A 71,092-nucleotide genomic window follows, 5' to 3' on the forward strand; every position below is an offset into this window, starting at 1 on the left:
CTCCGACAATCGGAGTGACAAATCCTAATCTCGATCCATGCCAACTCAACAAACACCATCGGAGACACCTGTAGAGCATCTTTATAATCACCCAGATACGTTGTGATGTTTGATAGCACACTAAGTGTTCCTCCGGTATTCGGGAGTTGCATAATCTCATAGTAATAGGAACATGTATAAGTTATGAAGAAAGCAATAGCAAAAAATTAAATGATCATAGTGCTAAGCTAACAGATGGGTCAATTCAATCACATCATTCTCTAATGATGTGATCCCGTTCATCAAATGACAACTCATGTCTATGGCTAGCAAACTTAACCATCTTTGATTAACGAGCTAGTCAAGTAGAGGCATACTAGTGACACTCTGTTTGTCTATGTATTCACACATGTACTAAGTTTCCGGTTAATACAATTCTAGCATGAATAATAAACATTTATCATGATATAAGGAAATATAAATAACAACTTTATTATTGCCTCTAGGGCATATTTCCTTCATAATATGGACATGGACCCAATCAACCTAAATGGCTAAACAAACATGAAGTCGAAATTAACATATTGTATTATACGAAGTGCCTAAAGTATACACTGTAGAAATCAATAGGAAATCTAGTGCAGAATGTGGATCCTTCTTACAATATCACTCCAACACATCACCTCAAAACTAATTATGCATGCCCTTTAATTGGTTTGTAGTTGAAACTTGATGAAGAGGCCGTGAACTGTCCATGTAAGTGTAATTAAAATCTCACAAAGATCCAAAAAATACAAAAAGTATCGTGCACTCGTTGAAAAGCTGGTCTCACCAGTATATTTATTTTCAACCCATCTGTGCGGTACGGTCGGGCAACTGTGATATATGTACATGTCATCGAATCACATGACATTGCATATGTGGTGGTGTATAATTGGTTGCACGCAGACATGGAACAACACACTCATTATACCCATTCATGGACTAGCATGTTCATTATAAAGTCCTTATACGATCCACGAACACTATAAACTAAATGGATCGTGGTATCATTCAAAACCACTTTAGAAGATGTCGCGCCCCCACACCCTAGCGCTGAAGTACCAATTATTTATCACTTTCTGTTCTTCGAAAGTATTTATTGTCTCATCCTAGCATTAAACTGTTTCATTTTAAATCGCAGGCACAAAGAGTATATAATCACGCATGCATCATCATCCAACCATCACCTTGTGTACATGTTGATGAAGTTTCTGTCTAAGCATCTTATAAAATTTCATATTAATTGCATAGTTAATTTCATAATAAAATCATATATATCAAGTAATGTCATAAGATATTTTTAATATAATTTCTCATTTATTTATTCAATAAAATCATATCATTTTTATATAGCATGAATTTTTTTGGAACCATCTCATCCTAGATGTCCATAATAATTGTAAGTAACAACTAGTTTTTATACCCATCTATTATGATTAGTTATAAAATTCAATCAAACACTAAAATATGTTATAGTCCATTTAAAAAAATATGATCATCAACGGTTGAACGCTAAGAGCTAAAAGTTAGAATTTACACTAACTCAGAGATGTTAAGAAATTTTGAAGATGTCATATTGTTTTTATATTACATTGTTATAATAATGAGCTAGGTTCACAATACTCAACAACAAGAATTTTTTTACCAATACAATGATTATTATAGAAAATGTAGTTTAAATAGTTGACACAACAGACACTGCATGTATACATTCGTTAGCTAGGTAATAAAATGCAAGGAAATAGATAGATATTTGTCGTGTGAGTTCGGGAATAAACTACATTGACACTTTGTCCAGTCTTAAAAACTCCACGTTTTAGATGTTTACACGGCCTCTAGAATGCAATTAAGGCAATGGATATCTACTAGTACAATATATTACAAACATAATGAAATTATTATGTTACAAAATATTTGTTGACAGATCTATCAAATTTTCACATGTGCATTCAAAAGTTTTCAAAATACTCACCACAAAAAGGTTTTCAAAATACTACCATCTTTTCTTTTCATTTCAGTTTGATATAGTGCAGGCTATGTGAGGTCGCTTTCAATTACAAGGGGCGTGTTTGGTAGCCTGCACCCTTTTCTGCCCCCCTTGCATGTGTGACTCAACTGTGATACGATGAGCTAATACAGGCTCAAAACATTGTTGTGCACATGGTTTGGTAGCCTACATTGCATCAATACCCAGATTACACCTGTCGTTTGGTGGCCTGCATTTGTGCTTTAGGGCTGAGCAGATGCAAACCAGAGTTGTTTGGTTGTGTGCACTTGTTCTGCTCGCCCCTTTCAAATGTGGTGGACTTACCATCCAAATGCAGCACATTTCACAGTAGACATCACATATACGAACAACAACACAATTAACACTACTTCTACACCATTAAAACACAATTTAATAATGCATACCACAGATTAAATACTACCACATTTATTAAAGATGGCAGAGGCATCCCATGCCCATGCACAACCCCAGGGTGCTGATCCCTGAGCAAAATATACAGTTTAACGGCAAACAGACAAAAAGTTTAGAACATTCCAACACTAAACAGTTAATTTAGAAGCAAGCAAACAAGAAAGGAGGAAAAGCATGACCAATGTTACCATGGCAGCAGTGCTTGGTGCACCTGACCCTATAGATGGTGGAGGTGTTGGCACTGTAGATCTACACCTTGAAGCCCAGTCCCGAAAGCCTCTGGACAAGCAGGTCGTCGGTGATGATCTTGTGCTTGTGGCAGAAGTAGTGACAACCCCTCCACAACACCATCTGCTCATGGAAGATCTGGACATGGACCCAGAACTCACACCACTTGTTTGCAGACAGTTTGAGGACGCGAGGAGACTTCACGACGAGCCACTACTTCATCACCGGATGTAAGGCCTCGGGGATGACAAACATGGCAATGTCCTCGACGTCCTTGATGGGCACGCAGAACCTGAGTGGCTCCCGTGCCCCCTCCTCATGGCCAAGCCAGGCCAGCGGCCAATCCTCTTGGCCAGACTGCCTAGCATGCCCACCCTCTTGAGTCATCAATTCACTGGGATGATGTCCTCAACCACCTCGACGACAGCTACAACCTACGCCACTCAATCGGCGGTGTCCCACTACGTCTTCGTGACCTTGTGAATTCAGTTGACGAGAGTAAGTAACCAGTGTCCCACTACGTCTTCATGACCTTGTCAGTTCATAGCAATGCCCAACTGCATTCTGCCATGATAGTGCACCATTGCTATGATCAGTGCTCAATGCCTAACTGCATTCCGCCATGATCAGTGCAGCATTGCTATGATCAGTGCACCATTGCTATGATCAGTCCTATGGTCTTGTGATCATAGCAATGGTGGACTGATCATGATAGAATGTAATTGGACATTTCTATGATCTGTTCCCAATTGCACTGATCATAGCATCTGCCACTGATCACGGCAGTCGCAATTGGGCAGTGTTGTGATCAATATATCATAGAACTGCGTAAAATGCATGCACATGCATTCTCCTACTATGAGAGAAGATAGCCCCTACTATATGAACGTGCACACACAGTACAATGATCATAGCAACAACCTAGCAACCATTCTGATTACAGCTACATCCTAACCAACATTGTGATCATAGCACGAACACCCTAACTAGCATTGTGATCATAGCACAAACACCCTAACTAGTATTGTGATCATACCAAGAACACCCTAACTACCAATGTATCATTGTCATGATAGCAAGAATAACCTAGCCAGTGTACAGCATTAGCATTAACACCCTAAGCAGGCACATAGCATGACTCCGAATCGATTGGATACGAATCAATCCAATCAAAGCCAATCCATTGCAATCAAATCCAATCTATTTAGAATGAGGCAAAAAAACTAACTGCTAACTTGAGCATGGGGAACAAATAGCTTACCGGAGCGGTTCTCGGTAAAAGGAGTGCTAGCCGTGGAACAGATAATCTGACCATTCTAGGGCCCAATCCGAGGATCCTCTCCATTACATCAGTGTTCCTAGTGACACACGAGATGGAGGAAAAGGGCCCAGTCATCGATCCTCCGGCCGCGCTCTCCTTGGCTTGGACTAGAGCAAAGGAAGAAAACCCTCACTCGGGGTTTCAAAAACTACTTGTCACGGCCGCCGTTGTGCTCTCCTCCGCAGCTGCACCGATCGGCATGAACGACATTGGTGAGTCAATGGCCGCTAACCACGGCCTGGTGCAGATGGGGGATGACACCCGGATAGCCGGCATCAAGTCAATGCCGGTTCGAGTCAGGTCAGACACCCACCGGGCGTGGATGGGGGTGGTGCCGGCAACGATGGGACTGGGGGTGGCGCGGGTCGGCCATTGGAGAGCACCAAGGGGCGGTGAGAGAGAGAGGGTAGTAACGGGGAGAGAAGGGAGGAGTTATGAGATGCCGCGTCATCTCCCTCTTCCCAACGCGTGCAGGGAAGTGCCACGTGTGGCTTGAGTGAGCTAGCTCATGAGAAACGACCAAATCAGTCGTTCCCCTCAGCCTGGCCCGGGACTGTTTTAAGTTTTGTGCGGACCGAGAAATGCATGCAACCCAGCTTACCAAACACCCAAACTTGCACCGTGTGGGCCTGGTTGGGTTGCATGCACAAAATCTATATCTCGCTTGTAGCAAGTGTAGCTTCGGTCTCGCTGAAGCAATTATGCGCGCTATACACTGTAATATGTTTTTCTATTGGTTACACTTTCCGGTTTTTATCGGGTTTTTTCTGTTTCTCTTTGGTTTTCTTCAGGTCTTTCTTATTTTTCTTTCGATTGTTTTCCCTTTTCATTTTATTTGTATTTCTTTTGTTTCTTTCTTGTTGTTAATCTATTTTCTTCATTTTTTCTATGTTCCATTTGTTTTTTCTTACCACTATCTTTTTTCTTACATTTTCTCTTGTTTTCTTTGATTCTTTCTCGGTATTTTAACACATGTCTACTTTATTTGCACACAATGTGCATTTTTCGTATGCATCACGAACATTTTTTTCATACACGTTGTACATTTTTTTTATACATCTAGAACATTATTTTTATGCATGTTTAACATTTTTTAATACATTATTAACAATTTTCTTAAATTCGTGTCATTGAAGTCTACTTTTTTTCATATGCATTGTACATTTTTCTTAAACATTAGCAACATATTTTTATAAATGTTTTTCATTTTTAAATAAATTATTATTTTTATGCACATTTAACATTTTTTAAATACGTTATTAACATTGTTTCCAATTTATGTTATTGATGCCTACTTTTCTTTCATATACATTGTACATTTTTCGTATACATTAATATTTTCATTTGGAATAAATTATTATTTTTATGCACGTTTAACATTTTTAAATACGTTATTAACATTGTTTCAAATTTATGTTATTGATCTACTTTTATTTCATATACATTGTACGGTATACATTAGCAACATATTTTCATAAATGTTTTCCATTTAAAAAAATATTATTTTTATGCACGCTAAACATTATTTAAATATGTTATTAAAATAACTTTTTAATTTATGTTCTTGATGTCTACTTTTCTTTCTACATTGTATATTTTTCGTATACATTAGCAACATATTTTTATAAAATGTTTCTGATTTTTAGTTACATTAGTAATATTATTTAAATATTTTTTTGATGACTACTTTTTCCAATACACATTGTATGTTTTCCTTATGAATCAGGAACATTTTCTATACATATTTAATATTTATTAAATACATGATTAACATTGTTTGTAAAACTATGCTCGATGACTATTTGTTCTCATTTTTTATACATGTATAACATTTTTGTAATAGATTAATATTTTTTAATGCATGGTCAACATTTTTCTAAATTTATGTTTTGATGTTCAATTTGTTTAATACATGTTCTACATTTTCCATATACACCTGCAATATATTTTTTCACACATTTAATATATATTTAAATACATTATTAACATTTTTTGCAAATACATGCTTGGATGACTACTTTTTTCATAGACATTGTGCATTATTCCTATGCACCAGGAATATTTTTTATGCATGTTTAACATTTTTCAAATACATGATTCACATTTGCAAAAACCGGTTGGCGTTCAATTCGCTGCAGCAGTTTGCTAGCGCGAGCCAGGTCGATCGGGCATGTTGTACGGTTGTGCCATAACTGCGACCAAACAGTAGCACCCCACCAGCAGGCACTGTAGCACGAAATTTGAATAGAAATAGCTGCAAATGCAAATGGTTGTACTCCACTCCAGCAGGACATAACTCGCGCGTCCAAATTCAGACTTGATTGAGAAGCTTGAAACTGCATTTCTGCAGTCAACTGCACTAGGGAATACCACACCTTCATCAATACATGGATTTTCCCAGTCATACATCTTTACAGGTCTGTCCTCTTCTGCATCTTCAAAAACTCCCATCTCAACATCCTCTTGCTTCTCATCATCATCTGCATCTGAAAATTCTGCAGGAATGTACTCTTTATCTGCTGCATCTCCTTCATCATTATTGTGCTGGACATATCCAGGATATAGAACCTCATCCTCCAAACCAGGTGCATCAGGCAATGCCTCCTCCACAACAGGATCAAGTGGCTTCTTTTGGTTTTCTTGGCTTTCATTGACACTTGCAGTTGCATAAGCACTTGGTGTTCTAGGAGCACTTGGTGTTCTACTGCTAGCCCTAGTTCTGGATGCAGATGGCCTGGAACTAGATGTGTTCACACATCTCTGGCCTCTAGTTCTTTGTATAACTGTGATTTCCAAATTGCATGACATAGTTGTTGCATTACTTGCAAACATCAGACCTAACTCTGCATCACACTGCACAGGGACCCAACAAAGTTTGGAACTATCCCAATATCTGATCTCCACAGCATCAAACAATCCCCATGGATACTTGGCACAAATGGCAGCCCTAAAATTAGTATATGAACTAGTGTTGTCCACAACTAAAGGAAATGTGAATCCACAATCTTTTCCTTTTGTACCAGCAGAAACTAGAACAGTGGTCTCCATTCGAACTGAAAGAAAGAACGTTGTAGCTGGATCCATCCTATGGGGGAACAATATCCAGTGATAAAACGCACAAACTTTAGACTAAACCCTAAATCCAAGTAAATCTCCTATGAAAAAACTGAGCAAATCAGGTCCAATAATAACCCTGGGGGAATTTGCCGTGCAGATCCGCCCCCGCTTGTCGCCATTGGTGCAGATCCCCAATATTAAGGATAATGTGTGGGCCTTTACTGAAAGAAGATGGTTGATCCCCTTGCCGACTCATTCCATCCTCCCCCCGGTGGGTCGTCCTCTTATTCACTCTCGCGAGCAAAGAAGAAGAGAGACAGCATTCAAGCCAGTCCAGGTTGGTTGGTGAGCCTAGTGATAGGAGACTATCTAGCTTGGTTCGGAGAGCACTTGTTGGGTTTCAGATTCGTTTTTTGCTAAATGTTACGGCCTAAATGCTGAACTATTGACCCTACTTGTTCGGATGGGTGTTCACCCTCTCGCCGTTGGTGTAGATCCGCCACAGGAGCTTCCCTTGTCGCCGTTGGTGCCGCCGCCGCCTTCTCCGCGCTGCAATGGAGGTGTGTTGTTCCTACCACCGCAGCGGCCACCGCCGTCGCTTTCTCCACTCTCCCCCATCACCTTGCAATGGATCTGGCCGCCCGCCGCTCAGCGCCGCAATTTAGGGTTCGTCAGACGGAAAAACAGGGAGCAAGAGTGGGGAATGAGAGTGTGTGAGTGAGCACGGGGGCAAGCGGTGTCCAAAGTAACGCGTCGTTTGCGGTCAAACGGCGCTGACTGGACGGAGACGTGCCGGAAGGGCAAAAACGCAAGGGGAGCGGTCAAAGCTGGGCAAGACCGCGTGTTTTCCAAATTTAGGGGCAAATCAGTCGACGGTGACCCAACTAAGGGCACAGAAACAATTATCCCTTTTTTCTGTTTCTCTTTGGTTTTCTTCAGTTCTTTTTTGTTTTTCTTTCGATTGTTTTCCCTTTTCATTTTATTTTCTTTCTTTCTTGTTGTTAATCTGTTTTCTATGCTCCTTTTGTTTTTTTCTTGCATTTTCTTTTGTTTTCTTTGCTTCTTTCTCGGTATTTTAACACATGTCTACTATTTTTGCACACAATGGGCATTTTTCGTATGCATCAGGAACATTTTTCCATACATGTTGTACATTTTTTTATACATGTAGAACATTATTTTTATGCATGTTGCACATTTTTTTAATATGTTATTAACATTTTAAAATTCATATTATTTAAGTCTACTTTTCTTTCATAAACATTTTAAATTTTTCGTACACATTAGCAACATATTTTTATAAAACTTTTTCATTTTGAAACAGATTTTTTATGCATGTTTAACATTTTTAAATACGTTATTAACATTGTTTCAAATTTATGTTATTGATGTCTACTTTTCTTTCATATACATTGTACATTTTTCGTATACATTAGCAACATATTTATATAAATGTTTCTCATTTTTAGCTAGATTATTAATATTATTTAAATATATTTATTCGGTGACTAATTTTTTCACTACACATTATATGTTTTCCGTATGCATCAGGAACATTTTTCTATACATGCTTAATATTTATTAAATACATGATTAACATTCTTTGTAAAACTATATGCTTGATGACTACTTTTTCTCATTTTTTATACAAGTATAACATTTTTGAAATAGATTAACATTTTTTATGTGCGGTCAACATTTTTCTAAATTTATGTTTTATGTTCAATTTATTGAATACATGTTCTACATTTTCCATATACACCTGAAATATATTTTTATACGCATTTAACATATTTTTAAATACATTATTAACATTTTTCGCAAATACATGTTTTGATGACTACTTTTTTCATAGACATTGTGCATTATTCCTGTGCACCAGGAATATTTTTTATGCACGTTTAACATTTTTCAAATACATGATTCACATTTGCAAAAACCGGTTGGCGTTCAATTCGCTGCAGCAGTTTGCTAGCGCGAGTCAGGTCGATCGGGCATGTTGTACGGTTGTGCCATAACTGCGACCAAACAGTAGCACCCCACCAGCAGGCACTGTAGCACGAAATTTGAATAGAAATAGCTGCAAATGCAAATGGTTGTACTCCACTCCAGCAGGACATAACTCGCGCGTCCAAATTTAGGATGCCGCGTGATGTTTCTTCCTGTTTGGAGCTCGTACAATGCCGCAGACACGCAAGAGGATCACTGACTGACATGCTTGTATATGAAGGAAGGAAGGTAGGAAGGAAGGAAATATTGCGACCACTGAAGCTCCGTTTGGGAACAAAGCTCGCAGGAAGAGAAGCTCCGTTCGACTACTAAATTCCCCTGGAAATAAAGCCTGCGCACGGTGCGTGACCGTGCCTCCATGGATAAGTCCGGGCGCTGCATTTACGGCTGCATGCATGCACGGGGTCCTTGCAGGTGGGATTGATGGCCATGGCCCCGGGCAGGAAGCCGGTGGGGATGGGTGCGGCGGTGAGGATCCACACCGCAAGTGCCCGCCCACAGATCGTCGTCTGGCATCAATCCAACGCCGTGGCTCCGTCGTGGTTGGTTGGCGGCCTGGTGTCCGGCGTTCCCGTAACTGAAAAACCGAAAAAAGTTGGCGCGTCGGCGTGCTTTGCCTCACGTGGAAAGCCGGTGTGATCACATCCCTTCCGGCCCTGCGCATCCCCGAGCCGTCCTGGGCGTTGCTTGGTGAGGAGCGCGGCGGTGGTGATCAATGCCGGACCGTTGGCTTGGCGGCGGAACCGCAACATGCATGGGCGGCCGGAAAAGGTCGGCCTCGCGGCGCTGTCCGCCCGGCCAACCGGCGGTTGCGATGCCTTTTCCTCATCTCCGGCCGGTGCAAGCACGCGCTTGGCTTGTACTTGCGGGATTGTGCCTTGTGCTCCCAACGATCTTCTTTCCTTGCTTGCAACTTGGTCCGGGCCTCCGGGGCAGGTAGCCGCTGCTCTAGCTAAGCTAGGTCTTGTTCCAGCGCGCGCATTGATGGCATTGCTCGGCGCAACGCATCGACCGATCTGCCACTATCCACGAGAGGCGAGGCAGGGCCGGGCCAGCTTTTGGAGTCGTAATGCATGGTCATATACACTCCATATATTGGCATGCATGCAATCATTCAAGTTTGAAGGGCATTGGTTGCGTCTGTCTGTCCGTGTGCTTGTCTGTCGACCCGTACGTTCATGCCGATCTGTAGGTAGCTGGTGACCGATCTGGGGTGTACGTACCTTGTCGATCGACCATCCAGTTGCTAGCAAATTATTGGGCGCTCGAGCTAATCGCAGAGACCATATTAACGCCGGTTGACTAGCTCATCTCATCTGTATGTAGGCCGGTAGTTTGTAGCCAGCTAGCCAAGGACGGACGGAGGATCGACCAAGAGGGAGAGGGCCAATAATAGCCAGCAACCTCATCACGAACACGACATGCGTAACTTCCATGTGAAGTCAAGCCCGCGTGCTTGGCTCGTTTCGTTTCGTTTGGTGTGGTGTGGTGTACGTGTCCCGTACGTTGCGCTCGTTTGACTTGGGCGTCAGATCATGATAAATGCACGCGACGCGACAAATGCCACCATGCATGAAAAAGACACGCTCGTTCATGCATTGATGCATGGGACCAAGCCAAGGAGAGGACATCCCGTGCACCCATTGGCATATGCACCCATTTTTCAAAAAAACCATTTTAAGCACGTTCTAAAATACCGCATGGGACATGTGGTTAGCAAAAAAAAAGCACGTTCTAAAATGTCAAAAAAAATCACACATACATGTTCGCGAATGTGAGTACGTGGCATAGAGTTTTGTGAAAAAAAGAAATTTGTTCTGTCACCGTAAAAAGAACAAATTTCTGTGCTTCTAAATAGTGTTCCACGACACAATTTTTTTGTTTTTTTACACAAGCCATAAAAAAAGTTATTTTTCCGTGAAACTTTATAGACGCACATGGAACATGAAGGCATACTTGTGCAATTTTTTTCAGGTATTCTTGGCATTTAGAAATGTATTTTCCAAAATGGGTTAATCCTTGCACTCCCCCAAGCCAAGCCAACAAACTAGGGGAGAGTACTGGTGCAAGTACTCCCTCCGTTCGAATTACTTGTCGCAGGTATGGATGTATCTAGATGTATTTTAGTTCTAGATGCATCCATTTCTGCGACGAGTAATTTGGAACGGAGGAAGTACTACACAGGAGTACTCCCATAATAGTACTAGTCCCAGGGATCGGAGGAGGCGAGCAGAGGTGGTTGCAAGCAACGAAGCCGCGTGAGACTGTACTCGCACTCTGCATTGCATTGACGTATGGAACCTAGCCAGGCCAAGCCAACAAACCAATGGAGAGTAGCAGGGAAGAGATGGGCAGAGGTTGCAAGCACCGAAACCGCGTCAAGTTTTACTCCTCCTCCGGTCCTCCCCTGCCTGCGTACTTAACCGTGTGGTGTGTGCAGCGCAGCGAAGGCAGATGGATGGATGCCGGCACGGGATTGGGTCGTGCGGCGTCCAGACGCGGGCATTGATGCCGATATTCTTTTCCACGGTACACTCATGGCAGGTTGATGGGAGGATATCTGGTACTACGGGAGCACCTAAGATCAGGTGCTCCAGGAGCTTTTCAACCGTTAGATCTGAGATCCGAAGGCCGAGGAGAGAGCTCACGCTTTTATTCAAAGAACACCTCCAGAAATTTGGTATTGCAAATCGGGTCCAGCGCATTTGTAGATGACCGTTGGATTTCAGATCCAATGGCCGAGAAGCTCTTGGAGCACCTAAACTAGCACCTGATATTTTCCCCGGTTGATGGGCTCGGGCGGTGAGGCGGAGGAGCGGGATTGGGCGGTGTGGCTCCGGCATGCACTGGGGCAGAGGCAGAGGCAGGCAGGCGCGCATTGATGCGCAGCCTCGGTCGCAGCCGGGAGAGCCGAGCCGACCCGAGGTCAGCATGACTCTGCAATGCTGCTGCCGCTGCCGCTCAAGGTAATCTTCTGCTCCGTTGCAGGTGGAATTGAAGGCGGCACCAATGATCGGTCGGTTGTAGAGTAATCGGTTGTAGAGTAAGGCTGGCCATAATGGGGGTAACATAAGTAGTATCATGTAGTTGAAACTCGCAAACATTCTTATGTGGCAGGCAATTAAAGAAGAGAGAGATGGTTATAGTAACATAGGTAGATACCGTAACATAATAAATGTGGTGCTACTATGTGTCATGCATGGCAATAAATGAGACCACCTATCATACTAATCTATGATACTCCCTCCGTTCGAAAATACTTGTCATCAAAATAGACGAAAAGGGGTGTATCTAGAACTAAAATACATCTAGATACATCCCCTTTTATTCACTTTGATGACAAGTATTTTCGGACGAAGGGAGTACTATGCACTATAGAGGTAGTAACATAGACATGTTACTAGTCTAAGTTACTTCCCACTATGACCAGCCTAAGAATTTGTGCCCAGCAAGAAGGTTTTGGTCTACTTTTATGCATATACGTACAGGGAGAGGGACAGCGAGAAAACACGAGGGACTATTGCGGTGCTACTACTACTCCTACTGAGGACCATTTCCATGAACTAATAGTAAGCCTTGTGTGGAACAAGGGGGTGCGAAAATCTGTACATTTTCTACCCGAATAGCAAAACTTGCACTAGTAGCAGCAGTGCTGATGGCACAGGATTGGATGGATGGCTGGTGTGGATATGTGACCCTGGCAGGCACTGGAGCGGCCTCGCAGAGAAATTGGACTGTCACTTTTCATTCTCTTTTTTTTTAGAATTAACTCTTTCGTTCATGTCAACTTCCTTTTAGTACCCGCCATTCTTTCTAAACAGGACCTCATCATGCTGCCTGCGGGTTTTTTTATTGAGCAACTTTTTTTGAGCAACTGCTGGCCTGTGGGTTGTATCTATCTACCTCAGCAGCTTTGTACGGCCCAGGCCTGCAGGCCAAGGCCCAGACAGAGCCAACTTGAACAAACAGCAAAACTTGGAGACAGTTTCTCAAAAAAAAAACTTGGAGACAGGAACCTGAAGGCACATGAGCAGCCTATAATATTCAGGGACTGCCATGACATACCCCTCAAAAAAAGGTACTGGCATGACATGCAGGCTAAATGGGGAAGTATTTCAACTTCAAGGGCTTATTTGGGTTGGAAATCATGACAATACCCACGATTTCTGTACAAACTGTTCCACACAAACTTATTTCTACCATCAAATACACCGTATCACCCTTTCAGGTCAAATGCCAAGCGCAGAGCTAACGAACTGAAACAAGCATCTACGTGTACACAGTTCCCTTCGCCACACCGGTATAATTTTGGTCCAAAACATTGCAGGGATCTTGCTTACAAGTTCGTCTTCGGCTTGGATGGCGGGCTCACGCGCCTGGTCAAGGTCCGCATCGTCACAAACTCCTCCGCGGCAGAAGGGTGGATCCCGACCTGCAAAGCCAGCCAACGTGGTACCATTGTTATAACCTGAAAAAACAATGAGACCCGAAACTCTGTCGTAATGTGGTGGCAATCTCTTTCAACTTACGGTGCTGTCGAAGGTCGCCTTGGTAGCTCCAGCCTTGAGCGCAACAGCAATGCCCTGCATTTTGTGTCGTTTACAAGCTCAGGTATAGAATACATCGAATGGATAACAGCAAAAAAAAATCATCTTAATAAAAAGAGCACGGGAATTCCACAAATGCTTATACCTGCATAATTTCAGCTGCATCTGGTCCACACATGGCTGCACCAAGTACCTTATCGGTCTCAGCATCAACCACCAGTTTCATGGTAGACTTCTCCACGCGTCTTTAAGATAAGAACAAATGCAAAATCAGAAACCTTCCCCACGAGAACAAGGAACTTAGTATCAAACAGAATGTTGATAGAGTGCAGTGGTGCACAAACCAGTGAAAACACTGAGATGCTTACTTGGATATGCTGTTCTTCATTGGGTTGAAACTTGATGTGTAAATAAGAAGATCATTCTTGGTTTCCGCCAAAGCCTCTTGTTCGCTCAGACCGACGACAGATAGTGGTGGGATGCTAATTTGACAAAAACATATTCTCACACTATAACACTGAGGGGATGATAGTGCAATAAAGTAGCACATTTCAGAAAACACAGAAGCTAGTGGTAGTCTAGCAGAGGTTTTCAGGGGTAAATGACAGCACGTTTCATTGACACAAAAGGAGCTATCCTGTCATTCTACTCTCTCACTGTAGTGACACGAACAAAGTTCGGAACCACATGTTTCTCAGAGAAAAGCTTGAAACTAATTGCTAAACCTAAGTATAAACTAAGTAATTTCAACTAAATTAAGGTAACTACTTACCAGAAAACAGCACAAGGTACATCTTTATAATCAGGCTTAACTATCTGGCCACCAAACACAGTTTTCTGCAACGAAAAAGATAGGGAAGAATAAATAGTGCTGATTTAAAAAACAAAGACTACAAGCAGAACGACCAGAACAAGTTACTGCGAAGGGATTACAAACAACAGTTATCACTTACAGCGAAGCAAGTAGCCTCCATCAGAGCAACAGGTGTTAGGTTAATCCGATTTGTTACATCACCCACGGCCCATATACTTGGAACTGATGTACGGGAGTATTCATCAACCTAAACAGACATGATGCCAAAATTAACAACTATATTATTCAGGATGCCAAAAGTATATACTATCCAGAAATTAATAGCAAATCCAGTGCATAATATGGACACAGACCCAATCAACCTAAACAGACGTGAAGTCAAAATTAACAAATCGTATTATTCAGAATGCCTGAAGCACACAATGCATAAATTAATAGCATAACTGAAGTGCAGAATACGGACACAGACCCAAGTTCACAGGTGGGTTTGTCAGGGTAGAGAGAGAAATATGAGAAGTAAATATCGTTTCAGATTGCCAAGAGTATACAATGCAGAAATTAATGGCAAGCCCAGTGCATAATATGGACACAGACCCGAGTTCACAAGTGGGTTTGTCAGGGCAGAAACAGAAATATGAGAAGTAAATTTCGAATAAAGAAAGAAGATAGACCTTGATGGCTCCTATTTGATCAACCTCAACACCAACAGCTTCCAAGTTCAGCCTATTGGAGTTCGGCGCACGACCTGCACAAGTTAAAAACCAGGCATAAGAATAATTCTGAACTTGCATATTCAATGCAAAATAAAATTTACGATAAATATTACTCCCTCCGTCCCATAATATAAGAACGTTTTTCAAACTGTTTTAGCTTGGAAAACGTTCTTCTATTATGGGACAGAGGGAGTACATTCTAAACAGAGCAAGGAAACCAGTAGTGTCTGATTCTTCCACATCCAACCACAACAGATTAATACGTGACAAACAAATAAGTGGATAGGTATCTTTTTAAAATATAAATCAGTACAAGTTTCAGAATACAGTATAATTTTTTGCTCTACAGACACAAGTAACCAGGAGGTGTCGGGTTGTCCCTTTATTGATTGCATGATGTGAACAATGCTTAAATGGAACAGATAAACTTAGTCTCAAAACAAACAAACAAAACATGGTAATTACCTGTAGCAAAAAGAACAACATCTGCAATGAGCTCATCCCCTTTATCTGTCACAACTTTAATGCCATCGGCCGTTTTACTCAACTGGTTAACATGAATGAAATTGGTCAAAACAAACTCCAGCCTGAACACGAGGAATGCAAACTGAACTTCATAAATTTAGCATAAATCACCTCAGTCAAATTGGTCCCCGGATGCAATCTGATTCCCCTTCCCTCAAGGTTACTTGCAACAACTGTTCTCATCTCATCATCAAAACCTCTGCAAGTGGCAGTGTAATGTTACATTCACCTTTCAGTCGGATACTAATTTTTAGAGAATTCCACAATGTGAAATACATAGAAATTTAAAATGCTAAATGCCAATGACAGAATTTCCTTTTTACGCGGACTTGTTGTCAAATTCTGATTAGGGTAAAGGGTCAGGCTCTACTAGAGTCTGCAACAACCTGGGCAACCACTGGCATGAAGAAGTCCAAACGTCACGCTGGAGGGGATTGGCGGGTAGAACATAGGCTTCGGATGATGAATAAGGGAGATAATAGATTGATAAGCTGTTCTCTTATTGCCACTGATTATGGGTACATATGTTGTCCCTTATATAGGATAGGAGGACTACTTGACCCTTAAGTAACAACTTAAATGATACCAATCCGATCTCTAACTCGAATCTTATCTCTTTCCTATTTAAACAATTATCTTTTATATTTAGGTATTGTCTAATGCAGTCGTGCACATAACAGGCTTCAAACTTTTTGAACAATGTCAGTCACTACTTTGGAAAAGCTAAAAATCACACCATCCGCTTTTCAGTATAATGCAAAACCACACAAATATATTGCTTGGGTGGAGTTTTACTTTCATTTGCAGAGTGGAACATCATGATGGTCAAGGAAACTAGGCAGAGCACCAGAAGAAAATAAGTGACGCTTCGGTAAGAAAAAATGGATACTAGCAACTTCAAGCACATGATAGTGTGACACGACATCTCCAACCGCACAAACTACATGAAAATGCTTCTGAATTGTGCAGTATATAATTTGGGTAAATGACCAGAAATTTTGTGCAGTCTCCGTGTTGACAGCACCTACATACCTTAGAGGAAGCTCTTTCCTATAAAATAGATCTACTTCAGCACCCAACCCTTTCCAGATTGAAGCAAATTCAACAGCAATATATCTGCAATGACGCGCCAGAGGAAAAAAGTTGGTTAGGAAGAATTGGTAATAAAAATAATAACAGTATGTCAGAATGTATCACATAAATCTAGAAACATACCCGCCACCAAGAATCACGGCGCGTTTCGGTAGCTCCTCCAAACTTAAAGCCTCATCTGAAGTAATAGCCAGCTCCTGTAATTGAATATCCCCATTGGTGTAGGTCAGAATGATCAAGAGGAATACAGAAAACAGTGAAATGTAATACTTTGCTTCCTTAATAACCCAAAGGCAGGTGAAAGATGACTAACTAAGTGTGTTCCAAACTGAAAGAGTTATTCATGTGAAGCACTAAGGCAATAGAATCACAATGAGTAAATCACATTCACATGGGAGAAAACTAAAACATTCTGAAAGCAGACACGGGCAGAGGAACACCCAAGGAGCTAAGGAAACATGTTAGCACTAACATCACCCAGTAATACAAGTAACATAAAAATTTCTCAAGGGGAACTTCCCAAACCTTTCCAGGAATGTTGACCAGAGTTGCCCGGCTACCAGTTGCAATCAATATGTGCTTGGTCGTGTGCCTTTGCTTTGAACCGTCTGGTTGGGTGACTTCGACAGTATGAGCATCAACTATACTTCCTGCCCCTTCAATCATGGTCACACCAGAACCACCAAGGATTCTCTTGTACACTCCATTTAATCTCACAATCTCTTGAGTCTGCAGGACAAAGAATCATGATCATGGGTCACAGGCACCTATACTAGTGCCTAGTATGAACAATGAATGTGCTAAGCCAAGGTGTATGTGCCTGACCTTGTTTTCCAGCAACTTTTTCCAGTTGTAGTTGATGTCCCCGTTGATCTCCCACCCGAATTGCTTGGCGTCCTGCACTCGTAACACACGGGTTATGAAAATGAGCACACCAGAACACTGCTCCCAATGCAGATTACAAGCTGTAGAATAAAAGAAGTATAGGATTTACAATAGTTGGGTACAGCTTAAGGGTGGAGGTTGTGCAGCAAGCAACAGTCTGACAGTTTGGTCAACCGGGAAGGAATAATGTTTATTTTTTAACATAATACTCCTACTTGACAGGACAACAACAGCTAGCTTGCATAAGGCCACTTACATCGAATTCCCCCCGGAAAGATGCCCCGTAGACGAGTATCTTCTTCGGGACGCAGCCACGTATCACGCACCTAAAATGCAGCGAGCACGCGTAGATAGATTCAGAAGGTAATTCCAGCAACATAAGTGCAGAGAAGGGAAGTAATCGGGATTGTGCTTACGTTCCGCCGTGGCCTCCCAGCCACTCGGAGCTGATGGGGTGGAACGGGAGCTCGCAGATCGCAACCTGCACGAAAATCACCTCAGAATTTCAACCAACCGAATCTCCGCTCAATAGTTCCAATTTCCTGACAAACCGCAGGACGTTGGGGGGTGGGGAGGGGAAACAAGCAGGCGGAGGGGGGCGCAGACCTTGGCCCCGAAGCCGGCGGCGGTGCGGGAGCCGCGGACGCCGCCGCTGCCGGCGCCGATGACGAAGAGGTCGTAGTCGTAGCTCCCGCCGTCGTCGGCGACGACGGGCGCCTCCCCGTCCTTGAGCATCTTCCGCGCCATGGCCTGCACAAAACCCTAGGTCGACGGCCGGGGTAGATTGATCCCGGAGCAGAGGAGAGCAGGTGGGGGCGGCTACGCTGGCTGCTACGGGATTAGAGGATGGACGGATTGGAAACTTGTCCCCTCCGGCTTAAATTCGTTTCCTGATGGGAGACGTGGAGCCGACCCACTTCGCGTCGCTCGCCACCGGTCCTCCACGGCTCCACGAGACTTTACAATTTTCAGAGCATCAGACACCACTTATATTAGCCAAACTAGCATCTCAACTTCTGAACCGAGTGCCTAATCGCGCGTGTTTACATCAGCAGTGACAAGTCTCAGGAGAGAGGCATCAGCAGTGACATAGCCATCCTCTTGGATCTCCTGTGGAGGTGACGTGTTCAGGCGGGCGGTCAAGTGAAGAACCACGACTGCATTTTGAAAAAACAACCATACATATTAAAAAAAACTCTTTTTTTTCTCGAATACGCACGAGCGTGCGTACTATCTATTAAAGGGGGGAAACAAGGGGGAAGAGCCCCTCCACGTTGGAGTTACAAATATGCAAACCCAACTCCACCGATACACGCGCAAATCTACCTACTCGCGTTAGCCCACACGAATAACGCACCCAGGAAGGGGGCTACGTCCCCTTTGATGAGGCCGGCCTGCTTCCACATCCTCCCTTCGGCTTCTATCCTACTGATTACAAGTTGCAGGGATGGCTGGACCCCATCGAATACAATCGCGTTCCGGTGTTTCCAAACCTCCCATAGAACCAGGATCACTAACGCTCTGGCATCCTTCCCGGCATGTCCTATGCCTGTCTTGCTGTGGCACCAATCCTGAAGCCTCTCGCCCCTCGCCGGCACCCAGTCAGCCTTGCCTAGGGCACCGCAAACCGTCGTCCAAACCTGCCACGTGAACACGCAATCCATGAGGAGATGGTTTATCGTTTCCTCTCCCTGATCGCAGTACGGGCACGCCTCCTGGTGATCAAGGCCCCTCCGGGCCAGGCGGTCTGAAGTCCAGCACCTGTTTCGTAGGGCTAGCCAAGCGAAGAAGCGACATTGTAGGGGGGCTTTGGACTTCCACGTGAAAGTTGCTGTTGGGGCCACCTCTCGGCCCCAGAACTTCGCTGCGTAAGCTGATTTGGTCGAGTGTCGGCCGTCTTGCTCCCAAGCCCAAGTGATAGTATCTTCCTGGCCCTCATGAAGAACTTCCCCGGAGACCGCATTCCAGAGAGTGAAGTAGTCCCGAAGCAAGTTTTGGTCAAGGTCAGGCCCTAAGTCTGTAGCCCATGCATTCTCTTCGAGTGCTTGATGTACTGTTCGCGTGGCGCGCACCTTGCGCCTGACTCGGCTATATAAGTTTGGCGCAAGCTCCTGAATCCGTTGTCCCTGCAGCCATCTGTCTTCCCAAAATAACGTGTTCCGCCCGTTTCCGATTTTCGACATGGAAGCGGCTCTATACAGTTGCCATGATTCCTTTGGTACCGAGATGTTGAATTCCGCCCATGGCCTGGTTGGGTCCGATCTTTGTAGCCATGGCCACCTCGACTGCATTGCCGTATTTAGCCAGCCAAGGTTCGGGATTCCGAGGCCTCCTGCCCACATAGGTGTGCAAATTGTCTCCCAAGCGACAGCACACTTTCCACCACTTGCTTCAGCCTTGGCGTACCATAGGAAGCCCCTACAGACTTTGTTCATCGCTGCGATCATTTTTTGTGGAATGTCCAGCGCAAGCATGGCGTGGAGCGGGATCGCGCACAGGACAGCTTTCACTGGGAGGAGGCGCCCACTTTTTGGCATGGTGGCTGCCTTCCATCTTGGCAAGGCCGCGGCCAGCTGGTCCACGAGTCCCGAAAGCTGAACTACAGATTGCTTGCGGATGGTGAGTGGCAATCCTAGGTACTTGCAAGGAAAGATACCAATCGGGCATCGAATTGTCGTAGTCACTCTCTCCCAGGTGGCTGGCGTGCAGCGGATTGGGAAAGCCGCGCTTTTTGTTGAGGTTGACATGCAGTCCAGAAGCATCACCAAAAATCTGAAGAAGTGCCGCACACGCCTGTAAGTCTTGGTCGAATGGCTTGAGAAAAATCATGACGTCGTCAGCGAACATCGAAAGGCGATGCTTCATCCCTCTTCTTGCTAGCGGGGCTAGAATTCCACGTGAGGTGGCCAGCTCAAAAATTCGTTGCAGCGGTTCCATGACTAGAATGAAGAGCATCAGAGAGGGGGGGGGGCGCCTTGCCTCAAACCCTTGTTGTTGAAGATTGGTCGTCCCAGGGCGCCATTCACCATAATCCTCGTGGATGATGTGGACAACAGTCCGCAAACCCACACGAGCCATCTAGGGCCAAAACCCATGGTCCGCAGCACTTCTAAGAGAAAGGGCCAATGAACCGAATCGAATGCTTTGGAGATATCAAGCTTTAGCATTACTGCTTCCTCTTTGAGTGCGTGAAGGCGACGGGCCGTGCATTGCACGAGCATGAAGTTATCATGGATTGATCTACCCTTCACGAATGCACTTCATAGGTTTACAAGGTTCACAAGGTTTTAAAACGCGGTAGACGCACCCATAAACATCCATAGAAGCTATGCTAGCTACTGTTCACATCAAAGAGTCCATCATAGTTGCCTCTAATGAGTCCGGCCATCTTCCATGCTCTTCCTTCCGCCTCAATTTGTCGTATCATCACAATTGCCGGTGGAGTAGCCCCATCAAAGACCACGGCATTTCTATGCTTCCACGGTGTCCACAAGTCAAGCGCTAACAAAGTTCTCACATCTTTGGCGTCCATGTTACGATGGCATGCATTGCACCATTCAACAATGGAGCTGCTAGTAGTGGGTATCCACACCGGATGACCAGGGGCGGTGATGACCGTTGTACAAACTGTCCTCACCAGGACGAAGGAGGGGAGAATATGGTTGATGGTCTCCTGATGCTGATCACAAAGTGGACACTATGCTTGGTGTGGTAGGCCACGGCTCACCAAGCGATCCAATGTTCAGCATCTATTCCTTGCCACAAGCCATGAAAAGAACCTGCATTGAAGGGGCACTATGAATTTCCATGAGGTTTCCGCATATGGAGCAAGGACCACCCACTCAGGACCGCTCTTGCAAAGCTGACATAAACCGCAGTTGAACCACCCTCTTCTCTCCAAACAGGTAGCCTTCCAAATTGTATTCTTGAGGACGGGCCAAGCGAAGTATTTGCACTTGGGAGGTGCCCAATTGCCCCCAAACTGCCAGCACCATGACGGTGTCGGTCGTCCCATGGAAATGAGCCTCGTAGGTGTTCACTAACGGTCAGTTTCCAAACAATGTCGTCGGCGATGTCATCACGAAGCTACACTTGTTCCAGACTTGCCCAAAGGGCATGAAATTGGTTGATTGAGAGGCAGCGAGCCATGTCAATCTTCCCGAGCACGCCAGCAAAGTCATGCAAAGCGTCCCGCGCGATGAGGCTCGTGCCAGTGGAGATGTCAGAAATCAGGGGCACATCATCGCTAGCCTTAGCCTTGTCTGCAAGAAGCCACGACGAGTTCCAAAACTTGGTGATCCGGCCATCGCCCAACATAGCGGCGTAGAAGAGGTCCATTCCACCTTGTTGCAAGGCGTCCATAATAGAACCTAGGCCCGATCAAGCTCCCTCCATTCGGACCATGGCCAAGGCAATCGGAGCGCCCGCACGTCCAAAATCCACAAGCCTCCGTACTTCCCCGCCCTATAGACCAGCATCAAGCTCACCTTGCATTGACCATCGGAAATCTTGTCAGATCCCGCACAAAGAAAGACACGCTCAAACTTCTCCAAAACCATATATTTCAATTGGCATGATTTGTTGTTTTTTATCGTCATCTTGAATCACGTTAATGACTAAAGGAAGGAGGTTGGCCAGTTGAGGAAACATATAATCAATTATTATTTTTGCGGAAGAAAACATATAATCAAGTTTTTTCGAGAAAATTGTCTATCTATTCATCTTCAATCATGGCAGTACAACGAACCCTCAAAATAGTAAAAACTACATCCAATTTCTATTATTTCTGGTATTCGTTGTACTGCCATGATTGAAGATGAATAGATCGGTAATTTTCTCACAAAATAAAAATAAAAACTACATCCAGATCCGTAGACCACCTAGCGATGACTATAAACACTGAAGCGAGCCGAAAGGCGCCCGTCGTCACGGCTCCTCCCTCGCCGGAGCCGGACAAAACTTGTTGTAGTAGACAATTGAGAAGTCATCGTCCTAAGGCCCCATAGCACCAGCGCAGTAGAACATCAACCGTCACCGATTAAGAGTCGGGTAAATCGGAAGGATCCAACATAAAGACACATGAACGTATACAAAGTACGAACAGATCCGAGAAAATCCAACAAAGACAGATCCGCCAGAGACACACCTCCACACGCCCATCGATGATGCTAGATACACCACTCAGACGGGGACTAGACGGGGAGAACATTATTCCGTCTTTAGGGAGTCGCCGCCGTCTTATCTTCTCGAGCAGGACACAAATCCTAACAAAACTTGAAGGAACATCTGAAAACAGAGCCCTCCCGCCGGCAAGGGCCGGGATCCACCGCGCCGCCTGACGCTAAGGCCACCGGAGACGAGGCGGATTGGCAGAAGACAGAGGAACCCGAGGCTTTTCTCAAGGGAAGGGAACGTGGCTGACTAAAATATAATCAAGTTGTTGTGCCATGTCTCAATCCACACCCACAACAACATTGAAATAATTCTATTGTAAGTATTTTTTTTGCGAGTAATTCTATTGTAAGTCTATGGTTTCTGCACATCAAATTCTAGTCAGTACAAAGTTGAGTCACTTATTTTGAGACAGAGGGAGTATGTTGTAGAATTGAAAAGGCCTGTAGTATTTTTTGCAAGCCACTTTTCTTGTGCGTGTTACTAGTTTTTTTTTTTTTTTGACTACACGCGTAGACTTGCACACACTTTTCCAAGAAAAAGCATGTCACCAAAATGGCTGCGAGACGCAGGCTGCTCCGCGTGTTCGCCGCCGTGTTCAGTGAATCTAGACGTCTACCCGGCTACACAAAAACGCATTTTTTTCGCCTCTCTTGTTTTCAGACAAGGTGGTTGGTGGAGGCAGGCTCGAGAAGTGGAGACGGATGAGCGATGGACCCATGTGGGCATGTCGCCCGATCGATCACTCGATGCACCAACACACACACACACACACAGAACAATCTTGTACCGCTGGTGTTTGCTCCACCTTGCCGTGCTGCGGCCCAGTTCTGTGCGGCAACACAAGCTCGTTCGTCTGGGAAGATGGATGGTGGAGTGCTGGTTGGGTGAGATAAAGGAGGTTGGAGATGGGCGGTGAACAACGATGGGGCGGTGGCGCAGTTGGCTAGCGCGTAGGTCTCATAGCTGCATTGAAGAGATCCTGGGGCCAGCGCACCTATGGATAAAGATCTCAGAGCTAGTGAGTAATCCTGAGGTCGAGAGTTCGAGCCTCTCTCGCCCCAATTCCTTTTTTCCCTCCCCTTTTACTTCCCTATCTGTCTTTCTGTCCATATAACAACAATGGTCTTAATCATTCACCCTACAGCAAAGGGGTGGTGGCGCAGTTGGCTAGCGCGTAGGTCTCATAGCTAAAACATGCGAGTGATCCTGAGGTCGAGAGTTCGAGCCTCTCTCACCCCATTCCTTTTTTCCTTTTTTCCTTTTTTTTTTTGCCTTTCTGCAACTTTTCTTTTCTTCACTTCAGTTGAAACATCAATTTTATGTTCTTCTAATCTTCACACTGTCGGCCAGAAGAAATAGAAACCATCTTCCTGCAGGAACTCCCCTTTCCTTGACATGGTTTTTCCTCAAAGGCTTGTTCTTCTTTTAAATCCAATTTCCGTTTTATCTTCTTCTAATATTCACAGTCGGCCGCAGGAAAATAGAAGAACTAAATGCTCGCAGCCAGGGCAAAGAAGAGAGTGACAGGAGATTCTGTATTACAAAGGTCTTTCCTGGCTCTTGCCAAAGAATGAAAGCTATCAACACCACCTGATCTTTCCCAGAAGAGCAGTGCATGACCCCCTTTTTTTTTTTTGCGGGAAAGCAGTGCATGACCTTTCTAACATGTAACATCTATTCTTACAGATACGCAAGCCTTTAGCATATTCTCAGAAAAAAAAGGCATCCAGATGTGAGTGGAAAGGTATGGCATTTTGGCACCTTATCTATCTCTGTACAGACGTACAAAAGAACCTTTTGTGCATTGCCGACAAGAGGAAGCATATGCAAAGCACAACGCAGCCACAAGCCACAAGGATCTCAACAGCGTAACCAGATGCCAAGTAGCCACTAGACACAAGGATCTCACATAACCAGATGCTGCAAAGCTGCTAAACCAAAGGCCTACAACGGCAGCCACTGCCTCCAGTTACACTTTCCAAACCAAATGTCTGTCACTCATAACTCATCTGCGCAGCATAGTCTGTACAAGAAGTTGCGCGCAGAATTTGCAGCAAAAGGATAAGTGTTCAAAAACACACACATTACAGAAGACATGCTTTTCGTTATTCATTTACTTTTGACCCGGGCGGGTTGAATGAATCCTGGGAGCGCCTCGCTCAGCCTGATTTCTTATGTCTGATCTCGATGCCCTGCACGATGAGGCCGCTCTTCCACCTCCCACTTTTGGTCTCCGTCAGGCTGATGGACACCTCGCCGTCGTCGCCCCCCTCGTCCAAGAACTCGCCCAGCTCCAGCTCCAGCCACCCGTCGGCTCTTTTCTGAGGGAACGTGACATTCTCTTTGTGAGATACTACGCGCCGGTCCGTCAGCGCCCGATAGTACTCGTCGTCGTCGTCCTCATCCTCATCCTCCTCCTCCTCCTCATCGTCCTCCTCATCCTCCTCCTCCACGTACTCGTACTCGTCCTCGTCCCCGTCGTCAGCTTGTAGGCAAACCTTGCGGGTCAAGTTGGTTGCTCCGGAACTGACCGATGCCTCCTGGACAGGAAAATTCAGCCCATAGGAATTTTCGTCCATCTTGAAGACCATGTAGGCTGCATAGGTTGTGCCTTGGGAGAGCATCTTGCCATGTATCTTCCCATGGATCTCGAACCAGCAAACATTCACGAGTTCAGCACCTTCGGAGAACCTGTCGCGAACATATGGTTACAACTTGTAAAGAAGACGAAAACCAATCAACAACATGAGTTGAACTGAAACTGAATACTCAAAAGTCTACAGTGAACAAGGTACACCGTAGAGTTGTATTCTTTCTGCAAAGTGTCATTTATGACTATAGTTGTAAAGGGCATGCGCTTTGCTTTTGAAAGTAATGAAAATAAAAGCAAATGCTTATGTGTGAAGCAACAAGGACTTATCATGTACGGCTGTACTCTGATTTCAAACTGAGAACTGACTGCGACTTAACCTCTTTCAAATAAATGAAGGATCATCGGAAACCGATTTCAAGCATTATTCCAAAATTTGCTAGTTAGGAACCATGTCGAAATCCCCATTCTGGGTTTTCATCCACAGGGTAGTTTAGTCTTCCATCCTACAACTTACATTGCTGCGGATTGCACCAATTAACCCCAAAATGAATTGCAATCTGAGTGAGACCACAGTGCAACAGAAAAATCAAATCGAATGCAATTGCAGCCAGATAAGAATAAGATAACAGCATAGAAACGGTCTGATAAGAACAAGATAACAGCACAGAAACATTCACAGCGCAAAATACATAAAGAACTCTAGCGTGAACAAGATACATCGAGTCACATCCTTTACACAAAGTGTGATCTATGTGCTGCCTATATAGTTGATATATACAAAGTTGAAAATGCCCTTGGCTTTTGAAAGTAAGGAATATAAAACTAGCACCAAGCTCGCTTATGTGTGAAGTAACCAGGACTTTGGAATGTAGAGCATTGTTCCGGTATCCCTATGAATCTGACTTCAACCTAGTCCGTTTCAAACAGTTTCAAGATGACCAAAAACTGATTTCAAGCATTGTGCTTGTTCTAAAACTTGCTACTACCCGGGAACTATGCCGAAATCCCATTTCTGGGTTTCGGGTTTTGGTTGACAGGACCATCCTACCAGTTACACTGTTGCAGGTTGCAGGAATTAACCTGGTCAAATTAATTGCAATCGAAATGGTGCGACCGCGAAGCAACAGCACAATCAAATCGAATGCAATTGCAATTAGATAAGAGTGCCATCACCAGGCAGCAACATTCAGATTCAGACACACAAGCTATATGGATGTATGGATATGGAAGAGCGAACGAACCTAGAGTCCTCGAGTGGGATCCAGGTCCAGTACTCCGGCGTGTTCCCCCACACGATGAACAGGTTCCTGGCGGACAGCATGTAGCACTTGGCGCCGGTCTCCCTGTCCAGCCACACGCTCTGCGGGCGCGCGCACGACCACCAATTTTGATTAGCGATCGGCCGAGGAACCTAGGGGGATTGGGGTCAGCGTGCAGGTACGTACCACGAGCTTGTCCTGGAGGAGGGCGGGGCCGGCGGAGAGGCGGAGGAAGAGCTCCTTCTTGGACGAGGGCAGGGCGGGGGCCGGCGGCTCCCCGTCGGCGAGCGGCGGGAGGCCGCCGGGGGGCAGGAAGCCGGCCCAGACGTCGTCGGAGTCGGCCGCGGCGCGGAAGGCCGGGGAGACGGCGGCTGCGCGGCAGGCGTCGCGCGGGGTCGTGCGGGCCAGCGCCGCCGACAGGAGCTCCTCCGGCAGGCGCGCGATCTCGCAGGCCTCCTCCATGGGTTCCTCCGTCCGTCCGCCGGCCGGCCGGTGTCTTCTGGTCCGAGAGTTGCGACTGGTTTGGGGATCGCAGTCCCCACGGATTTGTTCGGGTGTGGGTGTGGAGAACGCGGCCGGAGGCTTAGCGACGAAGCACGACGGAGAAGCAGCGGTTTGATTGTGGACTAATTTGGGATTAATTTGGCACTACGTGGCGAAGACTCTCTTCGCATACGTTTGGCTCGTCTAGGTCAACGCAACGTACACGAGACCAGAGAATATCACATGAAAATCAAGTTTTTTTTAAAGAAAACTTTGTAAATACCATGTTTGAATGTTTTGAAGAAAAAAAATCTGAAAACAATGCAATGATGCTAAGAGGGCCATGTTCTATTGTCATGCAAAATTTCAATTTCAAACATATTACCATTTACGAGCTTTGAAAGAACAAATTCAGCAATGAACGGTGGTGTTTACCATCAGACACTGTTCAATGATGATTTTGGTCTTTTCATATCGCACTAATGATAATGTGTTTAAAGCTGAGTATTTCACATGCTAGTACAACGTCATACTTTTAACATCCCATATTTTTTTTATTTCTTTTGAAACTTCCTTTTTGAAACTTTAAAACATCATTTTTATGTGGTTTTCATTGGTTTCCGTCGAAACTTGGTTCCAACGTGGTATTCTCTCCAGCGTCCACGTCGCCGTCCAACTCTCCGTGGTTGTAAAATTTGTCAGCCATCTCCAACCAACCGGTGGTCTCTTTTAACGAGTTCAGAGTCAAATTCGGCTCGACTCGTGTAACTCGAGAGGTAGCTTGTTTAACTCATTATAGGCGTCAATAGCAATATTGATATTAGGTATGCAATTAATCTACGAAAATATATTTACAGAGACATACATTTCTCCACCAATCTTGTGATTTTCGAGTTGGTTAAAATTAGTCACCAAAATTGAGTTGAGCCGAGTCACGAGCTACTCCTTTATCTTGTGATTTTCGAGTTAAAATTCCATCCCTAGCTCTGGGCCACCAGGGAAGAACCGCATTGCCGTTGATAAGGAGAAAAACCATACAATATAAGGGCAACTTCAACGGGGATCATCAAACCATCTTAACATTTGGAACATTTTTTTCCATCCAGCGTGGTGCCTCAAACGTCTGTGGACGCGTTCGGGCTTTCAGAATCCCACAAACCGGTCACCACTCGTGGAAGGTTTGAGGGAGTCCGGACCTCTGCCACGTAGGCCTCCGACACCTCGGCCTACCCAAATCCTCTCTTTTGGACCCCTTTACCCTCACCCCGTCCCTCCCCCTTGCTTTATATCCGCGCTATTCCATTTGAACATCGTAGCTCTACCACCTCGGCTGTCGCACATGCCTTGTTGAACGTTCGCTGCCCCACCCACGTGCCTGTCCGCCTTGAACTACGACACCATTGATCACCCCCATACTCGTCCATAGCCAGGTATCCTCCGCCCCTGTCAACACCGTCCATGGTGGACACCACGCCCGGCAAAGTATTCGGTTGGTCAGTAGTGCGGACTTTGTTGGCATGAAGCAAGGGGGCGCGTTTTTTTGGCAAAATATGCATTCTTGGTTTCATGAGCAAAATCACTCCGCTTCCTACAACTTGCATATGATCTATGATCATAATGTGAAGTCTCTATCTCATTTGTGGTAAACTATCTCAAACTCCGTCATGAAGTATTGCGGTGCGATTGCACGGGTGGAAAGAAGGTGGCCACCGGGTGCGTGAATCATGGAGATTGTAGGTTTTGCTCTTGTTGCTCAACATGATGGCCAATTAATTGAATAACACTCAATGTTGTAACTTGATGATCATGTTATTGCATAGCCCGCACATCCTCCTACCGCGCATATCGCCGCCCCCCGCAAACTCCCGCAGCCGTTAGCCGCCGAGCCGCCCTTCGCCACGGGAGCCGCTCGCCGCTGGTCGCCCTCTGCCCGTTGACGGATGTGAGGGCGGTCCTCTTCTGCCTCCCCCGAGCGAACAACCATGCTAGGGATTCCCCACGCGCCGCCGCCCTCAAATCCTCTACTTCCCCATGATCCGAACCTTACCCCCGCGGAATTGCAGGTACAACAGCGACACTGGAGCGCGAGATGGAGGGCTGCGGATGAAGTGTCGTGCAGCAGGCGATGAGGTGTGGACAAGCGACCAGGGGGGCGGAGGAAAAGGGATTGGAGGAAGACATGGTGCTGGAGAGGTCCTATACGATATTGTGAAGAAGACATTGCGGCCGCCGGGATGGTTTGGCTGCCACGGCGAGGTTGCACATCGGGCGTCGACGTTCGAACAGAGTGGGGGGAGGGAAGCTGGTGCAAAGACTGCGCCCAAGAGGTCATCGTCAAGATAAAGTTCTGAGATATCTTGATTCCACGTAGGTAATTCAGATCCAGCTACATGCAGCAGCACGCAACTTGCTGCCAACCAAGTCATCACTGTGTAGTTGGCTGATATGGAGGCCAGCAGGTGCTTCCTTTTCTATACTATACAAACCTCATATGTGTCCCCATGGAATTTGGGCGCCCCCAAACTTGGAACATGCCAAGATGATGTCCCCCTTATCCATCACATTTCTTGATTTTGTGTGTTAGCTAACCAGATATGAATAGATCTTGGTGGAAACGAATGAAACTATTTCACAGCTGTTTTAGTTGACGTACTACATAGTATTTCTACTTCCATCAACTGTTCTGTCCTTGTACTATTTTTTTGTTGTATACTACTACGGTGAGCTGGTATTTGGTACTCCCTCCATTCCAAATTACTACCACGACGAGTAATTTGAAACAGAGGGAGTACTATAGTGAGTTGTTGCGAAATCGCCCAATTTTTTTGTTAATCTAGGCAGTCAAAATACCTTCAGTGTGCACACTTGTCAAACCATTTTTTAACTGAACTTGTACAAGCATCAGATCTAGGATATTTCGAGTCTTTTAGCAAACAAAAAAATACATGGGAATAGTTTGATGTGTTGTTGTACCAATCCGAGTATGATTTTTTGAATTTTGCAAGGTTCAGTACATACTTTATTTTATTTCCCACCTCCTTTTGTATGGACGGTGTGTGTGTGGCATTTAAATAATGATTATGTGAAATTAATAAACATTGCGAGGCATGGATGGTTTTGATCATTAATTAAAAAGTATGGTCAAGCTTGATCTTTTCGAATATGTAGTTGCCTAGCGTGACGGTCCGAGGAGATTGCGAATACGTGCCGCCTTTCCCCCAGCTTATAAATCTTACTACTGGTATTCGTCCACCACCACCTGATCTTTATCTGAATTTGAAAACTTGATGTAACATGTGTTCTTATTTTCTTTGCAACTCCCAAACTAGAACCCAAGGGCAAGTAATTTTTATTTTTGAATGAACGAAGAGGGAGACTAGTCTTAAAATATTCCATTAGGTTCATGGGAAGATTATAGAGATGTTCTCCCTCTGTTTTGCTTATTGGTTTACTTGCTTATAGTACATAGTTTATTTTCACCTGCTCGCTTATTTACCTGTATATTCGTTTCATCTGTTAATTTTAACTTATTCTCTTGAGTGCTACAGAAGAGGTACATCTGCAGAGCTTAAGAACAAACAATTATTTCGTTGGAGCACACTGACAATGTATTGAAAAGGGCCGAACAGTCAACCAGGTATGCTGTTGTATGCCTTGTGCCATATGGTTAACAAAGTAATTTATGCCATTTATTACCTTAATCCTGTCATACGACAGTCTTATTTTCTGGTCATGGAACGAGAGATTGCACTGCTTATACAGGACATCTTGCAAGCCATGCAAATTTTTATTGACATGTTTTATAAATTGGTTATAGGTAGTTGCAATTTTCAGTGACGTATTCTAAAGATATTTGGATTGCACTCTTGCTACTTATTGATTTTAAGTTTATAGTAATGTCCACCCATCATGTTAAATCAATTTCTCTGGTGCTAAATCAATCCCAAATAAGCATTTCTGTCCTATTACACTGCCCTATTACACTGCCCATTTGTAAATTTTTATTGACGTATTCTAAATATGATTGTTATCCCCATTTGTAAACTGTTGACATTTCTGTCCTATTACACTGCCCTATTACATGTACAGCGGAAGACTTCTCTTTTTGATTGACTCTGGATCTAAAGAAGCATGTAGAGGAATCTGGTGGTCCACCTTGCAGCTACCAATGGGCTACCCGATTTTATCCATGTGTTGGACTTGATGATATTTGATGATTTGAACCTTGCACCGGCAGGGTTTCCACAACACTATGTATGATCTAAACAATGGTTGAAAATATTTATTGAAGCATTTGTTTCAAACAAAAAAATGTTGTGTTGAAAGATATTTGTAATATTTTAGTGTGTGATATATTTTAGATAGTACTACCTCAATATTGTGTGCTTGACTGTTATTGCAGTTAACAAAATATTTAAAAATTTAGCGAAAATGTACAACACCCAATTATATAACGTAGTTATTAGCATTTATAGTGGTTATTAAAATTAATATTTGTCAAGACGTGCGTTTCACGTTCACGTTTACTAGTTGTACCAAACAGCGGAGGGCAAATCCTTCACATTGATGCATTGTTGGATGAAGCTCAAGGTGCATACCGCCTGGATGAATGCCGTCGTCTATGGATAGTGACTCAAATATGGTTGAATTTGGGATCGATGAATTTGAATAACTTGTTGAACATCCGGTCATAACAAATATAATATATATATTTAAACTAGTGTACTCGAATACTTGCATGCTATTTTGATGAATTGTGCTATTTATATAATTATTTTTAGTGCTTCGGACATAGCAAAAAAAAGGCGACCATTTGATGCATAGGGTTGAATGGCCGCCCCCACTATCCGATGTCCGCGAACGCGTCCATGGACATTTCGTGTGTCCGATTTGATGATCTATATTGGAGTTTCCCTAACCTGTTATTACTTTCCACGCTGAATTTCGGATGCACAATGCCACCAGCCTCACCCTCTATGTAACTATGGATGCAAGAGAAGTCTAGCCTTGTAGCTTGCCGCGGATTTCCATTCAGGTAACACCCGGGAGTTGAGCGACTTCTGATGCGATTTTGTAGAAAACCGTTTCCTACAGGCACTCTCATTTCTTTCACATAAAATTTCCTCACATGCCAACTCCTTGGCAAGCCTTGTTCATTTGAATCAATCAATTTTATGTTCCTTTCCTTCACATACTTTTACCCTCAAAAGGCTTGTGCTTCTTTTTGAATCCAATTTTATCTTCTTCTAATCTTCATCATTCACAGAAGGCCGAAGAAGAAAGCTAGATGCTCGCAGCCAGGGCAAAGAAGAGTGAGTGACACGAGATTCTGTTACAAAGATCTTTCCTGACTCTTATTAAGAACGAAAGCTATCAACACCACCTGATCTTTCCAGAAAAAAGCAGTGCATGAACTTTCTAACATGTAACATCTATTCTTACAGATACGCATGCCTTTAGCATATTCTCAGGAAAAAAAGGCATCCAGATGTGAGTGAGAATGCATGGCATTTTGGCACCTTATCTATCTCTCTGCAGATACACAAAAGAACCTTTTGTGCATTGCCGACAAGAGGAAGCATATGCAAAGCAGCCACAGGCCACAAGGATCTCAACATAACCAGATGCCAAGCAGCCACTAGACACAAGGATCTCAACCTAACCAGATGCAAAGCTGCTAAACCAAAGCGCCACCAACGTCTGAATCAATTTATCGTATAACAAACCAAAAGTCTGTCACTCATGAGTCATCTGTAGTTCTGTACAAGAAGTTGTGCGCAGAATTAGCAGCAAAAGGAGAAGTGTTCAAAAACACACATTACAGAAGATATGCTTTTCCTTATTATTCATTTGCTTTGACCCGGGCGAGTGGAATGAATCCTGGGAGCGCCTCGCTCAGCCCGATTTCTTACGTCTGATCTCGATGCCCTGCATGATGAGGCCGCTCTTCCACTTCCCACTTTTGGTCTCCGTCAGGCTGATGGACACCTCGCCGTCGTCGCCCCCCTCGTTGAGGAACTCACCCAGATCCAGCTCCATCCACCCATCGGCTCTTCTCTGAGGGAGCGTGACATTCTCTTCGTGAACTATGCGCCGGTTCGTCAGCGACCGATAGTACTCGTCGACGTCCTCGTCCTCCTCGTCGTACTCATCGTCGTCGCCCTCGTCGTAATGCGTGTTCTCGTCCGCCTCGCCAGCTTGTAGGCAAACCTCGCGGGTCAAGTTGGTTGCTCCGGAACTGACCGATGCCTCCTGAGCAGGAAAATTCAGCCCGTAGTAATAATCGGCCATCTTGAAGACCATGTAGGCGGCATAGGTTGTGTCTTGGGAGAGCATCTTGCTATGTATCTTCCCGTGGATCTCGAACCAGCAAACATCCACGAGTTCAGCACCTTCGGAGAACCTGTCGCAAACATATGGTTACAACTTGTCAAGAAGACGAAGACATTGAAGATCAACAAAAACCGATTTCAAGTATTATTCCAAAATTTGCTAGTCAGGAGCAACGTCGAAATCCCCATTCTGGGCTTTTATCCACAGGGTAATTTAATCTACCATCCTACAACTTACACTGCTGTGGATTGCACCAATTAACCCCGAAATGAATTGAAATCGAGTTAGATCACAATGCAACGGCAAAATCAAATCAAATGCAATTGCAGGCAGGTAAGGATAAGATAACAGCATAGAAACAGTCAGATAAGAACAAGATAATATCACAGAAACATTCACAGCACAGAATACTCAAAGAACTCTAGTGTAAACAAGGAGTCACATCCTTTACACAAAGTGTGATCTATGTGCTGCCTATAGTTCATATTTAAACAAATTTGAAAAGGCCCTTAGCTTTTTTGAAAGTAAGGAATATAAAACTAGCACCAATTTCGCTTATGTGTGAAGTAACCGGGACTTTGGAATGTAGAGCATTAGTCCGGCATCCAAATGAAAGTGACATCAAAACTGGGTCCCTTTGAAACAGTTTCAAGATCACCAAAATTCAACTGATTTCAAGCATTGTGCTTATTCTAAAACTTGCTACCCAGGAACTATGCCGAAATCCCCTTCCTGGGTTTTGGTTCACACTTCACAGGACCATCTTACCAGTTACTACACTGCTGCAGGCTGCGCGAATTAACATGGTCAGATTAATTGCAATCGAAATGGTGCCACCACGAAGCAACGACACAGTAAAATCAAATGCAATTGCAATTACTCCTAGTTAAGAAAGGCATCACCAGGCAGCAACGTTCAGACACACAAGCTATATAAAAGTCTATGGATATGGAAAGGAAGAGCGAACGGACCTGGAGTCCTCGAGTGGGATCCAGGCCCAGTGCGTGTCCACCCACACGATGGACAGCTTCCTGGCGGACAGCATGTAGCACTTGGCGCCGGTCTCCCTGTCCAGCCACACGCTCTGCGGGCGCGCGGACAACCAAGTTGGTCAGCGATCGGCCGAGGATGAATCTGTTGGAGGAGTTTGGGGGATGGCGTGCAGGCACGTACCATGAGCTTGTCCTGGAGGAGGGCGGGGCCGGCGGAGAGGCGGAGGAAGAGCTCCTTCTTGGAGGAGGGCAGGGCGGGGCCCTGTGGCTCCCCGTCGGCGAGCGGCGGGAGGCCGCCGGGGGGCAGGAAGGCTGCCCAGACGGCGTCGGAGCCCGCCGCGGCGCGGAAGGCCGGGGAGACGGCGGCTGCGCGGCAGGCGTCGCGCGGGGTCGTGCGGGCCAGCGCCGCCGAGAGGAGCTCCTCCGGCAGGCGCGCGATCTCGCACGCGCCCTCCATTGGCTCCTCCGCCCGCCGGCCGGCCGGTGTCCTCTGGTCCGACATTCGTCGTCGGAGGAGGAGAGTGCGAGGGAGTTGCGATTGGTTCGCCACGGATTTGATTCTTTTGTGTGTTCGGGTGTGGGTGTGCAGAATGCGGCCGGAGGTTTAGCGACGGAGCACGTCGGAGCGGCGGGTTGAATGTGGATTAATATTTTGGGGCGAAGCAACAGACGGCAGGTGGGGGACGACAGTTGGAGGAGGGCCGCTTGCGGTGGCCTCGTGGGCGGCACTACGTGGTGAAGACTCTCTTCGCATACGTACGTGTGGTTTGTCTTAAGTCAACGCAACGTACACGAGACGACGAGAGAATATCACATGAAAATCAAGTTTTTAAAAATAATAATAATATGAAAACCATGTTTGAAAGTTTTGAGAAAAACCTGAAAATAATACATGATGTTATAAGAGCGTGATATTGTATTGCCATGCAAAATTCCAAGTGCAAACACATTACTGTTCACGAGCTCTGAAAGAACAAATTCAGCCATGAATATTGATCGGACACTAACCAATGATGATTTTGTCTTTTCATACCTCATTAGTGAAATATTGTTTAGAGCTCAGAATTTCACATGCTAATAGAACGTCACACTTTTAACAACCCATATTTTTTTTATTTCTTGTGAAACTTCTTTTCTGAAACTTTAAAACGTCATTTCACGTGGTTTCCATTGGTTTCCGCCGAAACTTGGTTTCCATGTGATATTCTCTCCAGTGCCCACATCGCCGTCCAAGTCTCCGTCGTTATGAAATTTGTCAGCCAGCTCCAACCAACCGTCGGTCTCTGCGAAGGGGTGGAATTCTAGTCGATTCGTTACAGCTCATTACGATAACGCGTCAGCTCGTTAACATAACGAGTTTAGAGTCAAACTCGGCTCACCTCGTGTAACTCGAGAGCTAGCTCGTTTAACTCGTTATAGGCGTCAATAGCAATATTTATATTATGTGTGCAATTAATCTACGAAAACATACTTACAGACACATACATTTCTTCACAAATCACAACAATAAGAAATTTACACTGAAAGAACACTTGGTAAAATTTATAAGTGACAAGAATATATAACAATATCGGTACTTATCTCGCGCCCCTTCTGATTAATGAGCTAAACGAGTAACTCGTTAGCTTGGCTCATTAAACTTGTTTTGTTAACGAGCTCAGATTAAAACTCGGCTCCACTCGTTAGTCACCAAAACTGATTTGAGCCTAGTCACGAGCTACTCCTTTAGCTCATGAGTTTCGAGTTAAAATTCCATCCCTAGCTCTAGGCCACCAAGGAAGAACCGCATTGTGTTCAATAAGAAGAAAAACCGTACAACATAGGGGCAACTCCAACGGGGATCATCAAATCGTCTTAAACGTTTGGAACATTATTTTGCCATCCAACATGGTACCTCAAACGACCGTGGACGCGTTCAGGCATTCAAAATCCCGGTCACCAACTCGTGAAAGGTTTGCGGGAGTCCAAACCTCCGCCACGTAGGCCTCTGACACCCCGGCCCACCCAAATCCTCTCTTTCGGACCCCTTTCCCCTCAATTTGTCCCTCCCCCTTGCTCTATATCCACAGCCTCCCATTCCAACGTTTTTGCTCTACCACCTCGGCTGCCGCACATGCCTTGTTGAACATTGGCTGCCCCACCCACCTGCTTGCCCTCCTTGAACTATGCCACCGTTTCACCCCCGGATTCATCCACAGCGAGGTACCCTCCGCCCCTGTCGATGTTGTCTAAGGCGGACACCACGCCCAACAAGTGTTTGGTTGGTCAAAAGTGCGGACTTTGCAGGCATGAAGCAAGGGGCGCGGTATTTTGGCACAGTGTGCACTCTTGGTTTCACTAGAAAAAACACTTCGCTTCCTACAACTTGCATATGATGTGTGATCATAACGTGAAGTCACTATCTCATCTGTGGTACACTATCTCAAACGCGCGTTAATCATGGAGATTGAAGGTTTTGCTTCTTGTTGCTCAACATGTTAGTCAATTCATTGTATCACACTGAATGTTGCAACTTGATGATCACATTATTGTATAGCCCACATGTGCCGCCCCAAACAATGGAGGGCAGTCCCTTCACACTGATGCATTGTTGGATGAAACTCAAGGGGCATAGCGTCTAGATGAACGCCGTCGTGTGTGGATACCGACTCGAGTATGCTTGAGCTTGGGATCGATGAATTTGAATAACTTGTAGAACATCCGACCATATCGATATAGTATTTATATTTAAACTATTTTACTTTACTGGGCCGCTAGCGGTCAAGCCGAAATGTCATTCCCTTGAAAAAAACTGTAAACAAAAAATTAAATACCAATACAGCCCCTATGTATGTGTTTGTGGGCTGCTAAGTTGGCTGCCCAGTCAGCTTTGACTTAGTCAAAACCAGTTGACCGGCCAAAAACCGAGTCAAGGGTTGCCTTTTGAACTATGTGGTAAGTTCAGGGTGCAATGTGACTGATTTCAATGATGAGGGTTGTAAATCAAACCTATTATTTAATGTTCATGACACGTTTAATGTGTGGTTGAAGGGTTTTAGTAAGAATAATAGAGATCTGGCGGCTGTTGGTATTACATATATATTTTGGACGAATTGAAAACTATGAAACGAGGAATCTTTTATAACAACAAGGTTGATAATCAAAATGCTTCATGACTGGTTTATTTTGCAGATAAGACCGCGAAACATGGGTCGTAAAAAGGGCTGAGGTGATTGTTGGAGAAATCTTCAGACCTGTTCTTGGATGGATGGCGACTTGTAGGATTGATGCATGATGATAGGAGGACCTCTTCTCCAGGTCGAAGCTCTTCTAGACCTCTTCAATTCGATCTCCTTTGCCCCCTTGCTGGTCGCTTTTGGTTAAGCTTTATTTCCATCCAAAACTTAAATGTGGTTTGTGCACCTTTATTAACATCTCCTGGAGATCCGACATGTGGCTTTCCGAGGATGATGGTAGAGTTTGAATTGTTTGTGTGTCTCTGGGTTATCGGTGCCTACGCTAATATAGATTTTTTTTGTGTGGTTCTGATAGGCAGCTAGGGATATCCCAGTTTGTTCTGTCTTGATCATCCATCATCCTTTTCCTTTCTATGTCACTGGTAGTTGTAATAAGACAATGTGGTTTCTCATAATAGAAATCAAAGAGGAAGCTCTCTTTATCTGAAAAAACGGATCATTTTTTAACATGATACAGACGCATGCGCTCATATATACGCGCATACACTCATCCCTAGGAAAACACACGCACACCCTATCCCTATGAGCACCTTCGAGAGACCGAGTCGACATATCATCTTGAGATTGACGAAGTCACCAAAGGCGCCTCGTAGTTGACGGGAACGTCTCCTCACACTGAACGCGCATCGCCGGAATAAAATAAATTCAGGAATAAATGCGAGCACCATGACTTGAACCCTGATGGGCTGAAGATACCACTGTCTCCTATTCATCCAACCACATGTTGGTTCGCAAAAAAAAAAACGACCATTGTATACCGAGTACTAAACATGATCATTCTCCGGGCCAGGTCGGGTTCGGGCCGGGCATGGCAAAACCCGAAGAAAAATTCCCAAGCCCGAAGCACATGAATAGTAGCATTTTTTAATTAAATTAATCACATTCGGGATATTACATTAATTTATTATACCTATATTTTGAATAAAATATACATATATGGCTTTTTTTTAGACATATATACATATATGGCTGTTTCTGGATTTTGGGGCTTTCAGGGCAGGCTTCAGGCGAGAAAGTGAAGCCAGGCCCGAATGTCGAGCTTCGGGTTTGGGCCTCTGGGCCAGGTTGTCCATGAACAGGTTTACCGAGTACTAATGCTAATCTGCCACCCTCTGAAGATAGGAGTACTCAAGAATCAGTCCAAAAGCGAGTCAAATTTCTACTAATGCCGATATTTGGTCATGTAGAAGCACTGGTTCTAAAGGTCGTTTATACTGACATCGCCAATGGAGGGTACATCATCTGTATGCACACAAACAGAATCGCAGATGATTGTTTCCTCTGTCTTGCCGTACTGCTTATTACCCCCTCCGTTTCTAAATATAAATCTTTATAGAGATTTCATTATGGAACACCTATGAATGTATATAGATGCATTTTAGAGTATAGATTCCTTCATTTTGTTAACTACGTAGTCCATAGTGAAATATTTATAAAGACTTATATTTAGGAACGGAGGAAGTAGTTCTCTACAACGAGTCTGTATAAAGATCCGTTTCAAAAAAAAATGTATGAAAAAGGTAGAGCACTACTGTAGCTATCATGCCTATAAATAAGGTTGGATATGGTAGGAACACACAAACGGGGCGGTGGCGCAGTTGGCTAGCGCGTAGGTCTCATAGCTATAGCGAGTGATCCTGAGGTCGAGAGTTCGAGCCTCTCTCGCCCCAAATTTTACTAGTTTTTTGCAACCTCTCTTTTCAGTTTAGTCGAATGAATTTATCTTCTTATAATAAATCTTCACGGTTGGCCAGAGGAAAAATAATCCTATTCCCGCAGAATCTCTCCTTTCTTTCATATATTTTTTCCTCATACACATTTTCTTAACTTCGCCGTTTCTCGCTGAAGCCCTCTCTCCTTTCCTTGACACACACAGTTTTTTCCTCAAAGGCTTGTGCTGCTTTTTGAAATCCAATTTTATCTTCTTCTAATCTTCACAGTCGGCCAAAGGAAGATGGTGACTGAAACATATATGAAGAGATCCTGTATTACAAGGTCCTGACTCTTGCGAAAGAATGAACTGTACCAACCTTTTCTTTCCTTATCTGTTCCAGAAAAGCAGTGCATGACCTTTCTAACATGCAATATCTATTCTACAGATATGCAAGCATATGTGAGTGAAGATGTAAGCGAAAATGTATGGCATTTTGACGTCTTACCTACCTTTGTAGATACAAAAGAACCATACACCCCTAGTCATCTAGGAAGCACAGTCTGTACAGATGTGCTTTAGCAGCAAAAGGAGAGGCGTTCAAAACCTCACACTACAGAAGATATGCTTTCCTTGTTCATTTACTCTGACCCGGGCGAGTCGAATCCTAGGAGCGCCTCGCTCAACCTGATTTCTTACGTCTGATCTCAATGCCCTGCACGATGAGGCCCCGCTTCTAGTTTTCACCTTTGGTCTCCGTCAGGCTGAAGGACACCCTGCCATCGTCGACCCCCTCGTTGACCCAAATGATGAGGTTAAACTTATTGAAAGGTACGAGGTTAGAGTGGGAGTAAAGTCTCAATTGAAGAGTATGCCTATCACCTCGGAATTGCATTGAAAAGTGTACAAGGATAAAGTTAAGGAATCGAAAGACAAGTCACTTGAATTGTTTGACACAAAGGTTGAAATTCCTCGGCTACAAATCGACTTGAACCGGCATGTCTCTTCCCCAATGCATGATGATACGGTCGAGGTGTATGTCCCCAATTCTTCTAGCCAACCACAAAGTAGCCAACCAAATGAAGTAGGGATGAATGCTAGAGCCATCGTAATTCAAGAGGAAGAGATTGATGCTATTGCTCATGGTGATGATCGATCATGCTATTGCTCATGCTGACGCTCACGCTATTTCTCATGGTGATGCTTATGCGGAAGATGGAGAGATTCATTACCATGCCATCGGTAACTTGGATGTCATTATCTTCCAACAAGACATGGATCGTAGCCTCCCATATAGCCGTATGTATGGGTATGGCTTGGATGGCGAGGCTCCGGAGGAAGAATTGGACGAGGATGGATTCACAGAGCAAGAAAATCAAATCTTCACGAAGGTGACTGGCAAGGAAAGTGGTGTCCCATTGTTTCGTGATCTTAGTCTTGCCGACATGGTCATTATTGGTGGTGGCATGAGATTGGGTTTGATTAAACCAACACCGTGCTCGAAAGTCGGCGATCCAAGGCCAAAGAATGAGGATGAGTATGCTTATTTGAAGAAAGGCGTCAAGTTTTGGTGCTTGCAAGAGTTCAAGATGTGGTTGAGAGACTACGCCATTCAAAACAATAGGTCATTTGTTGTTGGTCATTTGAACCAAAATGTGCCCTTTTATGTTTTTGATTTGATGTGCAGCTAGCGATAGCCCAGTTTGTTCCGTTTTGATCATTGTTTTTGAAAAGGAGGTTAAAACCCCCGGCCTTTGCATCAATCGATGCATACGGCCATCTTTATTTATTATTGAACATAGGTTTAACAAGAACATACATCAAACCGCCCAAAGCCACCACCCACACCTACAAAATTCGATAATATGGAGTGCTCTGACTCCCATATCTAAAACCGGTGTCGTCGCCCATCCATCCACATAACGTATCAGAACAAATAGCTGGTGCAACAGACCTAAAGCGTACATCACATGCACACGTTTTAGAAGCCGCCATCATCATCGGACCGCTGACCCATCTTCAGGAGAGAGATTCGCATCATCCTTGCCAGTCCGTCCATCCGTCGACGCCACCACGGCGCCCAACAGCGCCACCGCCCTGCGCTCGTCCATCCAGACGCTAAGATTCTGGAGGATCTGTCGTGCGTAGCACTTGCCGGCTAGGCATGACTTGACATCTCCATCAAAGCTCCGTGCAAGACGAAGCCGCTCCACCTCCTGCCTCTGTCTTTCAGCGTTGCTCCACCAACGATGCTCCCAAGAGAGAAACGACACCGCAACACCGCCATCGTCCGATCTGGAAGACCAGATCCTAGGGTTTCCCCCGGAGCAGGACAAGTGGGTCAACATAAGTTACACGGTGATGCCTTCATCAAGGTAACAACGCAGAACACGGCCGCCATCGCCTGCCAACGGCTCGGTTTTCACCGGCAACTCTGTCTTCCCGACTCGCAGCCGGGACTAGATGACGGATGTCGAGATCTGGCCATCCAGCCTCAGGCCGACCACCTCCGACGGAGGAGATGGTCACCATCGCTGGCTGCACCGGCTAGATCAGATCTGACCAGAGGCGCCGCCGAATAGTCCACCAGGCCCTCCACGCCGATCCGACGCCCGATGGCGCACCGCCGCCGACCGCAGCCACCGCCCTTCGCGGTACAGTGATGCGCCACACCTGCAGCTACCGCCGCCCAAGGCAGGGCTGGCCGCCACGCCGCCGCCACGACGCATAGATTGAATCGACCGTACCACCACGCGTTTAGGGGCACCGCACCACCCCTAAGACGCGGGAGAGATGGAGTCCCCCGTCACCGCCGTCGGCCTCCGGGCTTAGCCCGGCGGCGGCGGAGGGAGGGGAAGAGGGAGATCTTGGCCCCGGCGGCTAGGGTTTTGGCGCCGCCCGAGTCGCGCGAGCGGGGGCAACGCGGGTGTTTCTTTATTGCTTGATCTGGTGCACGCTCCTTTCCGCCTTGATCATGCGGTGTCATTTTCCTGTCTATGTCGCCGGTAGTTGTAAGGACACAATATGTGGTTTCTCATAATAGAAATCGTAGAGGAATCCCTCTTTATTAAAAAGAGAAAAAGAAGACCATTGTATAACGAGTACTAATGCTGAACTGCCACCCCCTGAAGATACTAAAGACTGTGTCCAAAACCAGAGTCAAATCTCTACTAATGCCGGTATTTGGTCATGCAGAAGCACTGGTTCCAAAGGTCGTTTATACTCTGACATCGTCGCCGGTGGGTACATATCATCTGTATGCACACAAACAAAACCACAAATGACTGTTGCTCCATCTTGCCATACTGCTGCTTATTACTGTAGTTATCTGCAACCAACAACATGTGTGAAAATATGCATGGTAGAGTACTGGTTATTAGTGAATATAAAGGAGGTTGGAGATGGGCAGCGAACAACGAAGGGGCGGTGGCGCAGTTGGCTAGCGCGCAGAGCTGCATTGAGCGATCCCGTGGCTGACGGTGGGCCGGCGCACGTTGAGGATAAATATCTCATGAGCTAGTGAGTAATCTTGAGGTCGAGAGTTCGAGCCTCTCTCGCCCCAATTCCTTTTTCCACTTTTGTTTCCTGTCCGTCTGCCTATAAAATTGCCTGAATCATTCGTCAGACACCGACGGGGTGGTGGCGCAGTTGGCTAGCGCGTAGGTCTCATAGCGAAAATATGCGAGTGATCCTGAGGTCGAGAGTTCGAGCCTCTCTCACCCCATTTCTTTTTCCATTTTTTTCTCTGACTTCTCTCCAGTTCAGTTGAATCAAATTTATGTTCTACTAATAATCTTCACGGCTGGCCAGAGGAAATATAATCCTATATTCCTATTCCTGCAGAAACTCTCCTTTCTTTCCCCTAATTTCCCCTCGCGCATTTTCTCGCCCAAACTCTCTTCTTTCTTTGACATAGTTTTCCCTCAAACGCCAGAGGAAAAAATAATCCTATTGCTGCAGAAACTCTCCTTTCTTTCACATAATTTTTCCTAGCGCATTTTCTCGCCGAAACTCTCTTCTTTCCTTGACATAGTTTCTCCTCAAAGGCTTGTGCTGCTTTTTGAATCCAATTTTATCTTCCTCTAGTCTTCACAGTCGGCCCAAGGAAATCGAAAACTAAATGCTCGCAGCCAGGGCAAATAAGATGGTGACAGAAACATATATGAAGAGATCCTGCAGAATCCTGCGAGAAAAGAACCTTGTGCGCATTGCCGACAAGCCACAAGGATCTCACATAACCAGATGTCAAGGAGCCACCAGACACAAGGATCTCACATAACCAGACGCAAATCTGCTTAATCCGTAACTTAATCCGTAACACATAGTATGCTTTAGCAGCAAAAGGAGAAGTGTTCAAAAACACGCACTACAGAAGATATGCTTTCCCTTATTCATTTACATTGACCCGGCAGAGTCGAATCCCAGGGGCTCCTCGCTCAGCCCGATTTCTTACGTCTGATCTCGATGCCCTGCACGATGAGGCCGCTCTTCCAGTTCCCGCCTTTCGTCTCCACCAGGCTGATGGACACCTCGCCGTCGTCGCCCCCCTCGTTCAGGAACTCGCCCAGCTCCAGCTCCATCCACCCGTCGGCCCTTTGCTGTGGGAGCGCGACATTCTCTTCGTGGGATACTACGCGGCGGTTCCTTCTCCTGAGTCTTAGCCGCGGAAATGGAACCATCGGCCGGTAGTTCTCGGGCACCCCACCCTCGCCGTCGTCGTCATCGTTACCTTGGAGGCAAACCTTGCGGGTTGAGTTGGTTGCTCCGGCGCTGATCGATGCCTCCTGGACCGGAAAATCCAGCCCGTAGAAATTATAGGTCGTCTTGAAGACCATGTAGGCGGCATAGGTTGTGTCCTGGGAGAGCATCTTGCTATGTATCTTCCCGCGGATCTCGAACCAGCAAACATGCATGAGTTGGGCACCTTCGGAGAACCTGTCGCAAAAAGCAATCAACAGCGTAAGTTGCAGAAAACAACCTAGCATTGCATCAAAGTTCCATAACGAAGGCAAAAACCAATCAACAGCATAAGTTGCTGAAATCGATCTAGCATTGCAGCAAGATTCTGTAACTTGGTATTATACTGTGAACAAGGTAGATCATAGAAATCACATTGTTTATGCAAAGTGTCATATATGTGCTGTGCATAGATCAGAAAGAACAAGTTGTAAAGGGCACTTAGTTCTGCTTATGTGTGAAGGAACTAGCATGTACAGAGGTACTCCACTCTCCAAATGAAATTGACTTCAACTTAACCTCTTTCAAACAGTTTCAAGATATTCAGCAACTGATTCCAACTATGTTCTTATCATAAATTTTGCTAGTCAGAACTCAGAACCATGCTGAAATCCCTATTCTGAGTTTTTGGCTCACGGCAAAGGTATTTTGATCTACCATCCTACCACTTACCTACAGTTGCAGGCTGCACCAATTAACCTCGTCAAATTAATTGAAATCAGACGCGTGAGACCACAAAGCGACAGCACAATCAGATCAAATGCAGTTGCAGTTAGATAAGCAGCAACATTCAGGAACACAGGCTTAGATACAATTCGGACAATCTGCATCGGAACAGGAGATAGCGACGAACGAACCTGGAGTCCTCGAGCGGGATCCAGGTCCAGTACTGCGGCGTGTCGCCCCACACGATGAAGAGGTTCCTGGCGGACAGCATGTAGCACTTGGCGCCGGTCTCCCTGTCCAGCCACACGCTCTGCGCAAACACGACCATCAATTGATTAGAGATCGGCCGAATCTCTTCGAGGAATTGGGGATCAGCGTGCAGGTAGTACGTACCACGAGCCTGTCCTGGAGGAGGGCGGGGCCGGCGGAGAGGCGGAGGAAGAGCTCCTTCTTGGAGGAGGGCGGGGCGGGGGCGGCCAGGTCCCCGTCGGCGAGCGGCGGGAGGGCGCCGGGGGGCAGGAAGCAGGCCCAGACGGCGTCGGAGTCGGCCGCGGCGCGGAAGGCCGGGGACACCGCCGCGGCCCGGCAGGCGTCGCGCGGGGACGTGCGGGCCAGCGCCGCCGAGACGAGCTCCTCCGGCAGGCGCGCGATCTCGCAGGCCTCCTCCATCGATCGATTCCGCTGCTTGGTTCGGTCGGCCGGTGGGTCGGTCCCTTTGTGATTCGAGATTCGGAGGAGGGGGAGAGTTGCAATTGGTTTGGCTGTCTGGGGATGGGGATCGCAATCCCCACGGGTTGGATTCTATAGGGTGTGGCCGCGAAGAAGGCGGCCAGAGGCTTAACGACGAAGCAGCGTGCAGCGGTTTGATTTTGTGGATTGATTAATTTGGGACGAAGCAACAGATGGCAGGTAGGAGGACACGGGCAGCTAGGTGGCCGCCCGGTGGGAAATAGTGCTACCAAGGCTCATGTGCTATCGTGACACGGCTTCTGAGCCGTCGGGTCTTAGATGAAACCGCACCGGGGGAGGCTATGGATCTGCTGGACCTATGCGCAATTTTCAGACTCTTAGGGGGCTTTTATGCAAAATGTTGCAGACTTCTGCAAAGAGTCCTTATCACCGTAGCACTTGAGGTGTTGGAGCACCAGATATTCTCCGGCCCGCCGGTTGTGGTGGCCTCATGGGAGACACTATGTGGAGTCCTGGGGTTTCACCAAGTCCCACCTGGCAGGCTTTGCTTTTGAAAAAAAAATCAGGGCTTAGATTTTCATTCCAAATCTACTTCCTTTCTTTGGAATTACATTTTTCTTGCGGGAAAAAAGGTTTTTATTCCAGAATTACAGAGTTACTATCAAGAGGCAAGATTTCCTCGATACATGGGGCCCTCTCTGTAGCCATAAAACCGTGCTACGTTCAATATAGTTATATCTTGCCAAACAATCTACTACTCTATTTTGATAATGATGTAGCTTTTATGAAATTAACCAAAAGAGCTTTAAGCTTCAAAGCCAGATGACCGTAAACCAAAACGATCGAGATAATCATCACTGAGAACCGAAAGAGCCATCGACGAATCGGAAGATCCGTATATTGTATTGCAGACATCATGCCTTGCATCAGTGCATGGAAGATCCATCTGGAATTACTTGATGCTTAATAATATTTTATTACTTTGAAAACTTTGTGAAAATAAACAAAAATGTACAATTAACATGATAATTGTGTTTAGTATCACAATTTACAAAAACCAATTTGATCCACGGATCTTAAGAAAGGCAAACTCATTGTGAATAATTGCAGTCGAGCAAGATACAAATGTCTGTTTTGATGGTATCTTTCTTATGACACGATGCCTTTCTTTGTTCTAGTCTTGATGCTCCGCACAATGACACCTCTGTTCGCACTACTAGCATACATGTGTAACACATGTCTCGACCAATATTTATGTGAGAATTTACATGCACCAGAAAGTTATTCCAATAACATTAAAACAATACTAAAAATCAACTATTTCCTTCATTCCATAATACACCACCACAATTATTATGGAATAGAGGGAGTATAATTTAAATGATTTCCAAGACATGCATAGCTTGACTATAATATTACGCATTTCTCAATGTAGCACAAGCATAGAAGGTGCAATGCATGTCTAGACAGTTATAGATTATTTTTGCGGGTGCAAGGGAAATTACTGTGCACAACAATTAAAGATAAACATATTAGCGGTGGCGTTGGGTTCAGTTGAACCCAACGAAAGTTTCCTGCCACGCATGTGCATGTGGGTAGTTTTGTATATGAACCCAATAGAAATTGAAGGATGAACCCACTGGATCGGAATTGACAAGCTAGAAGCCTTTTAGTCCACAATTTTTTAATGTGAGTAGCCCAGCTAAGGCCCACCAGCATATCACGTACTACAATCGTACGCACCAGGATGCATGTCTCGTTAATTGGCTGCCGCTTCCCCAAGACCGCCGCCTTTCCTCTAGCCTTCTCTCTTTACCCTGTTCGCCGTCAGCCTGTCACGGTGTCGGCGTGTCACCTGATCTCCAGCGGCGACCAGCAGGTGGGCATGCAATCCCAATTCAAAAAAATAGATCCCATCATCACATTTTGTTTCTCTTATGCATGTTCGGTTCAGCCTAGTGTGATAATGACCTTTGCCCTAATTTTTAATTTGTTTTTTCCTGAACTTTGATTGATCTGGGCTCATCAGATTCAGATAATGATGGAGTCATGAAGGCCACATATTGGATATAGGCATGGTGCATCAGAATCTCGTTACTGCAAGTAGTCTCCCGAAGCGCCATCTATAGGGTGAAAAAATAATTTAGATGATATGCCTTACGACTCCGCTGATTGGAAGAGAATTTCAGATTATACAAGAAATCCTAAGAAGTAGGATGAGATAAGGCGGACATATTTAATTGGAGACCTTACATGTCACCGCTTAAATTTCATTACCGCGGAAGGTCAATGAGTGGTTTAAGGAATATGATGGTTGGCTTGAGAACAATGACAAGGTGCACAAAGATCTTTTGTTTGTGCTGCTACCTTTTAACAGAGTACATCGAGGGACAAGTTGGGAGTGATATATTGGCAAGTAATGCATATGACGATTGAAAGGGTACTCTCCGAAAATGTGAGTGACTTTACATGCTTCTTTCAATTTATGGTACTACAAACCTGTCAAACTAATATGTCAATTTTTCCAATATTTCGAAGAGAGAAGCTAAACCTGAAGTTATTTGCTGTGTGCAAGCATGTAATTTTATAATTTCGTCCAACCGGTATGTCTTGCACTATATTATTTATAAAGTAAAATATATATATTGAATATTGTATGTTTAATTGCTATGTTGTATTTGATTGTTATACTATTATTATATGATATTGGGAAATTGGCCACTACAATCAATTAATTCACACTAAATCCTCAAAATAATTAATTCAATGAATGAACCCATCGACTTAATTGTCTGGCTCCGCCCCTGAACATATAGCATTGCAGGAACTGAGATCCTTGCTATCAAAGAAGGTATTATGTTGGCCTCGCAATGGAGCAGCCTCTCCATAGACATTGAATCTAATTGTCGTGAAGCAGTGAAGATAGTGCAGAGTCAAGGAAGTAACAAAACAAGGTATGCCCTTCTGGTGGAGGTCAAGGAGAATCTGAACGCGATTCTTGTATTACTCATATACGACGTTGTTAAAATTCAGCTAGTCATGTTATGGCGAACTTTGGAAGGTCACGAACTGCAGTGTGGCTTGGATCGAGTCCACAGGAAGTCATTGATATTGTGTGTCGTGATTGTAACACTTGATTTTGAGTAATACAAGAATTATTCACAAAAAAGAACATACAACATTGCAGAACATATGGTGTATCATGTCATGGTCAATTAGTGTACAAAGTACGTAAAAATAAACATTTCTTTTTTGACTCTTAACATAGTAATAGGGAGATACAACCATAACCGTTCTCAGTTCACAAGCAGCCTGATGCGGAGCATCCCACGTTCATCCCCATATACACTCCGACTACTCTTCAAGCCCCAAGAGGACATATGACGAGACCTCGAACATACGCCGTTGGACACAAGGTGAACTCACTCCTCTCCGAACCTTCACTTTCTACATGTGAGACATGGCTACTACCTCCAACGTGTGTGCTATGCATGATCAGGTACTTAGAGAAAAGCCACGGAGCACCACACCCAACGGACGAGCTAGCGAGGACGCCAAGTACAAGGACCAAGAGAAGAAGCTGCCTGAAGTTTACAGCCTCCGGACGACCGGACCTCGCCGGACGTCCGACGCCTGGAGCCTCCACCAGCCTGAAGAGCCAGCCCGCGAATGCTACAGCTGCCGGACGACTGACGCGGACCGGACGTCCGACACCCCCCAGGCCCCGGACGACCGAGCGCCACCGGACGACCGCCCGTTTGAAGAAGTTTTGTTGATTTTGATCCATGGATTTTGCTTGGTTTCGAGTGGATCTAGCATTTCCCCAAGTTTCTCCACTTTCCATCCACGAAATCTCTTCAATTTTGACCCCAAAATCTCCATTTTCCGCCCAAAATCGCGTCCCGAAACTCGCATCTCGCGTTGACCCCGACCCACCGAACGACCGATGTTTTTACGGACGTCCGGAGCCTCTCGAACGACCGGACGTCCGCAACTTTCCGAACGACCGGAGTCTCCCAATAGAACAGAATTTACGGATTTCCGAGCCTGCCCGGGCGTCCGACGCCCGGACATCCGTCCATTTACGGACGTCCGTAACCTGTAGTTTCAGACTTCGACTGATTTTTGTTTTGCCCATAACTAATTCATCCGAACTCCGATTTTGACGTTCTTCAGCTCGTTTTGAAGCTATTGACATCCCCCTTCCCACAAAAATACAACATCGTTTGACTCCATCAAATTTTGACAAATTTGGCATCTTTGCCTAGGGCTTCCACCACATCATCCGCATTGCCACCATAGCGTTCTGCAACCTAACCAATTTTTGATCCATATAGCATTAGTGGTTGTTTGAGTTGTGGCTTGTGTCTCCTAAGGTGTTTCGGCTACTTAGGGACGGTTGCTTCTTCATCAACCACCACCACCACTTTCGCATAGGCTTACCCACCATACACTTCCACCCCACCTTAACCCAATTTTGTTTGAGTTGTGAGTTGTGTTTCCTAAGGTGTTTCGGCTACTTAGGGACGGTGACCTTCAACTCCGACTCGCATAACCCATCATCCCACTTCCGCATCCCGCTACCACCATTTGACATTTGACATTTTGAGTTCGCGGTTTTTCCGTTTCCTAATGTGTTTCGGCTACTTAGGGACGAGTCTCCATCATCTTGGTATCAACATCAAGAACACCGCCACTCATCATCGCCATGAGGTCATCATCGACTTTGACCGCTTCACCATCATCCGTCCGTGGCTTACAAACGAGAAACCTTCGACGGTAACCTCCATATCGGTATCATCTTGGTATCGTGGTATCCCTCCATTGTATATTCCGTTGCCATTGCATTGTTAACCCCTAGCCCATTTTGCGTCACTTGCCTATCGAGACTAGCCATTTGAGTATTGTCGGCAACATTACTTGTGCACATTAGTGATCATTGATCTACACCATCCATTGCATACATACGATATCATATTGGTATCATATCATCTCGTGTGCCTCAAGATTGTTCCCGCATATACACAATTGCTATCTTGGTTTGTGCATTTCGCAAAGTGGCCATACAAAAAAAAAGAATAAGCTTTTAAGCAAAAGAGAAAGAGCAAAGAAGCTTGTAAACAATAGCCATAGCATCTTACCACATTACACAAGATTGTCATATCCGATCATTTTGGATCATCTTGAGAAGAACACCGGAACATCATACATATATAGCATACTTGGGATAGAACTTGATACATTTTGCATATCATAGGTTGTGTACAAGTGTCGTATCCACCTATAGAGCAATCGTGCTAGCGTCTCTCTTGAGTTGTGCAACAGAGTGCCCTTGGTTGCACGACCCCATTTATCTATCCGTGTGTGTGTTTCTGTGTGCCATTCATTGCTATTGGTCTACTTGTTTCACTTGCGACTTTGTGAATCTCTTTCAACATTATTGACTCTTGCTAACATTTCGCATCAAATTTTTGTGCCCTCACCGAGCTCCACCATAAGCCTTATTTGTGTAGGTGTGAGAAATTGACGAGATCGGTAACAATTGTGCTATTTCCTTGTTACATCATTGAGTGATCATTGATCCCTCTTCAACATCGGTCAAGGTACATTTGGTATAGTTCTTCTCTTTATCCCACTCATATTTGCTCGAGTCTTGTGAAGGATAGGCAAGGCATTTCATCTCCGGTCTTCGACAACAACGACGGCGTGAACAACTACATCACCAAAGCGTCCATCTTCAAACTACAACGAGCATCGAAAGCCGCACATTCTACCTTGCAAGAGCGCACCGAGAACCTCTCCATCGACATTCATCACTCCGAAGCAAGGAAAAGGAACTACATCGACAACAAGCTTTCCGCACAAAAGGAGGAGCAAGATGCAAGGATGGAGGAGATTCGGGCCTTGATCAAGTCTACTTCCAATTCTTCATCTTCAAGGCGGCGACGACCAAGTCGATCATCTTCGGAGCGCCCAAGCGATGCAAGCGCAAGTCGTCCACGTCCACATCTCCATGGTGACAACCATCACGTTCGTGATCCACATCGTCATGAAGGGAAAGTCACCTCCAAGCAACATGTGCACCACAACGACGAACGACATCTTACTACGAGCTCAAGCACGACAACGACATCATCAACATGAAGATGCTCGCCAAGCGCAAATGCACAAGTCCCAACAATCCCTACTTCATGCCAAGGCCAAGCTTCAAGAGCAAAAGAGAAGACCACGAGACGAGCACCACCAAGACGGAGCTACGGCTACACCAACCACTTCGGCATCTTCGCCAAGTGTTCTCAAGGCATCTTCGCCTTTGGACGTACGACATCTTCGCCTACTTCCCATGAGTTCGCCTACATCGACATCTTCAACAACAAGGCGACCACCTACGAGCGAGGGCGACACTTCCATCTTTAGAAGCCCCTCAAGGAAGATGGCCGAGCATGGGAATTTCCCTTCGGTCATGGAGACGAGCTATGAGGTGCCCCATCATATGGGCCTCCAACAACAAGACGGTGACAAGAAGGTTGATCATGGGACTATCCCTTCAACCAAGGCGGCGATAGGAGTTGAGCATGGAGACGTTTGCACCTACACCTCTTCGACACCCACATATGACGAGATGTCCCAATTGCCATGTGAGGAGAGCCACCAACCCATGATTGACATGAGTGACTCCACCATATGTGACATTGAGTGCATTTCCTATGAGAGGATGAGTGTGACCACCACTAGCCCCACACTTGAGAGCATGCCACACATCCTATGTGAGGTTGAGAGCCATTTGAGTGACTCCACCAACCATACTGTTGGAAATATGCCCTAGAGGCAATAATAAATTGGTTATTATTATATTTCCTTGTTCATGATAATCGTTTATTACGCATGCTAGAATTGTATTGATAGGAAACTCAGATACATGTGTGGATACATAGACAACACCATGTCCCTAGTAAGCCTCTAGTTGACTAGCTCGTTGATCAATAGATGGTTACGGTTTCCTGACCATGGACATTGGATGTCGTTGATAACGGGATCACATCATTAGGAGAATGATGTCATGGACAAGACCCAATCCTAAGCCTAGCACAAGATCGTGTAGTTCGTTTGCTCAGAGCTTTTCTAATGTCAAGTATCAGTTCCTTAGACTATGAGATTGTGCAACTCCCGGATACCGTAGGAATGCTTTGGGTGTACCAAACGTCACAACGTAACTGGGTGGCTATAAAGGTGCACTACAGGTATCTCCGAAAGTGTCTGTTGGGTTGGCACGAATCGAGACTGGGATTTGTCACTCCGTGTAAACGGAGAGGTATCTCTGGGCCAACTCGGTAGGACATCATCATAATGTGCACAATGTGACCAAGGAGTTGATCACGGGATGATGTGTTACGGAACGAGTAAAGAGACTTGCCGGTAACGAGATTGAACAAGGTATCGGGATACCGACGATCGAATCTCAGGCAAGTAACATACCGATTGACAAAGGGAATTGTATACGGGATTGATTGAATCCTCGACATCGTGGTTCATCCGATGAGATCATCGAGGAGCATGTGGGAGCCAACATGGGTATCCAGATCCCGCTGTTGGTTATTGACCGGAGAGTCGTCTCGGTCATGTCTGCATGTCTCCCGAACCCGTAGGGTCTACACACTTAAGGTTCGGTGACGCTAGGGTTATAGAGATATTAGTATGCGGTAACCCGAAAGTTGCTCGGAGTCCCGGATGAGATCCCGGACGTCACGAGGAGTTCCGGAATGGTCCGGAGGTAAAGATTTATATATGGGAAGTCTTATTTTGGTCGCCGGAAAAGTTTCGCACTTTATCGGTATTGTACCGGGAGTGCTGAAAGGGGTCCGGGGGTCCAACAAGGGGGTCCACCAGCCCCGGGGGGCCACATGGGCTGTAGGGGGTGCGCCTTGGCCTATATGGGCCAAGGGCACCAGCCCCAAGAGGCCCATGCGCCAAGAGATAAGGAAAAGGGAGAGTCCTAAAAGGGGAAGGCACCTCCGAGGTGCCTTGGGGGGGAAGGACTCCTCCCTGGCCGCACCCTTCCTTGGAGGAAGGGCCAAGGCTGTGCCCCCCTCCCTTGGCCCTATATATAGTGGGGGGAAGGGAGGGCAGCAATACCCAAGCCCTGGCGCCTCCCTCTCCCTCCCGTGACACCTCTTCCTCCCCGCTTGCGCTTGGCGATGCCCTGCCGGGATCCCGCTACTTCCACCACCACGCCGTCGTGCTGCTGGATCTCCATCAACCTCTCCTCCCCCCTTGCTGGATCAAGAAGGAGGAGACGTCGCTGCTCCGTATGTGTTTTGAACGCGGAGGTGCCGTCCGTTCGGCGCTAGGATCATCGGTGATTTGGATCACGACGAGTACGACTCCATCAACCCTCTTCTCTTGAATGCTTCCGCTCGCGATCTACAAGGGTATGTAGATGCACTCCTTCCCTCTCGTTGCTAGTAAACTCCATAGATTGATCTTGGTGATGCGTAGAAAATTTTGAATTTCTGCTACGTTCCCCAACACATACGAGTGAGAGCATCCAAGAGGGAGTGAGTGAGCCACAACACGTAGTGAGTGAGGTAGTTGACACGGCATGTGAGGCCACTATGCTTTCTAACGACTTAATCTCTACTCCGAGTGTGTTTTCTTCTTTGGTGCTAGATCTCCTACATGACGACATGCCTATCCTCGACGCGCCCATACCTCCAATGGGAGCACCGATGGCCATGGTGGACGATGATGCACCCCCCACATGGTTCCATCAAGATGAAGTTGACCATGACTTGGTCTTCGACACCTCACCTACAACACATGAGCGATGCTCCGAAGGTAACATAGGTGATGGCGCTTCTCTTGTCCCACTAGTGGACTATCTCACGAATGATTGCTTGCATGATGTTGATCCACCTATTCCCATGCTTCATGCTAGTGCAACTTCTTCATGTCATGACTTACCAATTTATGATGAATATGATGATGAGCATGTTGAGTTGCCTAGTTGTGATGCTGTGCTCCATAGGATATCATGTGAAAATTCTATCGGTCACTTCATGTTTGACAATCACTAAACTTGTCATATGCTATGAGTGAGATCTCCCATATTGCTTCATTTCAATCGCAACATAGTAACTATGCATGCCCCATTAAAATAAATCCCATTTGCACTTATGGCATAGATGACGAGATGATGGTCATTGGCTTTTGTTTTTCATGTGATGATATTGCCATGCTTCCTCTACATGTTTTGCGCAATTCATCTACTATGCCAGGCCATGATCACATTGTTCCAAATATGCATTGTTTTGGATGTTGTCAAAATTCTCCATGTGATGTTTCCATTATTGCTCATGAGGAGACCCCCATATTTTCCTCATACATATTAGGAGATTTTGATGCATTCCATTCTTTGCATGATTCCCATAATTGCGTGCACCATATGCATTCCATGAATAACAATGCTGTACATATTTCTCGTGATGCATTACACAATTTGAGTCTCCATTATGCTATACATAACACCAAACTTATCATGCTGGATGACATGTTTCTATATCACGCATCTCATCTATTTGAGCATTGGATATTTTGTGCTAACCGACACAAGCACGTGCGCATCATGACGGATAATGTGTACATATACCACGCACACACAATTTTCCCCTTGTCTTTGTTTTGTGTAGGTACTCACGTATACTCGTCAACCTCTCAATCCCAAGAGTTGACGAAACGAGCTCTTGAGAGCAACGACGATTTGGAATCCTGTGGACTATCCTTACTACCATTCCCTTCGCGCAAGGCGCATCTCTTTTACTTGTCTCTCACACGGCTATGGGCTATTTACCATTTGTCACCTTATGCTCATTTTCCCGTGTTCACTTTGCATGTTATGCTTGCTTCTATGCCTTTGCCATGCAATTGTGACCCTTGCTTGCACTTACCCATGATTCCTCATTATGATACCCCTATGTGTATTTGCATGCTTGGTGGAGATACTTGTTGCTATTACCATGCTTTCTTTGTGACTCATGCTATTGTTGCTTGTTGTGTTGGGAGAGTCATGATGATCCATTGCTATTTACCTAGGACTTCTTGCCAATACATTGATGATATTTTGCTCATATCTTGCCTTCATGCTTGTGATATGTCTTGTGCATTATTCATGACCACCATTTGCACACATGACATGATTGACATGATTCCTTCTAGTACGTTGCATCTTCGCACTACTAGCTTGCTTGACTTGATCACTATGATTACTTGCTTGGTTGCATCACCCATGTTCCACTCTTACTCGCTTTCTTGGGTTGATGGCATATATGTTCATGCCTCTCACATGATACATCTTGTCCATTGTCGCTTGCCTCCAATTGTTGCATCTATGCTTATTGATCTTGGAGACTTGGACACTTTACTTGTGATGCATGCTTTCTTGATTGCGCCTATTGTATTTGGTTGTTCTCGCATCATATGCCTCCATACTATGAAATGCTCCCTTGTCCTTTCTTATGATGAGCATGATGCATACACTTGTCGGGTATCTTACCACACGAATGATAGGTTTTGCACCTCCGCTAACCTCATTTGTTTTTCCGAGTGTTTGTCATGTTCTTTCATTTCGAAGGATTCTCAAGGCATTTCCATCACGAAACAACTTGGCCACGTGGAGGCGTACACGATGCGCGACGCCAACATTTTCGACATCCTCATAAAGGTGAACTCCTTCCCTTTGAGCCATCCTCAGTTACGCATATTGGATGGGTCACTCTTTCATTGTTGTTTCCTTCTTGTTGTCTACATGATACATCTCGCGAACGGAGGAGCGACATTGGAGATTGGCTCTATGGACCTTCAAGTTGAGGAGTGCTCGGACTTAGTCGATTCACCACCGGACCACCATTTCTACCACGACATTGAGCTATGGTACAACACTACCCATAACAAATTTGCATCTTATGCATGGATTGACTCACATTATGATTGCATTGTTGCATCTTGTATTCCCATGTCATCCATGATATATGAGCTTGTGCATTTCCTTAGCAAATTTGTTGTGATCTTCCTTGATGGCATATTCTTACATCATGATCACATTGCCTACCATCAATTGCATGATAACATAATCGTATTGAGCATCCATTGCCATATTCATGCTATTGATAAACCGTCTCACTACGACATCATTTTGCACCATGGTTGCATTGATCATATTCACAATTCATTTGTGTGCACAATGAATGCTTTTGCTCCCATGAATGCTTTGCATATCATTCTATATCATCTTGTTAAGCTTCATGCGCTTTGTCACGAACAATATTGTCGCATGGACTCACGCTTATTTGATGGACACTTTGTGTGCGCTAACCATTATATTTCCAAGTGTACTTTGTGTTTGCTCATTTTGCATGTACCACATACCGGAGACACCTTGGAGTACTTGGATTGCGCCATACCTTCAACTCCGTCCAACTACAAGTCCGTCCACGACAACCGTTTCCATGGTGATGAGGATCACGATCCAAGGTCGGATCTTTCCCAAGGGGGAGGAGATGATGCGGAGCATTCCACGTTCATCCCCGTGTACACTCCGACTACTCTCCAAGCCCCAAGAGGACATATGACGAGACCTCAAACATACGCCATTGGACACAAGGTGAACTCGCTCCTCTCCGAACCTTCACTTTCGACATGTGAGACATGGCTACTACCTCCAACGTGTGTGCTATGCATGAGCAGGTACTTAGAGGAAAGCCACGGAGCCACCACACCCAACGGATGAGCTAGCGAGGACGCCAAGTACAAGGACCAAGAGAAGAAGCTGCCCGAAGTTTACAGCCTCCGGACGACCGGACCTCGCCGGACGTCCGACGCCTGGAGCCTCCACCAGCCTGAAGAGCCAGCCCGCGAATGCTACAACGGCCGGACAACTGACGCGGACCGGACGTCCGACACCCCCCAGGCCCCGGACGACCGAGCGCCACCGGACGACCGGTACCACGGCGACAGAACGCTGTTTACGGAAGTTCGAAGACTTCCGGACGTCCGGACCGTCCCGAGCCTCCGGACATCCGACACCCACCGGACGTCCGACGCCTGTCTGCGCACAGAGATTGGGCCCGAGGCCCATGTATCCCTTCGCCCCTCACTTACCCCTTCGTGGCTCTAGACTATATATACTCCTCCACCTCCTCCTAGTTAGGGTTAGCATTGGTTTAGCTCATATGTGAGATAAAGCTTTGCTCATCCATTACGGATCTACTCCACGAGAGAGACCGCGACCCCTCTACGGAGAAGATCCCCTTGGATTCAAGACCCCCTCTTGGGTGGCCCCATCAAGACCTTCTCACGGAGAAAAACCGGTTACCCTTTGTATCGTCCCTTGTTGATTGTGGATCTTGTATCTCCTCTCGTGTTTCGAGGATCTAGCATATGTGTGACCTAATCTTGTTGGTTTGAGTGTTTGTCTTGTGTTTTCCCTCGTTTCCCCCTCGTGTTCTTCGTGTTCTTAGTTGGGATCCGCTCCTTTCGTGAAAGATCGGCCGTATAGGGTTCCACCCTACATCACAACCTCTGCATAACTGACATACAAAATGAGATTTGGCTTGATGGTTAGACATGGGTTGTAAACCAACTTCTGTGATCTTTTTTTCTTCAGGAAATGCCACCATGGCTTGCTTTATTTATCAAAGAACATTTACATCAACAACCAACAATGGGATAATCGTACTACGTAGATCATGAGTCACAACACTATGTTAAGGAATTAAATGCATAAAACAGCCATAATTGTGTAATGACTAGCAAAAAACCATCACAATAGGAATGGTGACAAAACAAACCACACACTACCGTTCACAGTGGCAAAAAAGACCTACCAAAATTATAGGGCCCTAATATCCAACGTATGTCAGCTCCAGGAGGACTCCGTGCGCGATTTGTTTGCCCCGAGAGGGTCCATCGAGCGAACCTTTTTGATTGCCATGGGCTTGCTCAGCGACTAGTTGATTGATTCAGGCCTTAAAAAGTTGGCCAAATCCCTACCCATTCACCAAAAAAGTGCCACACAGTTTTCGCTCTGCCCATAGGCCCAATTAACTTCTTTAGAAAAAATGCTATCAATAGAAAAAGGACCCTAATTGCCATGATTAGAATTATGAAAAACTGACATGCTAAACTTTAAAAACTACCATGGAAAAAAGGGGAAAAATGCAATGGCATTAAAAATTAAAATGCATCCTCTAAATAATAAAAAATGTCATCCTCTATTTTTAGTGGAAAATGTCATCCTCCTAATAATAAAAAAACCATGCTATTAAATATTAAAATGACATGCTCTTAAAATAAAAACTGTCATGTTAATGAATAATGAGAAATTAAAATGCCATACTCTTAATACTAAACTGCCACCCTCTTAATACTAAAAATGTCATGTTGTTGATTACTAAACTGACATCCTCTTAAAAATAAAAATGCCATGTTATTGACTATTAAAAATGTCATGCTCTTATTAATAAAACTACCGTCTTATTGATATAAAACGCCATCTTTTTAGTAATAAAATTGACATCCTCTTAATAATAAAAATGTCATGTTATTTGAATATTAAAATGCCATGCTCTTATTAATTAAAAACTGCCATGTTTCTGATAAAAAATGACATTCTCTTAAAAATGGACCAATAGGTAAGAGTCACAATCGCCTACACCTGCTACTCTAAGGCAAGGCAGTACATGCATGCACGTAGTCAAATCGGAAACCAATCTCATATGCACCTATCAACAATCACCGCCACACACGAATCAAATCTCAAGGCAAATTGCAGTGTACACCGGTTGTGTACCCACCAGCTTCCCCGGAATTACGTGTCGCCGCCGCCAGGTTGATCAGCTAATAGCCGCCGCGGCTATTAGGCTAATTTTTTTTAAATAATACATTTTTTAAATTACAGAAATATTACGCGGAAAAAAGAATTTTCAAAAATAATACACCGTCGGCCCGCTGCAGGCCGACTGGGCCTAATCGGCCCAGAGCAGGCCGATCGGCTAGCAGCAGGCCGACTGCAGGCCCGGCTGGCACGCGGCGGCCTGTGGTTGGTCGGGCCACGTCGCGCGAGGGGGAGGGAGTGGGATGTCGGCTTGTGCGCCCCTGTCGGCCTACAGCCCGCCGATCGGCCAGCTGCTGGCCGACAGGGTGCTGCCACCTGCCGCGCTGGCCGGCCCGGCCTTATCCTCTCCTTCCTCCATTCTTCTTCTCCCGTTGCTCCTTTCTTCTGTGTTCTTCCTTCTCCTCTCTCTACAGAAAAATGGCACCCATTTATACACCTAGATGAGCAAGATTTTCGCGATTTTGGCACCGTGAATGGGTTCAACTCATTTAGGGCAGCCAAAAGAGGTGTCAATCTACTGACGGGGTAGCTCGTGGTGGTCGTGGTGAGCATTTTGGTGGAGGTGGTGGTGGTGAAGTTGGGGCAGTGTGGTGGTGGTGAAGTTGGGGCAGTGTGGTGGAGGTGAAGCTGTTGTTCGTCGTTCTTCGTTGGAGCCGGAGCTTCGTCAGTTTTTTCGTTCGTCGTTCGTCGTTCTTCGTTCGCACGCACGCTTCAAGGGTATATTTCAGCCCACATTTTATTTTTTGTAGGTGCTCCGGTAGTATACGTAAATATTGTTATTTGCCCCGGTAGTATAAGTAAATATTTGTGTGCGATTATTGTTATTTGGCCCGGTAGTATACGTAAATATTTTTATTTGGCCCGGTAGTATACGTAAATATTGTTATTTGCCCCGGTAGTATACGTAAATATTATTCGTTCGCACGCACGGTTCGTTCGATGTGAAATTAAATTTGTGTGCGATTATTGTTATTTGCCCCGGTAGTATACGTAAATATTTGTAGTTGCTACGGCAAATATTCGTAATATAGTTGTAGGTGTGTGAATTGTATTAGTTGTTAGTGGGGATAATAAGTTGTTGCTTAATACTTGACACGTACACAGGTGCGTGATAAGAAGTTGGAAACATGAATAAAAAGTTCGAAAGAAGAGACAAGTTTTTTTAAAATAGATTAAAATAAAAAATACATCAACATGGGCCATATAATTCAAATAAACTGAATTATCATATTTGTCGGTTATATTATTATTATTATTTGAGGCCTATTTATTATTAGTAAACATGGGCCTATTTATTATATTATTATTAAAACAAGAGTCAAGCAACTCATTATAATAGTCCACATAGATTAAATTATATTGATCGTGAAATTTACTATGGTCCTGGTAATATATAGACATGTCTAATACTTGTATTTCGTTGTTGAAAAAAAATAGGTGAGTCGAGATGTCCGATGTAGTGAAGTTGAGATTTTACTATGGTCCTGGTACTGTCCAAACAAATGAGTTGGGAGCAGATCTGAGTGAATTACTCACATAGAGGTGGCAATGAGTGCACCACAAACATGGTCTGTTAGTCAGTTGAAAGAATGGATTGCGGCAAGTTTAGGTCTTGATACAGAAACACACACCGTCGGTGTTCATGCATTGTGGACACGGTCAAGTTCAAAAATTTACTTTTATTTGAGGCCAATAGAGGGAGACTCCGATTGGGTGCGGTGGTTACAAGGTTGTGAACGAAGGGGATGCAATCCTGTTGCTTTAGTGCTTCCCGTTGTGAAGGAGGTCACTGCACATGAAGGCGAGGGTGGCTACGAAGGACAGAGCAGTCAGGTAGAAGGAGGAAATGCTTATGGTTACGAACAAGGACAGAGTAGTCAGGTAGAAGGAGGAAATGCTTATGGTTATGAACCAGGGCAGAGTAGTCAGGTAGAAGGAGGAAATGCCGATGGTGATTACAATGGCGAGGTGGATGCTGACGAGGTAGATGGGCACATGCAGAACCAGATGGAAGAAGAAGACACCGATGTTGAAAGGGGTCATGCCGATGATTCTGACGAGTCAGATGAAGAAGAAAATGCAGAGGAGGTCCCGAATCCTGCATGGTGGAATCATGACTTATCATCTGCAATGACCGTGAATGATGGACATGATTCAGCCTGGCAATATCACCAGAACAATATTGCGACGGGTGCTATGTATCCGAACAAGCAAGCCCTGAAGGATGCAATAATTAATTGGGCAATGTCCACGCAAAGGGTTTTCAAAGCTGAGGTGTCCAGTCAGAAATTCCTGACAATGGTATGCAAGAACGCAGATTGTCCCGCAAGGGTGCACGGCTTTCTTCCTAAGTATGGCACAAGTTGGGTGATAAGTGACTTAGTTAATCACACTTGTCTTATTCCCAGCATCCCTCAAGATCATGCCAGCCTTTCATCCACGCTTATTGCTCGATTGTTTTACGATGAGATAGTGCAAGGCAAAGCTATGGAAGTGAAGGCAGTCCAGACAAAAGTCTTCGCCAGGTTGAAGTACAGAATTTCTTATGGCAAGGCATGGAGGGCTAAGCATGCAATGCTTGAGAGGAGATTTGGTTCTTATATTGATGCATATGACTCTGTTGTCCACCTCCTCCACACCCTGCAGCAGCGGAATCCAGGAACCTATATCGATATCCAAGACATGTTCATGCCAGAGTTCCCAACTGTGAGGGTGTTGCATCATCTCTTCTTCTCTTTCGGTGTATGCATCGAAGCTTTCAGGCATTGCCGACCGGTGATATGTGTTGACGGTACTTTTCTCACAGGCAAGTACAAGGGTCAGATCCTGACAGCCATAGGTCAAGACGGCCAAAATCAAGTCGTCCCACTGGCATTTGCTTTTGTGGAGAGTGAGAACATTGAAAGTTGGACATGGTTCTTCAGGCAGTTGAAAATATCAATTGTGAAGGAGAAGCCCAATGTGTGCATCCTTCATGACAGGCATGCAGGTATACTCAGTGCGATAAGGACACTGACAAACCCAGGCCCTGAGGAACAAGTTCCATGGCAGGACTTGCAGAGCCGTTGGTGCATGCGCCATCTCGGGGCTAATTTCTTCTCGCAGTTTAGAAATAAGAACCTGATGAATCTGTTCAAAAAACTCTGCAAGCAGAACCAATTATGAAAGTACAATTTGATACGCGACAGACTTAATGTGTGCACGCAGAGACACGTGAGGGACAGGAAAGCTGCAAGAGATGCAGCGGTGAGGGCACATGTTGAAGCAGTAGCTGCACAGTTGGCAACAGGAACAGCGGCCGTGGAGGAGGAGGCTGTTGGGCTATGTGACCTGCCAGGCTTTGACCCACCTGGTACTAGGAGAAGGCTCGGGAGGTCGATTAAAACCTTCGAGCAGTGGATAGAGCATGAGCCTCTGGAGAGGTGGTCTTTGCTACATGACACACATGAAGCAAGGTACGGTGTCATGACAACGAACCTCGCGAAAACATACAACTTTGTCCTCAGAGGAAACCGGGCATTGCCACTTACAGCCATCGTTGAGGGTATTTTCTATGGCACCGTCAAGTATTTCAGAGACAGACGTCAAATAGCAGAGCAACATATCTTGAACAACCCAAATACACGGTACTGTGAAAGAGTCACGAAGTACATGGACAACAAGATGCAAAAAGCTAGGTCACACACTGTAGTTGCCATCGGTAATCAAGAAAGAAGGTTTGAGGTCCGCTTAGCCAACAACAAATTTGGATGTGCAAATGAGTTGAGGACGCATGAGGTGAAAATTGGCAATGAAGCCTGGCCAACGTGTGAGTGCACATGCAATAAACCGAAATTGCTTCACCTACCTTGCTCACATGTACTTGCTGCTTGCGGGCAGCTTGGAATGGACGCAATATCGTTTGTGTCTCCATATTTTCTGAAAGAGGTTGTCCTCAATACCTAGACAGGTGAGCTGATGGGTTTTCGATCAATGGGTAATTTCAACAGCGTCAACCCCGCCGAAAGGCGTTACATTCCAAACCCAGAGCATATGCGTACAAGTAGAGGCAGACGGCAGTGTCAGCGCATCCGAAATGATATGGATGAATCTGAAGCAGGAGGTCCGACTAGGCAATGCATTCTATGCAATGAATTTGGCCATAGGGACACTAATTGTCCCACTTTCGTCACTGGGCGTGGACGAGGCAACCGGGGAAGAAGAGGAGGTAGAGGCAGTAGAGGAATAAGGGCGAGAGGAAGAAGCTAAGCTAGCACTAGTTTGTTCTGAATTTGTAATAAGTGCGGTGTGGCACTATGTTCTGAATTTGTATTAAGTGTGGCACTATGTTCTGAATTTGTATTAAGTGTGGCACTATGTTCTGAATTTTTATTAAGTGTGGCACTATGTTCTGAATTTGTAATAAGTGTGGCACTATGTTCTGAATTTTTATTAAGTGTGGCACTATGTTCTGAATTTTTATTAAGTGTGGCACTTTGTTCTGAATTTTTATTAAGTGTGGCACTATGTTCTGAATTTTTATTAAGTGTGGCACTATGTTCTGAATTTTTATTAAGTGTGGCACTATGTTCTGAATTTTTATTAAGTGTGACACTATGTTCTGAATTTTTATTAAGTGTGACACTATGTTCTGAATTTTGTATGTGCAGGAATGTCGGGATTGTGGTTGCTGAATGGGGACATTGATAGGGGTCTTCGTGCTGCGATATGGTATGAGCGCAAGCTTGAGCCTCTGATCACTCGCACTCCTAAGGAAAATTGGAAGATACACTCAGGATGGCTTCAGCGGTACGTGCTTTATTAATTTGCACACTGACATGCATATTAATGGTTGAAATGGGAGACACTAACTGAAAAGTTCTCTGATGAAGGTTGAAATGGGCCGGCCTTTTACCTTTCGCGTGTCTGGTTGAGTCTATCCCGGGTGAGAAACGCCTCGCCATCGATGGGTCTTTGCTGAGCTGCTTAGTGGACCGTTGGAGGCCAGAGACCCACACGTTTCACTTCAGATGGGGAGAGATGGCTCCTACTCTGGAGGATGTGTCACTTTTGCTCGGACTACCGTTGGCAGGTCATGCCGTAGGACCGTTGGACGCACCGGCTGGTTGGGAGCGAGCTCTTACAGAACGTTTTCATGGTGTTTTTCCAGATGCTCCGGATCCGGTATGGGAGCATCACGGACCTAAGTATGAGTGGTTGCTAAATTTTCGGGTAATTTCCCCTACCTAGTATCTACAAGTTATCGTGCATAAAGTTTTACAGAAAATAATTGCGGCTTACTAAAACTTTCTCTTCGCTTAATGCATATTCAGAACTTCTGGGCGCCGTTGACTGCGGAACAGATCACTCGGAGCCTGGAGGCCTACTTACTGTGGCTTTTCGGCAAGGTGATGTTCACGGAGAACCATGTCACCACTATTAGCGCCCTCTACATCCCTATGGCACTCGAGATAGCGAGCGCTCAGACGGCGGATCAGATCAGACAGAGGAGTTGGGGTTCGGCGGTCTTAGCGGCTACATACCGAGGTATGTGCAACGATTGCCAGCTTACATCGAGAAAGCCAGCCCTTCTTGGATGCCCTCTATTCCTACAGCTGTGGTCGTGGGAGAGGTTCTCTATAGGGCGACCAGATGTACGTGTTCATGAGCCTATAGACGCCATGTTTGATGTTGACGGCATCGACATGCCTACTTTCGGTCTGTGTTGGACTCGTCGCGAGGTATGCACCATGTTGTAGTTTAATGCAACTTTTTCTGCACAAGAGATAGTTCGATGCTAGTGGCTACTAACTTTTCTTCTCTGCAGAGACGCTTTACTAGTGATCAGACCAGGAAGGCATACACAGCATTGAACGAGCAGTTCGATGCGTACACCGGGGTCATCTGGCAGCCCTACACGGAAGCAGCCATACGATACCCTGCTGGTATGTCTGTGCTATGCACAAGGGACCGAGATTATTAGATGACAAAATCTAAGATCATCTTCGATGTCTTCGTCGAAGAGATGGCACAACAGAGGGTTATGAGGCAATTTGGTCTTCTGCGGTTGGAGCTACCTCCCCCTATAGAGAACCCGGTGCCAGCACATATCCACAGGTATTAACCAGTTTTTCAATGTTGCATTATCTTTCGTAGTGCTCCATTCGAAGCTTTAGGTAATTGTTGAACACACACCACAATTTTAGGACGACAAGGAAGGGCATGAACAGGACAACTGCTGACTGGCTAGTTAGACTAGAGCCGTATGTTATAGAATGGGAGACAGCAAACACAAATCTATGGCACGAGAATCACAATTTCGATCTCGATGAATTCAATCTCTATTTGCGGCGCTACATGACCGGAACACGGTTACGCATTGTTGAGTACTCCAACCCAGAGGAGATACCGGATCCTACTCCGTCAGATATGTACCCGAGCTATGATACTTCGGGCTCTAGGCAGTACGCGGTAAGATATATTTTCTGTACGTAATGTTGTCACATACTTTGACGTGAAAGAGACAGACATTATTAATCGTCATGGAAATTTGCAGGCTACCTTGACACGCGAACTCTACGACGACGTGACCACCTTTGGACGATCACTATCGTCTGGACCTCTTCTTCATCATCGTCCAGTGGTACAGCCCTTCTTGGAAAGAATTCAGAATAAGATACAGACTGTGTACGAGGCTATCACGTGCACCCGGAGAACCGATGTTGTTCAGCACCAGCAGGAGCAGCCGCGTCACTCCATGCACCGACATCAACCACGTCCACGTCTAGCGCATCAGCCGACAACCAGGCCACCCCGTCCCGACCAACCTGGCAGTTCTACGTGGCACCCGCAGCACTATGGTCCCACATCGAGCTTCGTGTTGTCTCCACAGCCACAGCAACACGGTCCCTCGTCGAGCTTCGTGTTATCTCCACAGCCACAGCAGCACGGTCCCTCGTCCAGTTTCGTGTTTGAGCCGGGGCAGACGTCACACCCAGCAGGTATGTGTCTTCATATTTATTGTTTTCAATATTAATTGACGCGACCTCTATTGGAAATATGCCCTAGAGGCAATAATAAATGGTTATTATTATATTTCTTTGTTCATGATAATTGTCTATTATTCATGCTATAATTGTATTGTCCGGAAATCGTAATACATGTGTGAATACATAGACCACAACGTGTCCCTAGTAAGCCTCTAGTTGACTAGCTCGTTGATCAATAGATAGTCATGGTTTCCTGACTATGGACATTGGATGTCATTGATAACGGGATCACATCATTAGGAGAATGATGTGATGGACAAGACCCAATCCTAAGCATAGCATAAAAGATCGTGTAGTTTCGTTTGCTAGAGCTTTTCCAATGTCAAGTATCTTTTCCTTAGACCATGAGATCGTGCAACTCCCGGATACCGTAGGAGTGCTTTGGGTGTGCCAAACGTCACAACGTAACTGGGTGACTATAAAGGTGCACTACGGGTATCTCCGAAAGTGTCTGTTGGGTTGGCACGGATCGAGACTGGGATTTGTCACTCCGTGTGACGGAGAGGTATCTCTGGGCCCACTCGGTAATGCATCATCATAATGAGCTCAATGTGACTAAGGCGTTAGTCACGGGATCATGCATTGCGGTACGAGTAAAGAGACTTGCCGGTAACGAGATTGAACAAGGTATTGGGATACCGACGATCGAATCTCGGGCAAGTAACATACCGTTTGACAAAGGGAATTGCATACGGATTGATTGAATCCTCGACACCGTGGTTCATCCGATGAGATCATCGTGGAACATGTGGGAGCCAACATGGGTATCTAGATCCCGCTGTTGGTTATTGACCGGAGAGGCGTCTCGGTCATGTCTGCATGTCTCCCGAACCCGTAGGGTCTACACACTTAAGGTCCGGTGACGCTAGGGTTGTAGAGATATATGTATGCGGAAACCCGAAAGTTGTTCGGAGTCCCGGATGAGATCCCGGACGTCACGAGAGGTTCCGGAATGGTCCGGAGGTGAAGAATTATATATAGGAAGTCCAGTTTCGGCCACCGGGAAAGTTTCGGGGGTTACCGGTATTGTACCGGGACCACCGGAAGGGTCCCGGGGGTCCACCGGGTGGGGCCACCTATCCCGGAGGACCCCGTGGGCTGAAAGTGGAAGGGAACCAGCCCTTAGTGGGCTGGGGCGCCCCCCTTGGGCCTCCCCCCCTGCGCCTAGGGTTGGGAACCCTAGGGGGGGAGTTCCCCCTTGCCTTGGGGGGCAAGGCAACCCCTTCCCCCCCTTGTGGCCGCCGCCCCCCTTGAGATCCCATCTCTTGGGGCCGGCGCCCCCCAAGGGGTCCTATATAAAGGGGGGGAGGGAGGGCAGCAATACACAGCCTTGGGCGCCTCCCTCCTCCCCTGCAACACCTCTCTCTCTCGCAGAAGCTTAGCGAAGCCCTGCCGAGACCCGCTACATCCACCACCACGCCGTCGTGCTGCTGGATCTCCATCAACCTCTCCTTCCCCCTTGCTGGATCAAGAAGGAGGAGACGTCGCTGCACCGTACGTGTGTTGAACGCGGAGGTGCCGTCCGTTCGGCACTCGGTCATCGGTGATTTGGATCACGGCGAGTACGACTCCGTCATCCACGTTCATTGGAACGCTTCCGCTCGCGATCTACAAGGGTATGTAGATGCACTCCCTTCCCCTCGTTGCTAGTATACTCCTTAGATGCATCTTGGTGAACGTAGGAAAATTTTAAAATTATGCTACGATTCCCAACAGTGGCATCATGAGCCAGGTCTATGCGTAGTTACTATGCACGAGTAGAACACAAAGCAGTTGTGGGCGTTGAGTTTGCCAATTCTTCTTGCCGCTACTAGTCGTTTCTTGTTTCGGCGGCATTGTAGGATGAAGCGGCCCGGACCGACCTTACACGTACGCTTACGTGAGACTGGTTCCACCGACTGACATGCACTAGTTGCATAAGGTGGCTAGCGGGTGTCTGTCTCTCCTACTTTAGTCGGAACAGATTCGATGAAAAGGGTCCTTATGAAGGGTAAATAGAAATTGGCAAATCACGTTGTGGTCATACGTAGGTAAGAAAACGTTCTTGCTAGAAACCTACAAACCACGTAAAAACTTGCAACAACAATTAGAGGACGTCTAACTTGTTTTTGCAGCAAGTGCTATGTGATGTGATATGGCCAGAAGATGTGATGAATGATATATGTGATGTATGAGATTGATCATATTCTTGTAATAGGAATCACGACTTGCATGTCGATGAGTATGACAACCGGCAGGAGCCATAGGAGTTGTCTTTATTATTTTGCATGACCTGCGTGTCATTAAATAACGCCATGTAATTTACTTTACTTTGTTGCTAAACGCGTTAGCCATACAAGTAGAAGTAATCGTTGGCGTGACGACTTCATGAAGACACAATGATGGAGATCATGATGATGGAGATCATGGTGTCATGCCGGTGACGAAGATGATCATGGTGCCCCGAAGATGGAGATCAAAGGAGCATGATGATATTGGCCATATCATGTCACTATTTGATTGCATGTGATGTTTATCATGTTTTTGCATCTTATTTGCTTAGAACGACGGTAGTAAGTAAGATGATCCCTTATAATAATTTCAAGAAAGTGTTCACCCTAACTGTGCACCGTTGCGAAGGTTCGTTGTTTCGAAGCACCACGTGATGATCGGGTGTGATAGATTCTAACGTTCGAATACAACGGGTGTTGACGAGCCTAGCATGTACAGACATGGCCTCGGAACACACGCAATACACTTAGGTTGACTTGACGAGCCTAGCATGTACAGACATGGCCTCGGAACACGGAGGACCGAAAGGTCGAGCATGAGTCGTATAGAAGATACGATCAACATGGAGATGTTCACCGATCTTGACTAGTCCGTCTCACGTGATGATCGGACACGGCCTAGTTGAATTCGGATCATGTTTCACTTAGATGACTAGAGGGATGTCTATCTGAGTGGGAGTTCATTAAATAATTTGATTATATGAACTTAATTATCATGAACTTAGTCTAAAATCTTTACACTATGTATTGTAGATCAAATGGCCCACGTTGTCCTCAATTTCAACGCGTTCCTAGAGAAAACCAAGCTGAAAGATGATGGCAGCAACTATACGGACTGGGTCCGGAACCTGAGGATCATCCTCATAGCAGCCAAGAAAGATTATGTCTTAGAAGCACCGCTAGGTGAAGCACCAATCCCTGAGAACCAAGACGTTATGAACGCTTGGCAGCAGCGTGCTGATGATTACTCCCACGTTCAGTGCGGCATGCTTTACAGCTTAGAACCGGGTCTCCAAAAGCGTTTTGAGAAACATGGAGCATATGAGATGTTCGAGGAGCTGAAACTGGTTTTTCAAGCTCATGCCCGGGTCGAGAGATATGATGTCTCCGACAAGTTCTTCAGCTGTAAAATGGAGGAGAACAGTTCTGTTAGTGAGCACATACTCAGAATGTCTGGATTGCACAACCGCTTGTCTCAGCTGGGAGTTAATCTGCCGGATGACGCGGTCATTGACAGAATCCTCCAGTCGCTTCCACCAAGCTACAAGAGCTTTGTGATGAACTACAATATGCAGGGGATGGAAAAGACCATTCCCGAGGTATATTCAATGCTGAAATCAGCAGAGGTAGAGATCAGAAAAGAACATCAAGTGTTGATGGTTAATAAAACCACTAAGTTCAAGAAGGGCAAGGGTAAGAAGAACTTCAAGAAGGACGGCAAGGGAGTTGTCGCGCCCGGTAAGCCAGTTACCGGGAAGAAGTCAAAGAATGGACCCAAGCCCGAGACTGAGTGCTTTTATTGCAAGGGAAGTGGTCACTGGAAGCGGAACTGCCCCAAATATTTAGCGGACAAGAAGAAGGCCGGCAACACCCAAGGTATATGTGATATACAAGTAATTGATGTGTACCTTACCAGTACTCGTAGTAGCTCCTGGGTATTTGATACCGGTGCGGTTGCTCATATTTGTAACTCAAAACAGGAACTACGGAATAAACGGAGACTGGCAAAGGACGAGGTGACGATGCGCGTCGGGAATGGTTCCAAGGTCGATGTGATCGCCGTTGGCACGCTACCTCTGCATCTACCCACGGGATTAGTTTTAAACCTCAATAATTGTTATTTAGTGCCAGCTTTGAGCATGAACATTGTATCTGGATCTCGTTTAATTCGAGATGGCTACTCATTTAAATCTGAGAATAATGGTTGTTCTATTTATTTGAGAGATATGTTTTATGGTCATGCCTCGCTGGTCAATGGTTTATTTTTGATGAATCTCGAACGTGATGTTACACATGTTCATAGTGTGAATACCAAAAGATGTAAAGTTGATAACGATAGTCCCACATACTTGTGGCACTGCCGCCTTGGTCACATTGGTGTCAAGCGCATGAAGAAGCTCCATGCAGATGGACTTTTGGAGTCTCTTGATTACGAATCATTTGACACGTGCGAACCATGCCTCATGGGTAAGATGACCAAGACTCCGTTCTCCGGAACAGTGGAGCGAGCAACCAACTTATTGGAAATCATACATACCGATGTGTGTGGTCCAATGAGTGTTGAGGCTCGCGGAGGATATCGTTATGTTCTCACTCTCACTGATGACTTGAGTAGATATGGGTATGTCTACCTAATGAAACACAAGTCTGAAACCTTTGAAAAGTTCAAGGAATTTCAGAGTGAAGTCGAGAATCAACGTGACAGGAAAATAAAATTCTTACGATCAGATCGTGGTGGA

General features: G+C 45.5%; 4 protein-coding genes and 4 non-coding genes across 8 annotated transcripts; 4 read left to right on the plus strand and 4 right to left on the minus strand.

Annotated features, from left to right (window-relative positions):
* Positions 1–13,155: 13,155 nt before the first annotated feature.
* LOC109774100 (glutathione reductase, cytosolic) lies at positions 13,156–18,691 on the minus strand. The gene is made up of 16 exons (XM_020332818.4): positions 18,239–18,691; positions 18,049–18,113; positions 17,889–17,958; positions 17,573–17,644; positions 17,273–17,476; positions 16,871–16,944; positions 16,688–16,771; positions 15,767–15,854; positions 15,596–15,677; positions 15,089–15,162; positions 14,557–14,664; positions 14,376–14,440; positions 13,972–14,085; positions 13,749–13,848; positions 13,586–13,639; positions 13,156–13,488 (listed from the first exon to the last, which is right to left on the minus strand). The coding sequence occupies exons 1-16, from the start codon at positions 18,377–18,379 to the stop codon at positions 13,393–13,395; spliced, it is 1,491 nt and encodes a 496-aa protein (XP_020188407.1). The 5' UTR covers positions 18,380–18,691; the 3' UTR covers positions 13,156–13,392.
* Positions 18,692–23,731: 5,040 nt separating this feature from the next.
* TRNAM-CAU (transfer RNA methionine (anticodon CAU)) lies at positions 23,732–23,868 on the plus strand. Its single transcript has 2 exons — positions 23,732–23,769; positions 23,833–23,868. It is a non-coding gene; the product is annotated as a tRNA-Met (tRNA).
* An 87-nt stretch (positions 23,869–23,955) lies between these two features.
* TRNAM-CAU (transfer RNA methionine (anticodon CAU)) lies at positions 23,956–24,046 on the plus strand. Its single transcript is given in 2 exon segments — positions 23,956–23,993; positions 24,011–24,046. It is a non-coding gene; the product is annotated as a tRNA-Met (tRNA).
* Positions 24,047–24,712: 666 nt separating this feature from the next.
* LOC109774096 (putative F-box protein PP2-B12) lies at positions 24,713–27,319 on the minus strand. Its single transcript, XM_045230149.2, has 3 exons — positions 26,846–27,319; positions 26,642–26,760; positions 24,713–25,498 (listed from the first exon to the last, which is right to left on the minus strand). Exons 1-3 carry the CDS (start codon positions 27,119–27,121, stop codon positions 24,967–24,969), a joined length of 927 nt encoding a protein of 308 aa, XP_045086084.1. The 5' UTR covers positions 27,122–27,319; the 3' UTR covers positions 24,713–24,966.
* A 5,524-nt stretch (positions 27,320–32,843) lies between these two features.
* LOC109774099 (putative F-box protein PP2-B12) lies at positions 32,844–35,118 on the minus strand. Its single transcript, XM_040393064.3, has 3 exons — positions 34,649–35,118; positions 34,447–34,559; positions 32,844–33,545 (listed from the first exon to the last, which is right to left on the minus strand). Exons 1-3 carry the CDS (start codon positions 34,967–34,969, stop codon positions 33,038–33,040), a joined length of 942 nt encoding a protein of 313 aa, XP_040248998.1. The 5' UTR covers positions 34,970–35,118; the 3' UTR covers positions 32,844–33,037.
* A 4,168-nt stretch (positions 35,119–39,286) lies between these two features.
* On the plus strand, positions 39,287–39,373 carry TRNAM-CAU (transfer RNA methionine (anticodon CAU)). Its single transcript is given in 2 exon segments — positions 39,287–39,324; positions 39,338–39,373. It is a non-coding gene; the product is annotated as a tRNA-Met (tRNA).
* Positions 39,374–42,987: 3,614 nt separating this feature from the next.
* On the plus strand, positions 42,988–43,078 carry TRNAM-CAU (transfer RNA methionine (anticodon CAU)). Its single transcript is given in 2 exon segments — positions 42,988–43,025; positions 43,043–43,078. It is a non-coding gene; the product is annotated as a tRNA-Met (tRNA).
* A 547-nt stretch (positions 43,079–43,625) lies between these two features.
* LOC109774097 (F-box protein PP2-B10) lies at positions 43,626–45,756 on the minus strand. The gene is made up of 3 exons (XM_020332817.4): positions 45,151–45,756; positions 44,949–45,067; positions 43,626–44,289 (listed from the first exon to the last, which is right to left on the minus strand). Exons 1-3 carry the CDS (start codon positions 45,424–45,426, stop codon positions 43,791–43,793), a joined length of 894 nt encoding a protein of 297 aa, XP_020188406.1. The 5' UTR covers positions 45,427–45,756; the 3' UTR covers positions 43,626–43,790.
* Between the last annotated feature and the right edge of the window lie 25,336 nt (positions 45,757–71,092).

This window comes from Aegilops tauschii, chromosome 6 (genome assembly GCF_002575655.3).
Source record: "Aegilops tauschii subsp. strangulata cultivar AL8/78 chromosome 6, Aet v6.0, whole genome shotgun sequence".
NCBI classification, from domain to species: Eukaryota; Viridiplantae; Streptophyta; class Magnoliopsida; order Poales; family Poaceae; genus Aegilops; species Aegilops tauschii.

What these genes read in the sequence shown, in the direction of transcription:
- LOC109774100 (XM_020332818.4), bottom strand. Translation starts at nt 18,379, where the DNA reads ATGGCGCGGAAGATGCTCAAGGACGGGGAGGCGCCCGTCGTCGCCGAC. An exon ending in CGGGGACCAATTTGACTGAG is followed by an intron (nt 15,678 to 15,766) that starts GTGATTTATGCT and finishes CATGTTAACCAG; the next exon opens with TTGAGTAAAACGGCCGATGG. An exon ending in ATGCAGCTGAAATTATGCAG is followed by an intron (nt 13,640 to 13,748) that starts GTATAAGCATTT and finishes CACAAAATGCAG; the next exon opens with GGCATTGCTGTTGCGCTCAA.
- LOC109774096 (XM_045230149.2), bottom strand. Translation starts at nt 27,121, where the DNA reads ATGGAGGAGGCCTGCGAGATCGCGCGCCTGCCGGAGGAGCTCCTGTCG. An exon ending in TCCTCCAGGACAAGCTCGTG is followed by an intron (nt 26,761 to 26,845) that starts GTACGTACCTGC and finishes GCGCGCCCGCAG; the next exon opens with AGCGTGTGGCTGGACAGGGA. An exon ending in ATCCCACTCGAGGACTCTAG is followed by an intron (nt 25,499 to 26,641) that starts GTTCGTTCGCTC and finishes TGTTCGCGACAG; the next exon opens with GTTCTCCGAAGGTGCTGAAC.
- LOC109774099 (XM_040393064.3), bottom strand. Translation starts at nt 34,969, where the DNA reads ATGTCGGACCAGAGGACACCGGCCGGCCGGCGGGCGGAGGAGCCAATG. An exon ending in TCCTCCAGGACAAGCTCATG is followed by an intron (nt 34,560 to 34,648) that starts GTACGTGCCTGC and finishes GCGCGCCCGCAG; the next exon opens with AGCGTGTGGCTGGACAGGGA. An exon ending in ATCCCACTCGAGGACTCCAG is followed by an intron (nt 33,546 to 34,446) that starts GTCCGTTCGCTC and finishes TGTTTGCGACAG; the next exon opens with GTTCTCCGAAGGTGCTGAAC.
- LOC109774097 (XM_020332817.4), bottom strand. Translation starts at nt 45,426, where the DNA reads ATGGAGGAGGCCTGCGAGATCGCGCGCCTGCCGGAGGAGCTCGTCTCG. An exon ending in TCCTCCAGGACAGGCTCGTG is followed by an intron (nt 45,068 to 45,150) that starts GTACGTACTACC and finishes GTGTTTGCGCAG; the next exon opens with AGCGTGTGGCTGGACAGGGA. An exon ending in ATCCCGCTCGAGGACTCCAG is followed by an intron (nt 44,290 to 44,948) that starts GTTCGTTCGTCG and finishes TTTTTGCGACAG; the next exon opens with GTTCTCCGAAGGTGCCCAAC.